The sequence below is a fragment of the Sorex fumeus genome, unplaced genomic scaffold (genome assembly GCF_029834395.1).
Source record: "Sorex fumeus unplaced genomic scaffold, SorFum_2.1 ptg000078l, whole genome shotgun sequence".
NCBI classification, from domain to species: Eukaryota; Metazoa; Chordata; class Mammalia; order Eulipotyphla; family Soricidae; genus Sorex; species Sorex fumeus.
Genome location: NW_026606135.1, coordinates 6,567,784 through 6,639,872, shown reverse-complemented (window position 1 = coordinate 6,639,872; position 72,089 = coordinate 6,567,784). Strand labels below are relative to the sequence as shown.

At 40.1% G+C, this 72,089-nt stretch overlaps 1 pseudogene; it reads left to right on the top strand.

The window, feature by feature from the left end:
• The first annotated feature begins 37,669 nt into the window (after window positions 1-37,669).
• Window positions 37,670-54,541, top strand: LOC130038608 (ubiquitin-associated protein 2-like; annotated as a pseudogene).
• The last annotated feature ends 17,548 nt before the right edge of the window (window positions 54,542-72,089 follow it).

Below are 72,089 nucleotides of genomic sequence, written 5' to 3'. Positions count from 1 at the left end.
GCATGTGTAAGGCCTTTGTTTGATCCCTAGCACTACAAAGCAGATAATAATAAATACATTATAATTCACCTGAATTCCACCACTCAGAGAGAATATACAGATGTGTGTATCTATATTATCTATGTTATTTATATCCTTCCAGTTTTTTATTTACTTATACAGAGAAATATTTACCTTAAAATCATATTTTGTGCATATATTAAAATTGTATTTTTTCCTTTGGAATACATTTATTTAATAATCTTTTATAATTAATTTTATTGTGCTATTTGAACACCATGATAGCACAGTGGTAGGGCGTTTGCCTTGTGTGCAGCCAGCCCGGCCAAGCTGGGTTCAATTCCTCTGCCCCTCTCGGAGAGCCATGCAAGCTACCGAGAGTATCTTGCCCACATGGCAAAGGCTGGCAAGCTACCCGTGACGTATTTAATATGCCAAACATAGTAACAACAAGTTTCATGATGGAGACGTTACTGGGCCCGCTCTAGCAAATCGATGAATATCGGGAGGAATGTGACTGACTGTGATTTGAATACCAATGTAGTAAATGCATGGTATTATTCATATTCCTGTAAAGAATTAGTTTCAGTTGCTTTTAGCCTATATGTTTTTGGCAACTAAATGATAAGTTTGTATTAATGTTGGATGGAAGAAGAAAGAAAGAAACTGTCCTCCCGTTGTTCATCGATTTGCTCCAGCGGGCCCAACATCTCCATTGGAGACTTTGTTGTTACTGTGTTTGTCATATCGAATACATCACGGGTAGCTTGCCAGGCTCTGGATGAATGGATAAAGCTCTGTTGTCTGTACCAAGAATCACAATACCAGGCGAATCTTTTTATTGCACATTTTTCTTTTCCTGAACCTCTTCTTATAAGGGAAGGAAGAGCCTGTGTTAAGATTTGTGGGAAATCATTAAGGTTCTATTACATTATTGCTTTCATATTGTAAGTTTTCTCCCAGTCAGGAGTACTTGCCACTCCAGCATTCCCAGTAAAGACACCTTGGTTCATCAGATCCCACAAAAGGAAGGCCCACTTCAAATTGACTTAGAGACTGAATGTAATTGCAAGACAGGTGCCATTCTGCCATCCCATATAGACTCCTTCCAGTACTTTTAGGTCACCTCACATTGGTTCCATTTGTCTTTCATTCTGATATGTTCACCCTGACAAACCTTGATCTTTAAACATTAATTAAACCTTGAGAAATATTAATCTGATGGGTGATTAATGGATTTTCTCTGATCCCCTGTGGCTTCTCTACTATTATTTATTTTACCTGCTGTCACTGCAGGCATCATTAGAAACCTTGACCATTTGTTAGACAAATATATTCTTCCATTTGTCACATTCATTAAACTGCAGTTTCCCAAACTGGACTCTGTCCTTAGAGAATGCTGTGGAAAGGATAAAGGCAGATCAGGACTAGCCAGTCTCTGTAGAAGGGGAGAAGGTCAGGAGGGAGAGAGCTTAATGTCAACAATATTCAACCTTGCAGTTCTAGAAGTAGTGTGAGGGCAACTGCCTGGGGAATGGTTGGTGTTGCCCAGAAAACATGTTTCTTTTCTTTGCTGTGCCTAGGATACCAGAGAGTTGCCAGAGTAGGGAAAAGACAAGAATCCTTTGGCACGCTTCCTAACCATGTTTTATGAAAGAGAAAGTCATCTTTATTGCATTTATTTAGAGAAGGGGGTTATAGGCATTTCATCTGGAGTTCACTTCAGAGCAGCTGTTCAGTATTACGAAGGAGAAAGACGAGTGACTTGTGTTCCTTGTTTCAAGCCAGAGAATCCGAATCAATAGACACAATGGCGTCTCCAGTGACAGGCAGAATTCCTGGAGCCAGGAAGTTTTCTCCCACAAATCCTAAATCTAAGTTCCAAACAAGTTTTTTTTTTTCATTTTTTACCTTCAGCTTCATTTAATCCATAGATATTTCCTGGTGCTAATCTTAAATTTAGTTCAGGAGTAGGACTGGCTTGGGGGTTGGAACTTAGAGATATATCAAACAGAAGCTGCCATGTAGCAATGTACTTCTACTGTTAGACTAAGAACAGTAGCAGAATTTTACTTCCAAACAATGTATATTGATACTGGCTAACTTAAGTATGTATTTCCAGGGAATTTATTTTAAATTCAAACTAACATTCTCAGTGACAAAGGTGAAATGTTTTTTTTTCTTTACCACTTATTAAGACAGTTTTTGTTCAACATTTTTAAGCAAACATACTGTCTTTACAGAAGTAGAAGAAATATTTCTAATCTCATGAAAATGAGAATAAAATCTCTTAAGTTTTCTAGCCAAGTGACAAGGATTTGGAGTCTAAAAAAATAGTGGTCCTGAACAGTCTAACCACATATTTCCTTAAATTACAGCTGAACCACAAAGTGACTGTGGAAAATAAATGTTTGTCAGATTATTCATTGGTATCTCATACCTCCCCCCTTTATAGGTACTTGGTGATAAACTTCTGAAACAAATTTCTGATTAATGTCAGGAACACTTTCAATATCACTCATTGTTTTTATTTGTGATAATTAAATTTTTACTGGATAACCTAAACATACATTTTGATATAGGCATCATCATGCAGTTTGATTGCTGCTACAAATATTCACTTATTCATATTTTTGGTGTCTACTGAGTTACATACATACCCAAGGGAATGAGAAAAAATTGATTTTTTTGTAAGGATCATTTATTTTTTCCTTTTATGTATTTTCCATTATCTGTGCCTTTGCAAATAAATTTTCTTATTCGTATACATACCCATTTTTACTAATATTGCTTTTTTAAAATTTTTATTAGTGAGACACCATGAGGTACAGTTGTAGATTTACAAATTTTGTGCTTGGGTTTCAATTATACAATGATAAAATACCCATCCCTCCACCAGTGCCCATTTCCCACCACCACAGATCTCAGTATCCCTCCCACCCCTCATCCCCCCCATCCCATCCTGTGAATTCCTCTGTGGCAGGGCATTCCCCACTGTTCTCTCTCTCCTTTTGGGTGTTGTGGTTTGCAAAAGAGGCATTGAGTGGCAATCGTGTTTGGTCTATAGTGGAAAAAATCATTCTTATCTGGATATTATGTTCTGGATCTCACGAAAGATCAGCAAAGGGTACTTAGATTCAGCATGGTAAAAATCTCTGAATGGGTTAATTACAAAGCATCATAGTTTATGTACAGGCTGTCTTTACTACAGCCTAGGAAAATAAAAACAAATAGCCTAGAATGGTAAAATGAGAGCACGGTTTAGAGAACAGGAAGCATGGAACTTAGAGGAGGAAGTGAGCTCTTATCCTTAGCTATGAAGATATGTACTGACTGACAAAGCTACTCAGTCACAAGAATATATGAAGTCTTGCTCTTGCTACAGCATGACTGGAACTGGAGGCTGTTATGCTAAGAAAAGTAAACCAGAAGACAAGTACCATACAATTTCTCTAATTTGTGGCATGTTAAGAAATAAATCAAGGAAATAAGCAATGTCTAGTAAAGATGCCTTAAGATGAGGATAGAGTCAGGGAAGAGCCACAGGAAATGTTCTGGAGGGTTATTGGCATTTGGTGATGGATATGGTATGGTAACATTGATCACCTGAAACATAAACATTTACATTCTCATAAACTACTTTGTCTCAATAAGTAATACTAATTATAAATCTATAATATAGAAACAGAAATAAGAGTCATTTAGGGGAGGAGGAAAAGAAAATTGTCTATCTTTATAAATAATTCTTTTTGTTGTTGATCGTTCCAATTTTAGTATATGTGCTGCCGAAGCGAGCACTGAGCCCGGCAAGCTACCGAGAGTATTCGATATGCCAGACACAGTAACAACAAAGTCTCCAATGGAGACGTTACTGGGCCCGCTCGAGCAAATCGACGATCAACGGGAGGGCCTTTACCTTTACCTTTACCTTGTTGTTGATGGAGATGGGTTCAAATATTTTCCAGTGTAGGGCCAGAATCTTAGTGTACTGAGACAGATATTCATATTTCGGAATCATCAGAGTATATATATTTATATATGACTTTGAAGGATGCATGGAGCATTCAGAGAGACTAGATGATATAAAAAGTCATCCTAGGACAGGACCAAACACATGCCTGATTCTAGTATATGGGTTAGAGAATAAAAGTTCACAGAATAGATGGAGAAGTAACAGACTCCAGAGATAGTCAACAATTTGTCCAAACTTGAAGGTATCTGGTAAATCTCTTTTACTAGAATGCGGAGTATATTTTATTTGAGTTACAACTCATCTAAACTTAGCCTGGCAATGAGAAATTGAAGGGGAGGAAAAAAACCTATTCCTAGGAAAATGCTGAACCAAACTTAACAACTGGCAACATCTCAGCCAAAAGCTGAGATTTCATTTAGGGAAAAGTAAAGCCTGAATGGGAATTTTGTAGAACTAAACAACCTTAGGAAAACTGAAAAAATTTGACACATTCTTGTGGATCTACAAGACTGTCTTCATAGACAAGTATGTGCACATGCACAGGGAAGACCTAGAAAAAGAAATCACCAGTCCAGTTTACAACAAAAATAATAAGAAATTTAGTGAAGCAAGAATGTTCTGCCACATACACAGAACAAAAAAATTCCAGGCCACAGAAAATTTATTTGTAGGGAGTCCAGATTTTATATTTACTATGAAACAAATTTACTATGAAAAAATCATGACTTCTACTCAGATCTCTTTAATAGCCACGTCCACTTGCCCACATACCACATACCACATGATGGATATGTCGTTCCCAATGTTCTCCCTTCCGAAATCCAACATGCCATCTTGTCGGTAAAGAAACAAAGAGCACCTGGCCCAGACAAGATCAGACCTGAACACCTGAAGAACTTACCATCAATACTCATCAATACATTGGCTCGGCTCTTCACATGCTACCTGTCTGAATGCAAGGTTCCATCCCAATGGAAAACCAGCAGGACTGTACTACTATACAAGAAGGGAGACATCCACGACATTGGCAACTATCGCCCAATCTGCCTACTGTCTGTCGTCTACAAACTGTTCACTGGAGTCATCCTGAATAGAATTAGCAGAACACTAGATGAAGGACAACCATGTGAACAAGCAGGATTCCAAAAAGGATTCAGTACCATCGACCATCACTTAATCACTTAACTTCCCGTTAGTCGTCGATTTGCTCGAGCGGGCGCCAGTAACATCTCCATTTGTCCCTGTCGTGTGCTAGTGTAGCCCAATGGCATCTGTTCGCTCCAGGAACATGAAGGCCCTCAAACCGATCGTTCATGATCTTGACGAAGAAGTCTGACCATCTGGTAGGTGGGCGGCCACGCAGTCTTTTGACATCCCGTGGAATCCAGTCGGTAACAGCTCTAGTCCAGCGGTCATCTTTAAATCTCATTACGTGACCAGCCCATCTGACTTTCGACACCTTGGCAAATGAGACAGCGTCCCTGTTTCTTGATCGTCGATGGATGTCAGAACTCTGGATTCTTTCTCTCATTTGAGTGAAACATGATATTCCAAGCATAGCTCTTTCTATTCTTCTTTGGGAGACCTGAATAGTGTTCTCATCTTGTTTGCGTAGGGCCCAGGTCTCTGAGGCATATGTTAATGCAGGAAGAACAGTGGAATCAAAGAGATGTGCCAGGAGCCGGAGGTTCTTCATCCTTTTAGCTATTTCTTCGATGTTCTTGAAGGCGTTCCAAGCCGCTCTCTTCCTCCTGCGCAGCTCGGGTGCCAGGTCATTTGTCATGTTGACCTCTCGACCTAGGTACACATAGCTGTTGCATTCGCAGATGGTCATTCCATTGAGAGCGAATGAGACCAGTAACTACAACTGGTCTCATTCACCATCGACCATATCCACACGATTACTAAACTCATTGAGGTTTCTCGGGAGTTCAAGATGCCGCTCTGTCTAACGTTCATTGATTTAAAGAAGGCCTTTGATTCTGTTGAGACGGAAGCAGTCATGGAAGCCCTAGCCAATCAGGGCGTACAAACTCAATACATCAGGATCCTTCGTGAGCTCTATTGCGGATTCACTACCAAGATCTCACCATTCTACAAAGAAGTAATCATCCATATCAAGAGAGGGGTTCAGAACCTCCAGCTACGAGCACATCTCTTTGATTCCACTGTTCTTCCTGCATTAACATATGCCTCAGAGACCTGGACCCTACGAAAACAGGATGAGAATGCTATTCGGGTCTCTCAAAGAGGAATCAAAAGAGCTATGCTTGGAATATCACGATTCACTCAAATGAGAGATAGAATCCGGAGTTCTGATCTTCGTCAACGCTCAAGAATCAGGGACGCTGTCTCATTTGCCAAGACATCAAAAATCAGATGGGCTGGACACGTAATGAGGTTTACAGACAACCGCTGGACTAAAGCCATAACTGATTGGATTCCACGGGACATCAAAAGATCACGTGGACGCCCACCTACAAGATGGTCAGACTTCTTCGTCAAGACCCTGAATGATTGGTTTGAGGCTCTGCATGTTCCTAGAACGAACAGATACCATTGGGCTACGCTAGCACGCAACCGGGATGAATGGAGACATTACTGGCACCCGCTTGAGTAAATCGATGAATAACGGGGATTAAGTGATAAGTGATAAGTGATGAAACAAATTTAAATCTGTTATTATAAATATGTTCAAATAGCTAAAGCAAAGCATGTGTAAAGAGTTAAAAAAGACAGTATGAAAATGATATATGATTAAGTAAAACATATTAATATAGATGCTATGTAAATAAAAAATATAAAATTTTTAAGTTGAAATGGTATGAGAGAAACCCTAGTATAGACTTTAACTGGGAGGAAAGAATCAAGCAACTTAAAAATAAATCAGTAGAGATTATCCATTCTGGGGTGTAGAATTAACAAATATCAAAGAGAAATGAATGGAACCTCAGAGACTTGTGCAACAGGGGTAAACCTATCAATATGATTACACCGGGAATCCCAGAAGAAAAAGAGAAAATTTAGAGATAAAAATATAATATAAAAGTGTCTTCAAACTTCCAAGTTTGAAATAGAACACCAGTCATCTTAAATATTGGAATAAAAATCCCGAAGATTCATATATGGATATATAATAGTCAAAATGAAATTTAAAGACAAAAAAAATCTCAAAAACACTTAGAAACAATTTATCAAGTACAAGAGATACTCAATAATATAACAACTGACTTCTTATAAGAAACCAGGCATCAGAAAATAGTGAAATAACATCAAAGTATTAGAGGGAAAAAGCCTATTGTTAACCAAGAATTATTTATCTAGTTAAAATCCTTCCTAAATGAAGATGAAATTAAAACATTTCCAGAAAAATAACATCCAATAGAATAATTTGCTAGTTTATCTGTACAAAATTAATATTAGCCACAGTTCTTTAAGCTGAAATGAAAATTTACCAGTCAATAATTTATATTCAAATAAAGGCACTAGTGCCTGCCTGGAGGGGAAAGGGTTTTGGTCCCTTCCGCCTTCTTCCCTCTGGAAAGAAAGATAGCAGCCGCTTGGGAGCTTTGTGGAAAGCCAGGCATGAGCTGGTCGTGATGGGGCGACTGAAACCTCATGGGAAGGGGGGCGTTCCCGGCTTGTCCTTCACACCCTACCGAGGTCATGAGTTGCCCCCCACGAGCGGCTCTCCGGCATGGTCTTGGCTCCAGAAGCACAAGGACTTAATGCAGAGCCCAGCAGCTTGCAGCAGAAAAGTGAATGGACTATGCCTTAATCCACGCCACCATGCCTGCCCAGAGGGGAAAGGGTGTTGGTCCCTTCCGCCTTTTTCCCTCTGGAAAGAAAGATGGCAGCCTCTTGGGAGCTTTGTGGAAAGCCAGGCATGAGCCAGTCGTGATGGGGCGACTGAAACCTCATGGGAAGGGGGGCGCTCCCGGCTTGTCCTTCACGCCCTACCGAGGTCACCAGTTGCTCCCCACGAGTGGCTCTCTGGCACGGCCATTGCTCCAGAGCACAGAAACCAATCTCATAATTATCTGACTCTCAGCAGAAATACTTCCAGGGTTAATAAGTAAAATACCAGAAATCCAAAATCGTTTGATTCTTGTGACCAGCTGTAGAAAACAAATTATTTCACAATGCCTTTTCAGCATGTCTGATTTGGGGGTGCAAACTCTAAATAATAATGGTGCATCTTTTGTTGAAACAATGAATCTAGTCAAAGTAGATAGAGTGTTAGCCAGAATTCATCTGCCTCACATGCATTAGGAGGGTTGGGGGGCGGGGGTTATTGGGGTTCTTTGTGGTAAAAAACAAGTATTGGTAAAGGGAAATGTGTTTGATATTTGCATGACTGAGACTTAAACCTGAAAGCTTTGTAACTGTTCCCACAGTGATTCAATAAATAAATAAATTAAAAAAAAACATAACAAATAAAGGCACTAGTAAAATAATTATTCAGGTATTACAGTGACAATAGAAACATATTTTGTTTGCAAATATACCTAAGTATCTGTATTAAAATATTGAATTAGGCCAAAGAAATATTATGGGAATAAGTCACTTACTGGTTACATCTCCAGCACAGCATATGATCATTTGAATACCACCAGGAATTTCCTGAGTACAGTCTGATATGGTGCATTTCCACCCAAATAAAATAAATTTGTATTAAAATAACTCTTAAATTGTTTCCATGAATTTTTAACATATAAAGATCTTTTTAAGATAATAATTTTTAACAAGTAAGGAGAGAAAATTTAATAGTAGTGTGGTCATGTATATTGTAGTAAAATGTTGCTTTTAATATTAACAACAATGATTATGAAAATAACTTGGAAAGTAGAGTAAAGCAAACTACAAAGTAATTAAAAAGGAACTCTTTAGAATATTTATTTGACATAAAATATTGCATAAAATAAAGAAATAGAGCAACAGTAGAAAAGGCACAAGCCTTATGTAAGCCAATAGAAAAATGCCAACCATAAACACTACCTCATCAGTAACTGCAGCACACACAAATGGGATACACAATCCAATAAAGAAATCAGACATGGTGGGGTATGGTGCCACCAGCAGTCCAATCTGTATCTGTGAGGCGAGTGTATCAGCAGCCTGATGGTGCCTTCAGACTTCTAGATACCCCAAATTGCTGCTGTGCCTTTGGCCAGACCCCAACAACTTTGGGCCTAGTTTACCAAGAAAGCAAACAGTCAAAACTTAGGTATGTGAGAGACATACCGACAAACCACCACCAGTTCAGCTATATAATTGGAGGCAAGGCCTCTCTGGTTCCTGATCAAACTGCTTAATAGCCATAATCCCACAGACTCAGGAACAAATATTGGAACCCAGCAGCTTTTAGCAGAAATACGTCTGGTCTCTGTAGGAGGTTACCAGTGCCAGGCCACCACGGGGTGGGGGGGAAGGGGGCGGGGGGAAGGGTGCTGTCCCTCCACCTGCTTTCTCTTGGCAGCTAGGTGACCACCATCCTCCAGAGGTCATTGAACAGTCAGGTCTGGGCCCGCAGTGATGAGACATGTGAGACCTCACGGAATGGGGGTGGAGCTGGCCCTTTCCTCCCTGCCCCAATGAGACCCCAAGTCACCACGCAGGAACAGCCTCTCTGGCTCTTGATCAAGCTGCTTAACAGCCATGATCCCAAAGACTCAGAAACAAATCTCAGAACCCAGCAGCTTTGGGCAGAAATGCATCCGGTCCCTGTAGTAGGTTGCCAGTGCCAGGTCACCCCAGGTGGGAATAGTTTTTGTGCCTTGACCTGTTCCCTCTGGCTGCTCGGTGGCCACCATCCTCCAGAGGCCATTGGACAGTCAGGTTTGGGTCCGCAATGATGAGACATGTGGGGCCTCACGGGATGGGGATGGAGCCTGCCCTTTCCTCCCCACCCCAATGAGACCCCGGGTCACTGCCCACGAAAGGCTTCTCTGGTTCCTGATCAAGCTGCTTAATGGCTATGATCCCAGCGACTCAGGAACAAATCCAGGAACCTAGCAGGTTTTGGCAGAAATCCCTTCAGATTTAATTGTTAAAATTTCAGAATTCCAAAATTGCATGGCCACTACTGCGGCCACACAACATCATATATTAATCATAATCAGCAATAAAAAACAAATTATCTACAGTTGCCTTTTTGGCAGATCTGAGTGTTGGGGTAAAATTCCCAATAATAATGGTGGGTCTGGTTTCAAAATATTGAATGTGATCAAAGTAGAGAGAGAGAAATGTAGAAATTGTCTACCCCTCAGGTAGGCGGAGGGTGTGGGATGGGGGTACACTAGGGTTTCTGGTGGTGGAAAATGGGCACTGGTAAAGAGACAGGTGTTTCATCATTTTATGACCAGGACTTAAACCCGAAAGCTTTGTAACTGCTCTTGGTGATTCAATAAATAAATTTATAAAAAAAAAAATAAGGTGGAGTTTCAATCAGCCTAATCAATGGCTGAATAAATACCAATACTCCTACATAAAAGAAAGAAATCAGACCAGAATAATGTATTAAAAAGTGATCTCAGCAATATGCTGTCTAAAATAAACATATTTTATATCTAAATACAATAAAGAGTATGCTATACAAGAATCAAGAAAATTCAACTTTAATGTTTTATGTTAAATAATAAAAATCCTTAGAATAATAACTTATTAGCTAATTCCTCAGAAAAGTATAGTTATAGAAATTTGTGTATCTAACAATAGAAAACAGAAACTCATGAAGTAAAAATTGAAAAGAGAAATAGATAATTAAACAACAATGATGGTAGACATCAATATCAAAAATACCAATAAAAGAATAGAACAACTGGAAAGAAGTATAACAAAGATACAATAGGCTTAAATAACACTATATACATGGCACAAATACACCTTAGAAGTAAAATATTATAAACTACATAAATATACTTACATTATTTTTATATGCAACACCATAAAGGAAAGTTTTAATAAATTTAAGACTTGAAATCACACTAAACATTTTCTCTAATCTCAAGGGAATAAAGTTAGAAATGTATAGTAGATATATATATATATAAACAACATATATCTAAACAATCAAATGATTATAAAAAATTACATGAAAAACTAGGGGAAAATAACCAATCAAGATTGAACAGTCTGCATTTACATGAAGTGATGAATGATTTTTTTAAAGTAGCATATCTACCCAGTTTTACTTATAATCAAAAACTGGAAAGATTCCTGATGCCTCTCAATGAGTAAATGATTAAACACATGGTGGTTTATCCATGCCATGCCTATTACTTAGCAATAATAAGAAAGCAACTATTGACACATATAACCATCTGAATGGATCTCAAGAGATTTCAAAAGTGAATGAAAAAAGCTAATCTCCAATGGTTGCATTTTGTATCATTTCATTTGTATAAACCATTTGTAATGACAAAATTCTAGTTATTAGTGGTCCTTTTGGATTAGGTACAGGTTGATAAAGAAGGTAGATGATGTGATCATAAAGGAATTATAGTAGATTCTTTATTGTGATTAAATGTTCTAGATATTGATGTTAGTAGTGAGTGCAAATTCTATACATGTGATCTAGTTGCATGAAGTTAAATACACACAAACGAATATAGGCACAAAGGATATACGGTTTATGGAATCTATCAATGTCACTATAATGCCTGTGATGTTGTGCTATAGTTTTACAAAAATGCTATAATTGAGGAAATCTGAACGGCAACTTCACTTTCTTTTTGTTTGCTTGTTTATTTTTGTTTTGGGGCCACACTCAGAGGTGCTCCAAGCTTACTTCTTTTTTTTATTTTAATTTTAATTTTTTAGAGTTGTTCACAATAATTTATTACATTCAATATTCCAACACCAATCCCACCACCATTACACCTTTCTACCATCATTAGCTCAAACTTTCCCACCATCACCCAAGACTGCCTGAAAGGCAGATCCTGAATAATTTATTTTGTATTGCTTGTTATGAATAGTAGCTGCCAACATGGCCGACCCGAGTTCAATTCCTCTGCCCCTCTCGGAGAACTTGGCAACTACCGAGAGTATCTCTCCCGCACGGCAGAGCCTGGCAAGCTACCAGTGACATACTCGATATGCCAAACACAGTAACAGCAAGTTTCATGATGGAGACGTTACTGGGCCTGCTCGAGCAAATCGATGAACAACAGGAGGACCCTTATGAAAAGTCTGCTAAAAATGATCCAAAAAATTTTCCTGAAAGGAAAGTGTGTGAAGATTGTTGTATCTCACCCTGGAGACATTAAACTTGTATAAAAGATTACTAACATGTTGTTTACAGGTTGAGCCTTGTGTGCTAAAATTTTTTTTCTAGTCAAGACTGGTTGTCTCCTACTTTACACACTATCAAATATGGTGTACTACTCCTGTTATGCCAGTGGCTTAGAGAATGAGATGTTACTCCAGGAATTCTAAAATTTTAAATAGGGTGATTGAGCTGGAGTTAAATTTTAACTGGGTGGTGACTTTGGAGCCTGGAGGCATCTCTGCAGCTTATGACTTTCTTCCGAGATTTATCCATGAGTCTCTGAGTTCTGGCTACTAATGAGCTTGTATGGCACCAGAGGCAGTTCATGGGTATGACTGCCAGATCTTGAAAGACTAGGGAAGTAGAGGGAGGTCACACAGTCCCAACTCCATGAGAGTCCAGGCTTACTTCTTTCTCTGCGTTCAGGGATCACTCTCAGGGAACCACACTGAGTGCTGGGGACAGAATCCAGGTCAACCGCATGCAAAAATCTTACCCCTTGTACAATCTTTCAGGATGTTAGTGAACATTTCTTTTATATATCTGTGTATTCTTTCCTTTAACTGCATGTGAACCTGGAGTTAACTTTGCATTGTTTTTTATCAAAAAGAAAAGTGAGAGAAGGCAAAATTTGTAAGGTATGGATGAATCAGGTTGCAATTAAGGAAATGAAGAAATAATTTTTTCAAATTAATTTTATTTTCAGAGGGGCAGGTGATAGTGTTGCTTGGAGCTACTTCAGGTTTGGTGTCTTCAGGGATCACTCCTTGCAGTACTTGGGGACCCATGCAGAGTGGATACTAAACCAAAAGCTCAACATGCAAACTATGTACTTCAAGCCTTTAAGCTACCAAGATATTTTATTATTGAGGAAAATGTCAAAATACATTTAATATCTATTAATCAGTAATAAAAGAGAAAATTTTATTTCAGAGCTAAGTGTCACGTGAGTCTGCATGAGCTTCACACAGGAACCATTCAGAAGAGCACTTTCTGACTAGGCATTGTCCCTTGACCATGGAGAATTTCATAGGACTAGTAGTTCCTCTCACTGCACTGTTAGGGAAGAGAAATTTTCACCTTAAAGTGGAGCCTAACTTGGGAGAAGTTGATTGTCTTTATATACAGAATTTCAGTAACCGTCTTCTCTTATTATCTTCCATTTTACTTTCCTAGGACCCTGTTATAAATGACCTATTATGAAGTTCGATCTTTTAAACCGTATTCTTTGGTAGAGGCTTATGTAAACCAAAAATTAACTGCTTGACCATTTCTGACTTCTGGGGGCTCAGTTAGAAATTAGCTTAAAGTAAGAGGTATGGGTTAAATAATCTTTCCCTTGGCTATAGAAATAGAAGCTGAGGATGAAGCCCAGTACTATAAGACATTTTGAACAGGGGCTAAGTCTGGACCTTATTTTTAGCACAATTTTACATAGGGTGGCTATCACAGCACACAGATGCCTTTGTGATCTGAAGCGCATGAATAGGAACGTGTAGTGATGGATCAAGCTCTGAGGAAGAACGAGTCAAGGAGGGAGTCAAACCCTGAGTTCAGTTATATGGAGAAGCAACTTTTATCCAGACTTACCGTGGAGAGTCAAAGGTCTCTGGGTTTGGATACCCCATCACATGTAACATCATCCAAAATTCTACAGTGTTTAAGCTCCCACCATGTTGCATGACCAGAAGTTATGAAATCCAACCTTGACTTTGAACAACTTCAGAAACTTGATTCTTTGATTCTGTGACAAGAAGCAGAAGTTATAATACAGAGTCTATATGAAACTAGTAATAAATGCCCTAGGGTTAATTCTTACACTGTCAGGTAACATTATCCTAGTGGCTTCTGTAACCTATGACTGTGATGGAGAGCTAGGAAATATAATGCATCATCTGCTGATGCACAGAAAACAAAACAATTTAGACAGCTCTTAGATTGTTCTCTACTACTTCCTTATGATATGGAAGAATCTATTTTTTATTTGAGTTTCCATGTTATGGGGAAAAGGACTTGGAGCCTGATATCTTGTCATGCATAACCACACGTTTGTAACCAAAGATGTGTTAGCAACCTACTATGCATGGAGAAGCTAATTCTTAAGGGGAGGATGGGAAAGGGGTGTATACCGGGCATATATGTGGTGGAGAATGTGTACTGGTGGAGGAATGGGTGTTTGATCATTATGTGATTGTAATCCAAACTTGAAAGCTTGTAACTATCTCACGGTGATTCAATAAATTAAAAAAAAACATACTGAAGGACACAATAGCTAGCTAACAACTGAGCTACAATTTGAAATTAGATCTTTTTCCTTAGTTTCATATAGCCTGTGGGTGACAGTTTAACAAGCCCTATTTTGGTGGAGGCAGAAAGGAGCATTGGAAATACATGCTACTAGGTACTACAGCACCTAGGGGAACTGCTAGGTATGAGACTGTAAACACATGAGCTTAAACAGTGGCACCAGAGGGATGAAAGGGAGCTGTAAAGAATCACATGAGGTTTGGTTATGAGCCTTCTGCAAAGACTAATTTAAGTTAGGAAGACCTAATTTAAGTCAGAATTAAATTAGTTACCACAGGAAGTAGAAAGAGTGAGGGAAGTGGATGTGGACTACCATTGAGCAGTAGTATTAATATTATATGTGAAAACCCCGATACAGAAAAAACAAACTCTGAGAAGTCTCCTTGAAGAGAGTGAACCTGAAGCTGGTTTTTAAGAATTCAGAAACTGAATGAGTTGAACCAGAGGAAATGGGTAGATAAAGTTGCTTTTTAGGCAAAACAAGGAGTGGAAAAATAATGAAAAGCAGCAATAGGGCGGTAGGATGATGCAATTTGTACTTTCTAAAGTTATTTTTTGTTGTTGTTGCTATGCTTTGATTTGTTTGGGGTACGGGGGGTGATTTGCACCCTGCTGTACTCAGGCATTGCTTCTGAGCTACTTATTCCAGCAATTTAACCATCCCCACTGTTCTAGGTCCCCAGTCCTTGTGGCTGCTTTTTAGCCTGTAGGGTTCTGGCTCAAAGGCATGCAATGGAGCTGTGTTCCTGTCTGCACCTGAGAACAGCACCTGCTCCATCTTCGTTCTCCAAACTCATCCATCAGGGCTGCCCTCCGGTGCTCTCCGCTTCTTTCCTCTAGGAAGGTCAAGCCCTCCACATGAACTTCCTGTGAGGTCAGTACTGACCAGAGTGGGATGAGAGACACTGCTGGAGATTTATCTGTCTGATCTGAATGTACACAAGGGAGAAACGGAAGGATGTTGTCTGGTAGGAAGAAAGACAGGGTCAGTTTGAAGGCCACAGAAGCCTGGGGGAAGGATTTGCCTTCATCAGAATTTTCTATCACAAAATGTCTGGTAACTATTACCAGCTCTGGGCTAATGTAATCAGGAATAGTAACACTTGTGTGCGAGGTGTAATGGGGATTATGGCACAAAGAGATGTGTCCTACCTCTTGCTAGCATCTGTGACCAAGGGAAGCTCGGATCTCCATGACCACATTGAACTGGGGACAGGGAAGGGTTGGTGGGGGCCAGGTATTCACACATTTGCAAGGACTTAGGCAGGAGTTGCAGGATAAACTACTTGATGAGAAGGACAGCCCCTGGAAATATGATTCTCTTTTTCCTCCTATAGGTACTGTGGTTTTTCCTCCTCAGTATCCAAACCCTGTGGGAAAGCTGACATTTCATATTCCAGCCACAGGGGTGTCAACATGTGAAAGACTCATTCCTCAACCTCAGAAATCATGCTGTGTGTGTGGCAGAGAAGAGATGTCATTCCAAATCATGGTTGCACAGATTCAAAAGGGCTCTACAGGCCACAGACTGAGCTTGAGAACAGAAGGAGTAGGCACACCAGCCAGGGAGAGGAGAAATATTTGGAGGAGAAGGCAGCATGTGGAAGGGTCTGGGGAACCAAGAAAAGGCAGTGTGGATGATGTGTGGGTGTAGACAAGACTAAAAGAAGAGACACATAGCCAGTGATCACTGTAATGGGTACTGAGACTGCACATAGGGTAAATTTGTCACTTAGAGGAAGCTGGGGACATCTAGTCACCTCACGTGTTTGGTTTTCATTAGGGAGAAACAAAAGGAAGGGAAAACAAGAAGTTCAAACGTTGTTGTCACGGGTGGAAAGCAAGTTTCAGGTCTGGAGTGAGTCAGGGGTGCTGAAAGGGAAAAAAATATGCCACTGGATGGGATTTAAATACTTTGGTGAAACAGAGGCTGGAAGCAAGGAAGAAAAGAAATAAGGGTCTGTATTTGGGAGAGAGGGGGGTTGGGTCCCTCTGACTCAGCTGCCATCTATGATGATGGAATACCTTGCATTTCACCAGACTGAGACAGGGCCCAGTCTGGGGCCATAATGATACCCCACTCACTTGGGGACTCTATTTTTATTTTCTGTGACCACTGAAGTCTCTGCCCTGTTGGATTACACTAGAAAAGAGGTTCAAGATTTCTAGAATTTCTTTATTCCTCTCTTTCATTTTCAACGTGGTAAAAGGAACAAATTTGAGATTATAGAGGGGAAGAGTCATCAGAAAAGGCTAAGTATATAAAATAGGACAGAAAGCTCAGAGTCTGGCTAGGCTGAAGTTCTCAAAGGTGTGAAACTCTGGGGGTGAACGTTCAACAACAAAAGTAAGAAGAGATTCCAGTGGACTGGAAGGCATAGAGGGACTTTCTTTGCCCCTTCAGAGACATCAGGTGAGAGTGAAACAGGAGGGTGGAAACAGGAACGATAAGCATGAAGACTCATATTCTTCCATTCAGTGAGAAACTGTCTCAAATATATGAATAAGATGAAAGCACTTTTTAAGAAAGGAAATGTTTAAGATAGTCCCATTTGTCTATCTCTGTTTTCACTTGCTTGGCCAGTGGCGTGACATCTTTGAAGATACCATTAGCTTCAATGTCATGGAGGGTTTTGCCAATTTTGTCTTCAATGTACCTTATGGATTCCAGTCTAATGTTGAGGTTTTTAATCCATTTTCATCTTAATTTTGTACATGATGTTAGGCAGAGATCTGAGCCAGTGGGCTCAGGTCCTTTGCATGGAGATGTCCAGTTTTGCCAGCACAATTTGTTAAAGAGGCTTTCCTGCTAAGAAGCTTCTGCACCTCAAAAGAAACAGTGACCAAAATACATATACAGTCTACAGAATGGGAAAGGTTATTCGCTGAATACACACCCAACAAGGGGTTGATATCAAGGATATACAAAGTACTGGTTCAACTCCACAAGAAGAAAACATCCAATCCCATCAAAAAATGGGGCGACGAAATGAACAGAAACTTTCTCAAAGAAGAAATCCGAATGCTAAAAGGCACATGAGAAAATGCTCTACATCATTAATCATCAGGGAGATGCAGATCAAAACCACAATGAGATATCATTTCACACCACAGAGACTGGCCCACAACCAAAAGAACAAAAGCAACCGGTGTTTGCATGGATGTGGCCAGAAGGGGACCCTCCTTCACTGCTGGTGGGAATGCCGACTAGTTCAGCCTTTTTGGAAAACAGTATGGACGATTCTCAAAAAATTAGAAATTGAGCTCCCATTTGACCCAGCAATACCACTCCTGAGAATATACCCTGGAGAGGCAAAAAAGTATAGTTGAAGTGACATCTTCACTTGTTTGTTCATTGCAGCACTGTTTACAATAGCTAGAATCTGGAAAAAAACCTGAGTGCTCAAGAACAGAAGACTGGTTAAAGAAACTTTGGTACATATACACAATGGAGTACTATGTAACTGTTAGAAAGGATGACGTCATAAAATTTACATACAAGTGGTACTACATGGAAAATATCATGCTAAGTGAAATGAGTCAAAAAGAGAGGGACAGATATAGAAAGATTGCATTCATCTGGGGAACATAAAGTAACAAAATAGGAGACTAATATCCACGAATAGTCGAGATAAATACTAGGAGGTTTACTCCATGGCTTGGAGGCCAACCGCACACTCTAGGGGTAAGGGCATCTCAGATAGAGAAGGAAACACCAAATAAAGGGTGTTGGGAAGATCTGCCCAGGATGGGAGATGCATGCTGAAAGTATACTATAGACTGAACATGATTGCCACTCAATGCCTTTTTTGCAAACCACAGCACCCAAAAGAAGAGAGAGAACAAAAGGGAATGCCCTGCCACAGAGGCAGGGTGGGATGGGGAGATGGGGGTTGGGAGGGATACTGCGATTAGTAGTGGTGGAGAATGGGCACTGGTGGAGTGATGGCTACTCATTCATTGTATAACTGAAACCCAAGCACAAAAATTTGTAAGTGTACAACTGTACCTCATGGTGTTTCATTAATAAAAACCAAAAAAAAAAAAAAAGAAAGGAAATGAAAGTCACATAATGGAAACAGAAGTAAAAAACAGTGCTTTATAAAATTGGTGTTAGGCTCTGACTGATAAGCTATGGTCCTGGATTTTTCTTCCGTGTTCTATTTTTATAGGAATTATCATAAAAATCACCTGAAAACAAAGCTTTGTCACAAAACATCCATTAATTGCCAAACACATGTTGCTGAGAACTTAGAGTGAGTCTAACCTCAATGCCCCCGAGTGTCCTTAGCTCCAACTCTCCAGATAGCCATTATCCCTTCATCTCTGCATGTGGAGACTGTTCCAAGGAGTTCAGCATGAAAGGGTGTGTTTTCATACCTAAGAATTGTTGATTGGTCATTATCAAGTTTAAACTCCAGGTGTCAGTTTTGAGTGATGAGAAGCTTCACCTAAGACCATGAGCTTCCAAACACTGGTTAAATGTTGAAAAATAAAGCAGTAAAAATTCTAGCTGGTTTTGCTTGACAAAGGTCCAACATCTGGATATTTAAAAGGGAAGAATTTTTAATGGAGCCTTTCAGTTTTTTCACAGATATTTGGCTTCATGTAGCCACAGATATGAATCAAAGTCAAGAAATAATATGTGGATTTGCACTGCGAGCATAGTGGGCACTGAGCTGGAACTGTCAAAATGAAAGGTCCACACTAGCACAAGTTAATGTCTTGGTTTTGCGTTATTGTGAGATGATGACAGCACGTGTGTGTTATATTACTGCAATCTGCCATGGCATTAATAGTTTTGGTGTGTGATAAATGCAGCAGATCCCCAAGGAAGTCCATATAGAGGTTAACTCCATCCCAACTAGTTATATATAGCTCTCCCTCTCACTAAACTTTAGCAAGCCGCCTTCTGCTTTCAAATAACACCACAGTTGGAGTGATATTTTGGTATAAATTTTGTCCAAGCGATGAGTGTTTCCAGTGCAGGATTTCATGTTACCCTGGATAATATGTCCTGTGATGCTGAGGGTAATTAGGAGTGAATGCACAGCAAGTCTGTCTCTAAGGGGGTCCCTTGGAGATTATTACATCGAACCTCTGGAATGGATGAGCCTAGTGGGGTTGGATTTGGGAGCCAATTGTGGAATATATCCAAGGTAAAAAGTATATAGAGTGATGCATAGAAAAGAACACACCCTGATTCCCTTAGTGTTCATGGACATGTGGTCATTGGGCTCAATGCCACTTACTGGGACTAGGAAGATGAATATATTATAGATCTTGGGACAGTGTGGGATATCCAAAGCTTGTAGGCAAGACTAAAAAGTGCTGAGTCGTAACTCTCACTCTGCCCTGCACTTGCTCAGTAATCTCTTATATTTTTGTGAGTTTACTCCAGCATCCCCACAGAAAGGTTTTTGTAAAACTTTGCTAGAACTCTCTCCAAATGTTTCTACATTGTGACCATGTACTGTAAGTTGTAAAGTAAAAAAAATTGTAATTTAAGATTCCTCTGATACAGAGGATTCTTTAATGTCTGGTGGATTGAGAAAGTCCAGAGTAAAATGTTAAACATAAAATAATGTAGTCATCTCTGTCAATATTAGTAGACCATTTCTACCAATATAGACTCTAGTATGTGGCACTTGGCACTGAGTTTATGGAAAAATCATTCAGCACATAAATAAGACATCTGCTTGTATTTGACATTCACCTACACATTTTGTTTGCTGAAATATTTACTTTCTAATATTAGAAAAGGTTTAATTTGAAAAGACAAATGTAGTCTAAACAAAGAACTAATAAGTTATTAATTTGGTATAGCACCATTTATTTATTTATGCTTCTGTTTATTTGGTCAATAGCACTGAATAATTGAAGATGACTAGATTCAATTTTATGAAGAGTTCTGAAAGGTCTGGGTGGGAGTCATGGAAAAGAAGAAACATATCCAAGGACAAGAGTAGAGACAAGGGCTAGATGGATTGCTCCAGGGTTGGAAGCCTGCCTCATGTGCTGGGGGAGGAAGCAGTTGGGAAAGAGAAGGGACCACTAAGTCAATGATGGTTGAAGGGATCACTCCAGAGGGAGATATGTGCTGAAAGTAGGCAAAGGTTCAAACATGATGGACTCTCAGTATCTGTATTGCAAACCACAATGTCCAAAAGTAGAGAGAGAGTGAAAAAGAAAGTGTCTGCCATAAAGGTGTGGGTGGGTTGAGGTAGGGGTGGCAGGAGAAATACTGGGTGTAGACATGGGTGGTGAGAAATATACACTGGTAGAGGGATTGGTGTTCAATCATTGTATGACTGAAATTCAATCATGAAATCTTTGTAACTGTACCTCAAAGTGATTCAATTAAAAAATAAAAATAAGAAACAGAGTCCAAGAGGAGAATTATGCCGAAATGGAATTTATTGGGAAGAAAGCACTCCCCGGTGGACCTCACAAGTTTCAAGAGGGGTTAATGAAGATTTCACATGCGTTTTGGGGTGAGTTTAAACATAAATAAAGGAGGCCTGGGGTTGGGGGAGGGATGTGTGGTTAACTCAAAACAAGGTCTGGATTTTGTTTGGTTGGGCTTGGTTGGCTGGGGCCAAGTTCTGGTAGTAGTCTTTTGTTGTGGGATCCAGGGATTCCAGCAGGGTCCCAGGTGGTGGTTTTATGCAGATTTTAAAGTGTCCACCTCCAGGCCGACCTAACAGGCTCTACCTTATGTTTTCTTCAATATAATTAACAGATTTTACTCTGATATTAAGACTTTAATCCATTTTTAATTGACTTTTGTGTAAGGTGTGAGATAGGAGTCTGAGTTCATATCTTTACATGTGGCTGACCAGTTTCCCCAATATTACTTATTGAAGATTTCTTTGCTCCTAGACATTTCATTAGTGATTAACCGGCCATGTATCTGAGAATCTGTCTCTGGGCTCAATTCTACTACATTGGTCTAAAATTCTATCTGCATTTCAGTACCACACTCTCTTGACTATTACAACTTTATAGTATAATTTAAATAACATAATTTCTTTTCCCAACTGCAAAGAAAATACTTCCATATTTTTCCAGAGTATCCTGTCCCCACGCCTGGCTGTCCGCTCCAGGTCCTCTTGGAGGGGGGCGGGTTGAGTTTCTCTCCCCACCCCGACCAGAGCCCCAGCAGCCAAAGACCTCCAGAACCAGCCACCACCATGCTGAAACCACTTTCCACATGCATGAAGGTACCGGCAGAGGAACAAAGGCATGCGGGACCCGGGGCTGAGATCTCCAAGCCTGCTTGGATCGGGGCTGAGCATCCTCCACCCAGATCCTCCATCTTCCAGTAGGCGGTGGTCACCCCCACCAAGTGACCCCCAGCGACGTGTAATCCCATGAACAGCCAAGACCCAGAGACTACAAAACCCAGCTCCCGGAAGCATGCAGCCGCATTTGCGGCCGCGTGACATCTTATTATCTCATTCTTGCTTTGGACATTGTCGCAGGCTACTGAATTAACCTGCTCACACAGCAGAGTCTGGCAAACTCCCCGTGGCATACTCAATATGCCAAATGCCAGTAACAATGATGGGTCTCATTCTTCTAACCCTGAAAGAGTCTTGAATGTGACACTTTTTAGAATCTCAGGGCTAGGACGAAGGAGACGTTACTGGTGCCTGCTCGAGGCAATCGACGAACAACAGGATGGTCGTGATCGTGATTTTTCCTAAGATTCTTTTGGTTCTTTTGGGATTTTTATTATTACATGTAAGTTTTAACAACATTTGGCCTATGTCTCTCAAAAGTGTCATGGGTATTTAGGACAGGAGAAATAGAACAGAGGGTAGGGCATTTGCCTCACACACATTTGCCTCACACACAACCAAACTGATTTTGTCACTGGCACCCAGAGTACTGCCAAGAGTAATCTCTAAGCACAAAGTCAGTAGTAAGCCCTAAGAATCATTGGACGTGGCCAAAACACAAATTTTAAAAATGTCACGGATATTTTTATAGGAACTACAGTGAATCTGTATAGTACTTTTGGGAAGAATGGTCATTTTGACAATATTTATTCTTCTGATCCATGAGGAGTGGATGTATTTCCCACAGGAAATAACAGGTGCTATTTCCTCCTCTCCACCTCACCTTCCACCCTCATTGAGTCTGGTCTGCCTGAAGAAATGGTAGCTCCTCATTGTGTCTTCTGTTTTTTTTTTTAAAGTCATTTAATAGCTTTATTTGTATAAATTTTTTATCTCCTTTGTTATGCTGATTATTAGATTCTTGACTTTTTGTTTTCTTTTGTTTGGGTCACACCTTGCTGTGCTCAGTGCTTATTCCTGGATCTGTGCTCAGTGAACACTTCTGACAGGCTTAGGGGACCATCTGGGGTGCCAGAGATGTAACCCAGGCTAGCAGCATGAAGCAGACTGAGATAAAAATAGTTGCCAACCACTCATCTGACAAAAGATTATTGTCCAAGATATATAAAGCACTTGTAAAGTTTAGCAACAAATCTCAGACAATGCCATCATAAAATGGAGATAAAAGAGAAGAGATGAGAGAAAAGAACAGATAATCCCTTCAAGAAGGCATACAGGTACTAGAGTGATAGTACAGTGGGTAGGGCGTTTGCCTTGCACGCAGTCAACCCAGGTTCGATTTCCAGCATCCGTTATGGTACCTTGAGCATTGTCAGGAGTAATTACTGGGTGAAGAGCCAGGAATAACCCTTGTGCATCACTAGGAGTGTTCCTCCCCACCCCCCCAAAAAAAGAAGGCATACAGGTGGCCAATAGTTAAGTGAAAAAATGCTGTACATCACTAATAATCAGGGAAATGTATGTCAAATATTAATGAACAATTATCTCACATCAGTGATATTAATGTACATAAAAAAGAACAAAAACAATCAGTGCTGTCAAGAATGTGAGGAAAAAGAAACCCTCAACAACTCTTGGTGGGAATGTTTACTGGTTCAACCTCTTTGGGAAAAAATAAGGGCATTCTTCAAGAAACTTTAAGCAAATTTACTGAATAGCTGCTGGCAAAGAAGCTCCCTACTAAAGTACAATCAAAACCAACTACATAAAATAGCAAAAATATTTAGCCACACATAATAGTGCCATGTGCTTGCCTGAGACATACAACCATCTTTCTTTGTGAGGAATGTGATCATCAGATGTAATGGAATCAGAGGGACAGAATTGATCAGCTAAGAGCCTCCAGAGCAGTGCAATCCACTCTAGTTCCCGTTTCTGCAGGCTGACTGGACTCAAGGGGTGGGTGGGTAGAATAATAGGTTGTTTTCAGACAAGACCAGGCACGTTCAGGGTGTTATGACCATAGACTACAGGTTATACTCAGCCAGAGGTAAAAGACTGCTGCTGAAACAACCCAAACTCTGAACCCCCACTGCCCAGCCCCCATAATTTTTTAATTAAAAAGGGGCTTTGTTATTTTAGACTGGTATCACATGAACCACCTGAATCCTCTGCCTTTTCATTAAGGAATATTGTGTTGATAGCACAACAGGAAGGGCTAGGTTGACTGTTAGCTGAAATAGGGAATTGGAGAGACTTTAAAGGCCAGGAGACAGCATGCATCTCTCCTTTAGGGTTATTTTCCTTGCACCCACACTGGCAATACAGTGGTTTATCAGTTTCATTCTCCTTATTGCTATCATTCCTAACTTGGCCATGAAACAAAGAATTTCAACAGTAAAGCCACAGTGCTAATCATAGAAAGGAAGAAGAATCTAACTCAGAAGAAAAAACATTGCAAAAAATCAGATGGTCATTTTCAAAGAAATTACTAGTTCTCCAGAGAAAAAACTTAACTATACATAATTGGATGAGGTAACAGACAAACAATGGAGAAGTGCCATGAAAACAAAACTTAATGAACTTTGAGAATATCAAATAAAAACAGAAAATACAATGGAAAACACCATGCAATTCCCATAGTTACCATCAAATAAAAATCTAGAGTATAGTCTTCTAGACAGTTAGAAGGAAATATGAATAAACAGAGAAAAGCACCAGGGAAAACTGTTCACATGGAAAAAAAAGGTAAGATATATTTGAAAACACACACACACACACACACATACACAATACCTGTCCTATATGCATAAAACTCACAAAAGATAGAAAACAAAAGTTCAAAACAAAAATTCAGAACAAGAAACTGAACAAACTTTTATAAGCCAATAATACATAGAAAACCCATCACTAACCATATATCTGAAGGAAGTGGAAAATGAGGAATAGAACCAAAAGTGAGCAGAAAAAAGGAAATAATGAAAATAAAGGCAAAAGCTGTTGAAATAGAAATGTTTTTTCCCCTCACACCTTTATAAGTAAATTTCATTCAATGAAAACTATCTTGCTTAAGCAAAAATCATAAAAATATTTATAAGAATGTAACATACGCTTTAGAGAACTGGGTGCTACAAAAATAGGATGAGAACGCTATTCAGGTCTCCCAAAGAGGAATCAAAAGAGCTATGCTTGGAGTATCACGCTTCACTCAAGTGAGAGAGGAAATACGGAGTTCCGACCTCTGACACTGGAGAATCAGGTACGCTGTCTCATTTGCAAGGTGTCAAAATTCAGATGGGCTGGACTGCAATTTGGAGACGATTTGGAGATGATTTGGAGATGACCGCTGGACTAGAGCTCTTACTGACTGGATTCCATGGGACGTCAAAAGGTCGCATGGCCGCCCACCTACGAGATGGTCAGACTTCTTTGTCAAGATGCTGAACAAACTGTTTGAGGCTCTTCGTGTTCCTGGAGTGAGCAGATGTCATTGGGCTATGCTTGCATGCAACAGGGATGAATGGATATGTTACTGGCACCTGCTTGAGCAAATCCATGTGTAATGGGATGTCAAGTGATCAAGTGATCAAGTGATAAGAATGCAAAGAATTCAATTTGATAAGTTGTGTATTATGTCAGTTATTGCACTGGTGCTATTGATATAACTACAAATTTAAATATGATAAATAAACTCATGACATTCCAGAAATAAAAGGTAATCAATCAATATTATATTTTAAGAATATAGAAAATAGAATGTCTTTCATGGAGGAAGGCCAAGGTGGCAAAAGAGACAAAAATTATTGAGTAATGAATTCTGAGGGAAGAGCCAGTGAACTGTACCAACTAATCAAGAAATAAACCTTTTTCAAGAAGCAAGCCCTGAACCAGATTGTTGTTAAGGTGTGATGAGTATTGGTAGGTACATGAAAGTGGAAGGAAAAAGACAATTTTCTGTGAAAATATTTTTGAAGATTTAGCATCACTAAGATGGGAAAGGTACAGAAAGACTGTTTATCACAAGGAAAAATCTTCTATGGATGATATTTACCATCATCATACAGAGATGAGTCCCTGGCTAAGTATTTAAATACAAGGTAGATAATCATATGAAAGAAAGGTAATAAAGCATATTTTTGAACTATGATTTTTACCAAAACAAATATTTTATGAATATTTTTAGTTGGTCTTAGGAAGTATCCATGGAAAACAAAAGTTTAGTAATACTAATTTAAAAGAAGCAGTTAGATATTTTTAACATTTTTTCAGGAAGAAAATGAAACAGTTTGTCTTGTGCGTTGGTATCATAAAGTATTATCCTTTAAGACGTTCATGCCCACCTGCTATATGACATGATGTAGGATAATGCTTTAGGATTCAAGGAGGTATCATAAAATGCAATTTTCAAAACATTACTCCAACAGGTGGAAACATCACTGGATGTTCATGTGGGTCTTTCTGAGTCCAAAACTATGACTCAAAATGAAGGCATTTCTTCAAGATAATCTTACCTTCACATCAAACCTTAGATCAGAAAGAGCTTATATCAGTTGACTATTTCCTAGATGTCACAGGCATCAGTCAACATGCTTCAAGTGCCTTAATTTATTTCACTCTCACTCAAATCCAAGAGTTAGTTTCCATTATTAAATTCATTTTATAAAACGGATAAACTGGGGGGCAAAAAGATTATAAAAAGTGGTACAGGTCACACAGCTAGAAACTGGATCCCAACCAAATACTCTTGGCATCATGCTTTAAAGCAAAGAAGAGACCATAAAGTAAAAGACCAAATATAAGAATAATGAAATAGTTAACTTCAGGGGGGAGTCTATGCTGGGAGGATTCTGGCACCCCCAAAAAATAAAGACAGAGAAAATGTATGAATTGGTTTGAGAAATGGGAACAAGGTCATTTCATACATGGAATAGGAAATTACCTTAATATAATGTTGTGATCATAAATATACTTGAGTGATATGGGGTTTCAACATAGCTTTATATGTCTGCTTACAATGTCTGAAATTATGCCTTTAGAATTATATTTGTTTGATAAAATAACTGAATCTCTGAGGATCATTTTTATATTGCAGATGTTCATTTAAGAGAGAATATCAGTTATTTTTAGACTGGCATAGATTAGTGTCTTGTATCACCATGGTTTCTCATTGATGGCGAAGCAGTAGAAGGAAGCACAAAGAGAAAATCAGAAATTCAGAGTATGCTTTATTTATAGCTCATCAGGGGTTTCATGTGGCCAGCCTTGGCAATCAGGAGAGGCAGCCCAGAGATAAATATCCTCCTGTCAGTCCAAGAAGAATTTCCATATGTGCTAGATTTCCAAAGACACCTGTGTATAGTACCACCCCACCCCCCCAACACACACACCAACTATCTGTCTGTTTGCATGTAACTCTCTTCCATTGGGTCCAACCTCCAACATCCAATACACTGCAGGTGTGGGTGACGGTATCTACCGCCTTCTCACTGTGAGCCTCTGAGAGAAATCTGATGTATGCTCTGCTCTAGGAAATCTTTGAATAGTGTAACTAGCAAAGAAGAACAGGTGGACAGTAAGTCTCTGTGTAGGGTAGCACACTGTGAGACTGTCTCATAACTCTTGACCACATCTACATCCTGAATCTCTGCCTGTTGTCAACATTAAGGTCCAATCTAATAAAGCCTCTGGGGGTAACTTTTGGTCTTTAGATCATGTATGCATTAATACCAGACTTCACATCAGAGTCAAGTCAAAAAATATGTAAATTGGCTCTATCATCACCACTGCAACTGATGTTTATCTTAAAGATGTTAAGGGAAAACCTGGAATATTCTCATCTTCTCATACTTATGGAAAGCATCCCTGTCATTAAGCAGTCCCAAACTTTTGATCCTTACAGGCCCTAGCCCTGCACACACATCTCAAACAAAGCTCAGGGAAAGGGCACCGGCCCGCTAGGCTACTGACAGATTTATCCCTCAGCATTAGGGGGGCCAGCCAGGCTGCGGTCAGCCTCTGCACAGAATGCCTAACTGAAACAGGAACTGTCAGGATGTGTAAATGAAACACAGAGCAGGACTCTGAAAAGCTTGTGGAAATTTATGGAGTAGTTCAGACCACAGAATCTTATAAAGTAAGAACCAAAAGTCTGCCTGAGTGAAGCAAGAGAGTCAACCCTCAGAGGCAGTTCATCAAGAACTGTGATTGATACTTATCCCTCCACACTTATCTAAGCATTAGCTCTTAAGTACCCTGAGCAAATTCTGTTAGCTAGTATTCTCTCCCCCACCCACCTCACAAAGTCTAATCCTCAGGCAGCAGAGTGACTTTGTGAATGAGAACACAGCTGACCTCTGGAAGAGGGTCCTTCAAAGTCCAAAGTAGAGGCAGAGTGATTTGCAGGGCAATTGGCTTCAGGGAAGTCAGAGAGAGCAGGTCAGGATCTACAAACATGCCTGGGTACTGAGGACCACTGGCTTCATATCTTAGCTCTTGATGGACCAAGGTTTGCTTGAAACAGAGTGGTCTGGACACCAAGGTGCAGGGTTTTCTGCAGTGCTTTATAGATGGACTCATAACGGGCTTTGTTGTCATTTGCAGACTAGCATTCTATCAACAGACCAAAAGCTGCAAAGATCATCACATTTTGGTAGCGCCCTCTGCAGGAAGATCTGAGCACATCCATATTTACTCTGGCTTACTGAGGCTGTTTCCTCGCAGACCAAACCATGAGTGTGCAGAAGGAGGGCTGGATACTTTATTAACTAACTCTTCCAAAAAGTCTGGCTTATGATAGTGACCATTTGTTATATTTTATGAAATTGACAGTGAGAAATTTGGTCAGAACTTAGCTGGATATTCTAATTTACATAGCACTGACTGGGTTCTCCAAGTGACCCTCAAATGGTGGCTGATTATTTGAAGATCCACAAGCATCTTTACTCACATGTTTTAGTGTCTTGGAAGAAACATAGAAGGGGCAGATAAGTTGGGCACATTTTTCTTTCCAACTTTGTGAATGAATTTCCTACATGTTCAGACCACAGAATCTTATAAAGTAAGAGCCAAAAGTCTGCCTGAGTGAAGCAAGAGAGTCAGCCCTCAAGAACTGTGATTGATACTTATCCCTCCACATTTATCGCAGTATTAGATCTTAAGTACCCTGATGAACTGGAACTGACAGAGTCATTCAAATACTAAACTGGCCAAAAAAGTAAAAGGCTAAATAAGATTCAAGAGAAGGGGACAAAGAACCCTTCTCAAAGCAATTTCACAGACTTTGCAGGAATCGTGGAAATTTTCCCTTTTTGTTGATAAAATATATATGGCATGAAATTGATCACTCTGATTTTTCTTTTTTGATTTTTTGAGAAACCATCATTTTAACTCTTAAGTACATTGTTTATAGCTCTAATTACAAGAATCTTCCACTTTCCAGTGCCATAATACTTTCATAATTTTATAATAAAACTCTGTTATAACAAAAACTGTTAAACAGTGCCTTGAAATATACCCCTCACTCTAACACCTTTCCACAAATAGCCATTATTCTATCTTCTATTTCTATGAATTTGACTATTTGCTGTATTTTACATAAGTGGAACTATACAGTATTCATCTTTTGCATATAACTAATTTCTTTTAGCATAATACCGTCAAATTTTATGCATATTGTAGCATAGGTCAGAAATTTACCTCTTTTTTTACTAAACAATATTTGGTTTTATAGACATGCCATATTTAGATTATCTATTCATCCATCATTGATTGTTTCCACCAGTGGTATAAATATTGCACTCTTTATTTGAGATCATTGCAAACTAATACGAGAAATAATGCAAAAGAATACTGTGTACTCTTTATTAAGGTCTTTCCAGAAGCAACATCTTATAAATCACAACTAGGATACAATAAAATAAACATTATATTGTAATGCAAAACACAAAGTAGCACTGTAGCACTGTCCTCCTGATGTTCATCTCTTTACTCGAGCGGGCACCACTAACGTCCCCATTGTGAGACTTGTTGTTATGGTGTGTGGCATATTGAATACGCCACTGGGAGCTTGCCAGGCTCTGCTGTGTGGGTGTGATACTCTTGGTAGCTTGCTGAGCTCTCTGAGAGGGACGAAAGAATTGAACCCGGGTTAGCCTCTTGCAATGCAAATGCCCTACTTGCTGTGTTATTGGTCCATCAAATTTTTTACATTATCACAGTAAGTTGTAGGATAACATTGCCACAGGGAGCTTAGATTTATGGGTTACACCCATCACAGTGCTCCCTAGTTACTCCCATTCCTCTATTTATCTGTAAACTCTTCTCTGTGATCTCCTCCCCAGCCAGTTAATCACCTTTTCTCCCTAATCAGATTCTGTTAGCTTGTAAGAGCAGATACTTCTAAGGACACTGAACTTGTATTGTAAGTTATGTCCTCTGCATTGTTTACCTCAAAGCAATGTCCTTTCTGTATGAACACAGGAAGACAGTTAATATTATGCTTTGTGACTTGGGAGTTGATTAACTCCGAATAATATTTACTCCTGGGCATCTGATTTCTTGACTCAGTTGCCCTTAGTTCCTAGCACCCCAAAAGCAGGGTCCCAACGAGGGACTGAATGGACCCAGGACAAGCTGTGAGCTACCCTGGCATCGAAATGGGCCAGGTCAAAGGGCCATGACACTCAACTATAAGTTGAGGGCATGATCATGGACAAATGCTGTCATGATCCAAAAGTAAGTAACGACGAGATTAGGACCCTGCTGGGGCTAGGAAGAATAACTTGGCCTGAGGACTGCCGTGGTGAGATGTCCTCAGGGAGAACCAAACTGTAAGTTTATAACTCTTACTGTGTTCATACAGAATGACATTGCTAGAAATATTGTAAGTAGATTTACTACAACTATTTAAGTAGATTACTAGCTGAGGAAAGAACACACCTTTGTTGGGATCTCACCTTTGAACAGATCTCCTAGTAATCTGGAATAATCTCTTTAGATGAGATTTTATCCTTAAGTTAATCTCCTTCAGGAGTGGCCTTACCTCTCTTTGTTGACTTGTTAATGTTCAACCCACCTTTGTGTCACTGCCTTACATGATTGCTATATGAACTAAGACTGTGAGCTCGGAGGGGGCAAGGAGGCTGAGGCTGAGGCTGAGGCTCGGGCTCCATAGGGCAGAGTCAAAGGTGAGAGGGGCTCAGGCTTGAGAGAGAGAAGCAGAAGGGGAGTGAAGTTTGGAATAAACTACAATTAATACCGACCAGCGTAGCCCTCATTCATTCTTTCACCTGCCCATCACCATCGACCTCCGTGAGGTGGAGGAAAGGGTTCAAGACTACCGAACGCAGGCGGCGGGAGAGAGAGCACTGCCAGACTTTTGAAAACACACAGTAAGTAGTAAAATATACATACTAATAGTACAAATATATAACATTTCTATCACTACAAGAATTAAGTAAAGCAGTTTCATTCCCCTTAGGTTTCACCCCTCTTTAATTTCTAGTTAACACTACTCTTTCTCCATTCTTTTAATTTTGTCATTTAAAAATATTATGTAGGTCAAAAACAGTAACAACAAGTCTCACAATGGAGACGTGACTAGTGCCCGCTCGAGCACATTGATGAACAATGGGAGGACAATGCTATCTAGGGGCTGGAGCAATAGCACAGCTGGTAGTGCATTTGCCTTGCACGTGGCCGACCCAGGTTCGATTCCCAGCATCCCATCTGGTCTCCTTAGCATGGCCAGGAGTAATTCCTGAGTGCATGAGCAAGGAATTACTCCTGTGTATCTCTGGTGTGACCACAAAAAAAAGCAAAAAAAAAATATGTTATATAAAAGAAATCATACTGCAAAAAAAGATTTTTTGGTCAACTTTCATCATGAAGGAGAATTCGCTTGAGATCTTTCCAGATTGTTACATGCATCTACGGATATATATTTCATTTTATTACTGAGCCATGTTCCATAGTTTGGATGTATCATTGTTACATTATTAACAACTAAAAGACAACTAAGGCATTTTTTTTTACAATTTACATTGATGAAAATTTATATATGAGGTTTTCATCCAAAAAGCTCATCACAATACACTCCTGAGTTTCCAGTGTTCCTAGGTGGCCTTTTCCTCTTCTTCCAAGATTCATATAATGTTCATTTTTCAAATACAGATCAGCGTTTTTAATTACACTTAGCAGGGAGAACATGAAAATATATGCCTATTATATCTTTCCAAAAGTAGAAGTCTCTAATAAATAACTTTTAGTGTTATAAATATTTATGTAGATATGTATTCCTTGGCTCATATGTAAGTAGTAACAAAATACACATATTTGATCACTCATATTGCTTCGTTTACTTCAGACTGTATCTTGGATATTATGTGATAAGAGATATAAAGCTGTTCATTACTTCTTTGTGTTATTTCAGATTACTGCTTGGTTGGATCATCCAAAGTTTGCTCTATCAGTTCTTCAATTTGTGTCAATTCTAGTATTTAGTTATTTGTAAATAATTCCATGGTGAATCACTTTGGATATATACCTACATTTTTTATCATTTTCCTCTTTGAATATATTACCATAGTTATTAAGCTTTTTACCTCTTTATAGTATTTAGCAATTATCGTTAACATATAAAGAAGGACGTAGACTTTAATCTATTAAAGGCACTTTTTATATTGGAAACTTTCTTTCAGTGTGCCTGAGAACAATTTAATTTATATCTACAGATTTCAGTTTTATCAAATCTGGAGTAGTTATTAACTTTATGTGTGTATTAGATTGTTACATTCTTTTTACTACATTATTTATTTCATAACAATTCAATGAGGTAATTATTAAAGCTTTTTCATAATCCTCCTGATTTGGGAGGAACTAAAGAGGCTAAGCAAGTTAAGCAGACAAATCTTAGATTTCTGTGATGAAGAAATCTGGGATTTTCCTCTCACTTTGGCCACATGTGGAAAAACAAATAGTACTGCCTACAGCTAGGGGTGTTGTAAAGATCAAATGAGACAATAACTATGAAAACATTTTAAAATTAATCATGATATAAAAAGTACACATTCATTATTTTAATAGTTTTACTGTCCTTGGGGACATTTTACAATGCCAGCATTTGTTCTCATCCAATAATTAGCAATCTTTTCTTTGAGCAATCTCCTGTGCAGGTATTAAAATCTCTCATTTCAAGATGACTCCATGAATAACCTCCTTTTTAGGGTTGGTCCTCTTAACATTTGTCCCTGTTCTCCTCCTTGGTCCTATGTTCTGATGGAAGTTTCCTATCAGTCACTATCTCCCAGAGGTCTTCACATGTTAGTTTGACCATATACCAAACCCCTTTTCTATATTTACTGATACATGTCCAAGAAGTCAAAATTATATTGACCAAAGAAATACTAGTAAGGTGCAGAGGGTAAAATTCTCATGGAAAGGAGGGTAACATAGATGAAGATGAACAATGTCATTTTTTGGACTCATGTGAATTTGCACCTTAGGCATATTTCCCATGCTTTTGAGTGATTTCCTGATTTTTGCTTATTCTATTGCAATTGTGCAACAAGCTCCTATTTTCTACCCACCCCCAGTTAACCAGACAATATAAAGGAAAATATTGTTGCTAGAAATTACATGAAACTAGTCAAAAAATAGTTTAAATTTAATTTAGTAATAATTTTACATTCAATATTTATAACATGATAATTGCTCTCCTGATTCCATTTTCAAGTGTAAGGAAAATAGCAAGCATAATAACTTAAGCACACAATGAATTACAAGTTAAAGATGAAAAGTGGGCTAAAAGTTAGTCTTCATTAAAACATTAAATCTGTTACTGTTTTTTTATGATCATTGAAGCCATTTATTTTTCAAATGTTAAAATTAAACCTATGCAATACGAGCTTGGCACTCAGCAGCTTGTCCTTCCCACTCTACAGCAGTCTTACATATGGTCTCTTAAGCAAGGAGTATGACTTATCATTGTTTTGCGATTCCTCCCCTCTTTTTCATTCTTTTCTGCCAAAAAAACTTAATTTTCCCATTGTTGTTGTTGGAGAAATTGCAAAATAAGTAAATTAATGATTTGAATTTTACTAGCTGCAGCCTCTGTTCTCTTCCATATCACTTAAGGCCTTGCTCATTGCAGGGATGATCAGTGACTTGGTATGGAATGGGTCCAGAATTCTTCAGTTCTAACTAAAAAACATTAATGACCATAATAAATTTCTAGTTCTTCAACATTTCTTTGTTCTTGTTTTCAATGGGGCAGAAGATATAAAAGGTAGTGCCTATTGTATAGTTTTAGAAGTTTCCTATTATGGATGAAAATTTGTATTTTACTATAAACACAAAGTTTACTATTTATAAGTACAAATGGTAGTACCCTGTCGAATTAAGATTCGATTGAGTTTGCAATCAGTATGGAGCTCTGTGGTTCCTCTGAGATGCCCATCAGGTGAAACAGCTGGCAGGAGCAACTCTTCCATGGCTAACGTACTCATGTTATATTTGGGAAGTTTTAGACTTAAGAACATCTCAGGTCCCCTAAGGTCACAAGATCCATTGGTAACCAGAGATCCAGTATGGTACAAATCAATCCCACCTTTACTAGTCTTTCTTTTTCTCTTATCCAGGGTTCAAGTCTCCAGACAGAAAAGTTCCAGTTCCCTTAATATCTGAAAAGACCCTGTTGGAGGGACTAGAAGAGCAGTTGCTTTATTAACTTTGGTGAGATAGTGAACTATCAGTTTAGGGTTAAGACACTGCTTCCCTTGTCTGGATAAATAATATTTGGGCATCTAGAAGCAGGATATTCTTGGGGCTGAGTTCCCAATCAGGGAGGTTAAAATCTCCATGAAGTTTCCTGAAAGGCCACAGTCCAGAATTATTTCTTAAGCAAAATAGTTTTATTCAGAAAAAATAGAGAGAGAGAGAGAGAGAGAGAGAGAGAGAGAGAGAGAGGGAGGGAGAGAGACTCTGAAAGAGGTGTTTAAGAGAGAACAATGGCTTCCCCAGAGAAGAAAGAGCCTTGAGTGGTTTTTGGAAAGAGCTTACATGTGAATTTTCTCCAAAATGACCTTGCCTAAAGCTCTGTATACATATAAATCAATCTGGGTGTTTTCCCAGAGGAAAGTCTTGGACTCTTGATGGTATTTTTCATATTCCTATCACAGTCTTTTATTCTTTTTTTCTGTGGGGGTCCATCTTTCTCTGCCTGGTTATATCAGTTTCTGTGTCTCTGAAGAGCTCAGTGCTGCTCAGTATTTGCATCCCAATGTGCCTTTCCTGCTTCAGGCCAGCCTCCGGGTTGGTGACTAGGCAACTTTTAACCACATTCTAATTTTATTACTAAAGAAAAAGCCCATTGCTAGTACCACCCTATTCATTTAATAAAACATTTACTAAAATATTAATTATAAAATTAAATTTACTTAAAGTAGGAGTTTAAGCCTATTAAATATGTTCACAAAGAGTGTAGATGTGTGTATAAGTACAAAATATAAAATGAATCAAATATTTTGAGGTAAAAAAAGAATGTCTTTCCTTCTCTTGTTGATTCATGAATGAAATTAAGGGCATCAAACAGACTGAATGCATAGAATGAATACAAGGTTTATGCAAAAGGAATCTTAAGGAAAGAAATATTGTGTATGGTCAAATTAGGTTAAATATAGAAAATTATTATAAGGATTTTAAAATTAAGATTTAACACCAATACTATATTTATATTTAAATGACATTGATTTCTCTCATCTGCTAAAGGGTTGTTCTAAAAAATTGTTCCTAAGACCTCTCAGCTTTTTGTAATAAGTAAAAGGTGAAGAAGACGTGTTCTTATTAGGTTCTTAATTACTTTAAATCTACATTGCTTCTGAAACCTTTTGCCAAATGGGTAATTAGATATTGTTTTAAAGAAATCTGTGTATTTTAAACCTTTGCAGGCCACACTCACGGTTACTTCTGATTCTGCACTCAGGAATCACTTTTGGTGATGCTTGGGGACCATATGGAATGCTGGGATCAAATCCAGTTTGACTGCATGCAACGCAAGCACCCCACCCGCTATGCTATCTCTCTGGCCCCATAAACCTTTTAATATTTATGCACAGGACTCAGGGTATCTGAGGACCCCTACCACCTGCCAGCAATACTTAACTAACCATGTCAGATATCTCATTTTTTTGGTTAAATAAAGCGGTGCTTATTGAGTCCAATGGTGTTAAGGGCCACAAGGGTCAACCTGGAAAACTTGGTGTTGCATACATATAGATGGGGGAGGGGGTTCCCAGGCAAGAGTTTCCTTGCTTGCTTGCTTTCTATCTTTAGTAATAAAAACAAGATGTGTTTTTAAAAGTTAAAAGTTACCAAGTTATGGGGTCTGAAATACCCCACAGGCAACATCTTTTTGAAATGCAAATAGCAAGCTATTTGAAGATGGATGGACTAAGGCACCAATCAGAGGTTGGATCTCCTGAAAAAGAGAATGAGAGAGAGATAAAGAGAGAGAGAGAGAGAGAGAGAGAGAGAGAGAGAGAGAGAGAGAGAGAATGAGAGATAGAAACAGAGACAGAGAGACAGAGAGGTTTGAAGAGAAACTAAAGGTCAAGATAAGAATTACATAATGACCATCAAGAATGAGATTCTTCCCTGACTTTGCCCTAACAGACACTCTGGGAAGGGTCGGTTTGAAAAAAGCTCTGCTATAAAAATCACCTTCTACTCTTCCCCATTCCATATTTATTCCCTATCTTACTGCTCTGCACACTTTTATCTCAATGAAAAATTCTCTCCCATGCCTCTAGTGAAGGTGCAAAAGGAGAAATGTTTCTGCCTTTCTCTGGAATCCTGCTAAGGAGATCCGTTCTATACTGTGGGAGCCTTCCTGCCTTTTCCCGCTTCTTTCTGGATTTGGCCATTAAATGTTGTCTCCTGCTTCCAATATAGCTACTTTAATACAAAAGCCTGAGTGTGTTCCCACACTGGGGAAGTAGAAGATGCCTTAGGGTCACATCTGGCCCTGAGCTTCTCCCTGCAATCTCAGGGTGCAAGTGGGGTAAGAGATTGTACCTGGAATCCCCCCCCCAACAATCGGAAATTCTAAACAATAATGATGCATCTTTTGTCAAAATAATGAATGTAATCAATGCAGAGAAAAGTTAAATAGAAATCATCTGCCTCGCAGGCATTGGGAGGGGTGGGGGGTATATTGGGGTTCTTGGTGGTGAAAAATGATTACTGGTGAAAGGAAAGGTGTTTGATCATTGGATGACCGAGACTTAGACCTGAAAATTTTGTAACATTTTCCACAGTGATTCAATAAATAAATATAAGAAGAAAAAAAAAGAGGCAAAAAAAGAGATTGTACCTGGAACCCTGATATACAAGAGGTGTGTCCTTGACCTTCATGCTATCTCCCTGGCCCCAAGGATAAACTCTTAGTATTCTCTCTTGACCTGGAGAAATAAGATGATATCAGTGTGCCTGCACTCTGTTGCATTATTCTTCCCATTCAATGGACAAAAGCTCACCCATCATGGGAATTTCACCATGACAAATCTGGTGGCTAAGATTATTGATCCTTACATACGAAGCTGTCTTACAGATGAGTAAGCTGCATATGGTTTTTATTGTTTTTCTCCCAGAGAGTATTGAACTTAGAGTAATGGGGGAGAAAGAAATATTATTTTAAGCCATTTTTAATTTTTTGCCTGAAGATTAGATGTGTGCTCTCTTGTTTCATTGACGAAGTCTCAGGAGACTACAAGAAGGCTCAGTGACCTGAAGCACACGAAAGGAGTCTGCTGGACAAGGATGGGCCAGGAGGTGAGCCTGGACTTCGACAGCACCTCTACAGTTATACTTGAAATAATCATTGGGATACACATCAGGGAAGATGGCCTAAAGGTAGGTGGACAGGGAATGCTGCATGAGCCTAAAGGTGGGTCTGGGGCAGGGGATACTGAGAGGGAATATATTAAGTCATTGCCACTCAGACATTTAGATTCCTGTACTCTCTGTCACACACAATTTTGTGAAAAATTCTAAAAATATTTATTGAATTGCTGTAGAGAATACTCAGGATAGGGAAGTACAGAGAAAACTATTCTCTGTTTTGCCTCTGGGCTACTGGGGAGTTAAGAAATCAGAAAAGTTAACAGAAGCTGAAGGTGAGATATCTACTGGGTGGAGACAAGCATCCCTGGTCTCACTCCAGTGTCCCTTGGTAAGGACAGGTTCAGGGCACTGAGCTGCAACAGGAAGAGGTGACGCCTCATAGATATCAAAATCATGCATCATAAATAGAAATGTGAATTGGGATGCTGAAACCTGAATGTTCTCATTATCTACATTATCTCATCTATAGGCATGCCCAAAGCTGGATGTTAATTTTATTTTATAGGTGGGTAAACCAACAACCAGAAAAGCTGATCAATTTTCCCCTAAGTCACAGACCTAGTAGATGGGAGAGCTTAAATTCAAAAGTAGCTTTCTAAGAGTGAAGTCTTATTCTTCCTCTCAGCCTTTCACTAGGAGAAATGCAGGTGGGGGGGGGCAAGGGAAGACAAAGAATAAGTAAATAAAGCACCACCATCACCCAGAAGTTTGGAAGAAGTGTTTCATATAGTTAAAGGAAAGAATTCTTTGCTTTTTTTCTTCCTGGAGTCATTTTTTAAAAACTCCTCTGTCTCCTACCACTTACACAACAAACATTAGTAGAAAGAAGTGATCTCAAGGAGCCTGTGCAAGCTCAAGGAAATTTTCTTTTATGGGGAGAGGGACCATAGGGCACAAACTAAGAGAGAAAATTAGAAAGAAGGAATTTCCAGCTGAACAGTGTCTATGGAAATAAAAGCAACTTGATGGAAAACAACTCGTTTTGGCATTGTCTCCTGAACCGTACATGAATGGACAGTTAAGATTATGCAGATAGGTTTAATTTTTTGGGTATCCGGCATTAGGGATTGCAGAGCTGCTGCTCCTTTTGCTCTATGTCAGTCTGGGACTGGAAAAAGAAAGCAGAAGCAACCTCGCTTTAGTAAAGGAAGGAGGGAAGAATTTGTCTATGTGTTTACATATAAATAAGAGGCCTTTTAGCAGGTCTGGATTTATGTTGGAGCTCCTTTTGGGAGTCTTGCCAAAGCTCTGTGCCCTTTCCCAGCAAGCTGGAGCATATCTGCTGTGCCTGCACTTGTGACAATTGCTAGGGACAGGCTGTACCTCCCCATAGTTTGCTCTTTCCTGTAATATCTGTGCCCCTTCTTCCCAAGTCAGTGTGAATTTGAACAAATTTCAGACCTTGAAATCAGACTCAGAACCGCCATGATATGTCTATTTTAAAAGGGGGCTATTACAGGAAAATGTCATTCTAAACGGTTTCCAGTCCAGACCACAATTCTTTCCAGATGCCGACATAGCTTGGCAGAGGCCCTTAGGAGCTCTTTTGATATTCATCCATGGTCTGTAACCCCAGCTTGCTCTCAGTGTGTGGACTGCCCCGAGGGCATTGCTGGTGTGTGTGTGTGTGTGTGTGTGTGTGTGTGTGTGTGTGTGTGTGTGTGCGTGTGTGCATGCTAGGTCCTAGTCTTTCTTGAACAAACTCTACTAAGCTTCTTCACTGGAGAAGAGTCAGTTGGACTCACTTTGGGGTTCTCTTGTTTAGATAACCTGAGGGCTGTGAACACAGTTTATGCTAGATGCTCCACAGAACATGTTCCTGAAGGACCACTAGGATCCTCTCTAAATGTATCCCTAGGCCAGTGTTTGGCAGCAGGTATGAGTACATGTTTAGCTCCCCTTGACTGATGAGTCATCCCTGGTGGGAGGATCTGCTGGCTCTCACATGGTCTCATAAACTGCTCATCAATATCTCTTATAGAGTTTAAATTTTCTGTGCTTGCTTGTTTAAGTGTTTGTTTGTTTGGGAACTATATCCTTTGGTGCTCAGTATCTATTCCCAGCACTGCTTAGGGTTTTGGGGGCAGCTTATTGTAGTGATTGGGATACCATGTAAAACCAGGAATTGAACTCAGGGAATCTCCAACACTTATGCTTCAGTTTTGAAAGCTATCTTTCTCACCCTTCATAGTCTTTCTTCAACCCACCAATTCCTTTCCTAATCATACCAGCATATTCTAGTACTCACTCTAATGCATGTCTTTATCTATGCTCAGTGCTCTATCTGAGCTGAAGTCAGTAGTAATTTTGATGCACAGAAAATCAGAGACAGTAGAAGTGAATGGAATGAGAGAAAGGTAATAATAAGTATTGTCTAGGTAAAAATATTTTCTCTCCTTTTTTTTTGTTTTCAGGTCACATCTGGCAGTTTTCAGGTCTTACTCCTGGTTCTTCACTTAGGGATTACTCCTGGCTGGGCTCTGAGGATCATATGTAGTGTCAAAGATCAAACTTGGATTGCTTGCATGTAAAGAAAACACCCCATTCATTTAACTATTGCTTTGACCAAAAAGTTTTCTAAGTGACGGAACTGGATCCTGTTTGGGGAAGACCTGACTTCTGAAGGGCCTTGACCTAAGCACATATAAGTGGGATGAGTCTTGGGGAATGGAAGACATTGATCAGAGCAAGGATGGAGAATTGGGCTGTGGGAAATCTTTCTCCTTTTAGAGTTAGAGTGAAGTTTACTCTGTTTTGATAACTAGTGAATTTTTCTATGAGGTGGATTATTCATTCTAGGCCAGTTGGGGTTTGTCTTTAGTAAATCAACCTCTGTTTCTGTTATGAGGATGTTAAATTAGCTCTAGTCATGGTTCCTGATTGCTTTCAGCTTTGAGGTTGGACTGTGGGAAACTCAACAAACAGAGATGGCGGCGGGGGGGGGGGGGGCAGATGAGAGAGCTTCCTCCTAGAAGTAAGCAGGTGGAAAATACAGCTGGTTCTCCAGTTTTTTGCTGCTGTTGTCACTCATGTGGGACCACCACCACAGAGGTTAACTGAACCAAACCAGTGCTAGAACTAAGGTGAAGAAAGATAAATTCTCAGATCAGAGTCTTCTGTTTTGGATTTTGTGCCTAATGGAAATTGCTACTTTTGAAATCATCCTGCTCAGCGGATCCCAAGTCTGACATAATTACTGTCAGATAGGAAGTGTCAAGTTAGTGGGTCTCAAAGTTGAAATGAGTGACCTTGATGACTTTTAATTTCCCTTCCTCTTCTGAATCTACCTGTTCAGGTTCAGTAGTTCCTCTATCCTTGTCTAGTTTCTACATGGTCCTACTATAGAAACAATATGTATGACTCCCCGCAAAGAATCGCTGAATGACATGCCAATGGTAGCAAGGTGAATCAAAATTTTTCTTATTCTGGGACTTATTCTTGGGATGACACAATTAAGTTAGAGGAGTCAAAACTGGCAAAGGCAGCTATTTTAGGAACACCTAATCAAAAACTTAATAAACAAATATTGAGGTAACTGATCTCATGTGAATTTATTCTGAAAATATTCAGTGATATTATTTTTTATTACTTGAGTGACTTTCAAAGAGTGATCAGGAAGACTGGAGGTTCCTACTGACAATTGCTGACCAGGAAAGCCAACGCTTCAAAGCAGAGGCCTAAAGATGCTGTGATTCTCAGGCTCTGCAGTGCCAGGGATTACTCTGGTCACTCTAGCAGTGCTCAGAGGCTCTAAGGCCATACCCAGTCGAGCTTAGGAGTCTCTGGGGCTGCACCCAACAATGCTCAGAACCTTAGGTAGGAGTAGAACCAGGGTTATCTTATACAGGGAAAGTACCTTAACCCCTGTACTATCTCTCAGGTCTAAGGAATATTAAAGTACAACCTTCATGCCACCATTTATAAATTATGCTTAGCACTTGATAGCTGCTATACTACCTCTATTGGTAAAATTATGGATAAAACAATTCCTTCCCTAAGGAGTTTATTTGCCCCAGGAAAACCTGGACATACTTAAAAAAAGTAAGAATATTGTAGCACATAGAAAGCAGAACCTGAATGTGGGCAAAATTCACAGAATTAAACACGTGGAGTGATAGAGAGCAGAGATTATTTCTATAAAATTGAAATGTAAAGAATATGGTTGAGGGTGAAAATTAGACTCGCTGATCAGAATTGGAAGTCACACTTGGTTTGGAATTTCTCCTACAGAGGAGGGAAATTTGATGCCCAAATAGGGTAAGTTCTTGCTAACCATCAAATCAACAGATAGCATAATAACCAGACTAAAATCCAGCTTAGTGATTCCCACTGTGCCTTTTCATTTTCTTCCATGCCACCGGAGACACAGTGAGTTCTCAATTGAGTTCTTCAAGAAAGACTTTCATTTTCAGAATCTGATACAACATCCTTACCCAGGGCAAGAATTATTTCTCACAATTACCAATAAGGAGCATGTGCCTCCTGCATTGTAAATGGTATTTAATCATATCAGCATCTCCTAGAGTAAGTATAAATTTAAGTGAAAGGTGACATTGTTCAAATCAAATTGGTTGGTTAATATGGGGCTGAGATGTCACTTTAAGCCATCTCAACCTTCCTCTTTTTTCTTAAAATAGCACAGGAATCCTGACCAAGTCTCCTAACCAGCCTGATAACAGATAACTGATAACTGATAACACAGGTTCCTGACCAAATCCTATAAATAACAAATCTAACCTGCTCCCCAAACCATTTTGTTCTTCATCATCATACCTACTGCCTCCTTTATTTTGTGCTTGATTGATTTTATAGTTTGGGGAGTATTGGAGCTCACAATAGTGTTAAGGAGAACCTGGAGCCTCTTCCAATAATTTTCAGCCAATGAGTGCTGTAGTTCAAAGTTAGGGTCTGAGGATGTGATGTTACTCAGATCCTATAGTGCTGTGGATTACCTTGGTGACCCAATGGTGTTCAGGAGTCCTCCAGGATCACATATGATGGTATTTTAGGGGGACCCTGATTTTACTCTCTTTTTTTAAGTAAGAATGTTATGCTAGATTTGAAGAATCAGTATTTTAAGCATGTGGTCACAAAATAAAATTTTTAGAAAAATTATCAGAGATGCTATGAATGAAAAAGGTAAATTAGGAACCACTGCTGTGAGCTGAGAGGGGGAAAAAACACCAAAAGGATCAACTTCTCTGTATCAGCAATAATAAATTGTGCAACAATCATATTCTAGTCTGTTATAATCATTATTGTTTTATTCTTTATCTTTCAACTAAGCAATGATTTATTTATCTCTTCAGTGGGGATCACGAACAGTGGAGTGTTCAATTACTGGGTTGTGCATGAGCCCCACTAGGACTTGACCCCAGGGCCTCACACCAGACAAGAGCTTTTAGCCACAGAGTTGTCTTCTGAACCCTATAAACAATAATTTTTAGATAATGTACTCTAATTTTATATATCCTTCCAACTCAATAAAATATTTTATGTATGAACTAAAATATATACTCGGGAAACCAAAATGTTAAACCCCATACTTACTTTGTTTCATTGCTTTAAACTTTCAGTTTGTACAAAAATTGTAAGTACCCATATGAAGGATGCAAATGACAGAAATGAAGTAGCTGATGTTTGGGTGTTTTTTTTCACCTTCAGTATAAAACCACTGAAAATTCAAAGTTTATTGTGAATCTTTCACTGAAACTCAGGAATGTTTGTAAAATCAAGTTAAAGTTTCAGTCATCACCTTAACTATGTTCAAACAATTTAAAATGAATACAAATTTATTCTTGAAGCAGATGCATGTGGTCTCACAGGGTCAAAGTGTTCAAATTAACTTTCATTTAAAGATGATATTTATTAAAATATGTCATAAAATGCTATTTCTGAAAACCACAAAAATTTTTAAGAAATAATAGAATTAGTAGCAACTACAGCCTTTTTTTAGAAGTTAGAATGACAAAAAGATGTTGAGGAGGGTAGGAAGACTTCGGGAATACCAAGATCTAGAACTTCAGGTAACTTTAAGCCAGATTTTTAAAAAGTTTTTTTTATGGGGTCTACAACCCACACTTGTCAGTATGGGTGCAGAACTGAGAGAAAAATGGTTTTGACCCATATTTTAGTTAGATTGCACAGAACTCACAAGACTCATCCTAACTGACTATGTATAGTGGTGTAAGGTACTACAGGGGTGGCCATCAGAGGCCAGTGGAGTGAGAGGAGGTGAGGAATGCTGGGAGAGGAAGCTTGATCTTGACTTGCCAAGTGCTGTACCGATATGTTCACCTGTCTCATGGATGAGGTTTTCCTATTTCTTGAATAACCTATCTCAGTGTTCTATGGCAACTAACATAGTCCATGAGGCTATATCTAACAACAAACTCCCTGGGCAGGTAGCTGGGAGGATAATCAATTGATTCCCTTTCTGCTTGAATCTTACAAAGAAGGCTTTAAAAGGCAATCAAGGCATATCCAGTATCACCAATCCTTGGTGGCCATGTCCCCTGGTGTTTTCGGGATTAAATGGGTGTGCAGGCTGATGGCCACTGACAACTTTATTGGGATCAAACAGTGCTAATGTAGGGAAAGAGAATGTGCAGAATTAGGGTACAGGGATAGAATGGAGAATAATGCAATAAGCTATTAACAGACAGGGGAAAGCAAGGCACAAAGAAGATAAACATAAGCACTGGGAATTATCAGTGCTAATGGGGAATTAGGAGTGCTCCTGGGGAATTGAGAGTGCTCCTGGGGTAATGGGAGTGCCTCAGGGGCACTACAGTGGGTGGTAATAATGGTTGCAAAGTGATAAGCAATTCCACTAACATAATCTCTTTGCAAGGGAGGGAGGACAGCCCAAAGTCAAACCTGACCTGCTGGTAACTATGGAGAGTGAAATGATTCAGCAAATTCTGTTAACAAGCTACTGTCCTCCTGTTGTTATTGGATTTACTTGAGTGAGCACCAGTAACATCTCCATTGTGAGACTTGTTACTGTTTTTGGAACATGGAATACATCACTGTAGCTTGCCAGGTTCTGCCATGTTGGCGGGATACTCTCGGACTCTCCAGGAGGAGTGGAGAAATCGAACCCTGGTTGTCCACGTGCAAGGCAAATGACCTACCCGCTGTGCTATCGTTCCAGCCCCATAAAAAACCGTAATATTAATAAACTCAAGGACCGGGGATATGGCTTGGCAATAGAGGATATATATATATACACATATATATGTATATATATGTATATATATCCTATATATATGTGTGTATGTATGTATATATATACATATATATATATATATATATATATATACATCACATACCTACGTCCAATTCCCTGCACCACACAAAAAAATAACTAATAACAACAATATTAAACTTAAGGAAGGGTCAGATTGAGCATAGGGGTTTTTTGGCTGTGGGATAGCAATGGTATTTTGATACAGAAAATGATGACAATTACTTTACTAAGACTTTTTTTTTAAAAAAAAAAAAGATCCTCAAATAATCACAAGTGGGATTTTTTTTTCTCATTGATGTTATAATTTTAAAAATAATAGGGGCTGGAGAAATAGTATAAAGGGGAAAGTACTTGCCTTATACACAGCCAACCTGAGTTCAGGAGACATCGTCCCTTAGGGTACTGTCCTTCCCCATCTCTGGAGGAGTGTTTCTGAAACCCTCTCACCTCGAGGAGAATCCCCAGAGTATTGTTCGACAGGGTGACACGGACCAGGTGATTCAGGAACAGGGCCAGAAGAGATTCTAACAATCCAAGAAGTCAATTAGCAGTTTGCAGACTGCTGGCATCAAAGCTAAGAAAAACTCTAGGAGAAAAGGTTAGAACACACATGGAACTAGAGATCTCAATCCAAGTGCATGTTAAAATGACCGCGTCATCATCAAAACCAACAATGTGCATCAAGTCTGGACTCCACTACAAACCAATTGAACAGATTTTTGGAATAAAGTCTACATAATGAGAATATTTTGCATAAAAGTTCTAGAAATGATGCAAATTTGTCACTGGTATTGGTTAGGTGAAACTCCTGAGATGTAGAAGAGACAGAAAACCTTGCATTGGTTGTGTGGTAGCTCTCAGCTCTATGAACTTCCAGTGACCTCTCTTACAAAGCTATCCTCATTTAAGAATAATTTTAAGCTTTTTACCAGGATCACTGGTTATGAGTCTGAGTGAAGACTTCTGGATCCTTCCCTTCTCAGACTTTGTTTCTAGGGAAGAGCTCTTTCCTTCTTTGTTCAATAACCTCTCTACAGGGATCACCTTTGCAACATTTCACCATCTGTGTGACTTCTTTCCAAGAGTTTGGTCTCAAAGAAATGCTCACTAGCTGGGAGGCCTTCCCAAGAACTCCTGCATACATTAGTCTGTCCAATCCCTTTATGGCTCTTCTCACAGTCCTCTATTATCCTGTTTATTTACCCCAGTGTTTGTTTATTGTGGGTTTCTGGCTCCCAGACTTAAAGCTGTGCCAAGGTCATGGTCTTCTCTATATTTCTTATTATTTCTTTTCCTTGAAGAATGAGCATTATACATATTCAGTAAGTGTTTCTTTAGAAACAATGAAAGGCTCTCTACTCCATAAAATTCTCCATTTCTACAAGACAGAGACTGGCAGGTAAAAAACTCTTTCAATTCTGCAACACTTAACTACAGAGTTAGTAAAACTTTTAAGGCATTTATCTACCTGTAACTGACCTGGAATAGATTTCCCAAATCTCACACAGTCCTTGAAGCACTTTCAGGAGTGATCCTTGAGCAGAGAGAGTAAACCCTAAAACTGGGAGTCACGCCCTGAAAAACAAATAAAACTTTTTCATCCTTCCTGAAAAAGTTTTACTTTCTGTTGTTTTCATTTATTTGTTTGTTATTGAGTTACAATGAGATACACAGTTACAAAGTTGTTCATGATTGGTTTCAGTCATATAGAATTCCAATAGCCATCCCTTTACCATTCCAGTGTACATTTCCCAACACCAATGTCCCGTTTCCCTCCCACCTTCCTCCCTTACCTCTCTCTCCCTCCCCTGCACCTCTCTTTCTCCTTTCAAGCGCTGTGATTTGCAATACAGATACTGAAAGGTTACTATGTATCTCCCTTTAGCTACTTTAAACACAATTCTTGTCCAGAGTGATAATTTCCACCTATTATTATCATTCTGTTCCCCTCTCTCTATCCTAACTGTCCTCTGCCCCCAACACACACTTTTGACAAGCTTCCAGCCCTTTATCAGTCCTCTGAAAATCGTTCTTAACTGTTCCCTTCCCCTATCTGTGAAGAAGAGAATAACTTTCCAATGCTATTACTCCAAATTTTTGCTATTATCTACTGCTTACTATTCAAGACAGCAAATCTCTAGCATTGCTGGATTTTGGGATTGCCTAGTAGATCCCTTAAAGAGAAGGAAAGTGGTGGAGGGTCTTGAACACTTTGGGGATACAATAATAGTACATCAAAAACACAAACTATAATAGTAATTTAAATTAAATAAATAACATTTAAAATTTTTTCAAATTGCAAGATGATTGGATTACTCTCCTCAGTCATTGGATTGAATAGACCTGAACTGGAATGGGGACGGGGCTAAAAGGGTCTAATTTTTCTTTGTGCCTGGTGTCTGTTGATGTCCTTGGTCCTACAACCACACTGAGAACCTCAGCATTAGGACATACAACTTTTCCCACTGTCAGCAACTGATTCCTGCTTTTTAAATTTTATTCAACTTCTCTCTTTGAAAACATAGGCATGCCTCATTTTTTAAAAATATGAAAATGCTGAAGAAAGAGTAAAGTCGTTAAGGCACTTACCTTGTGTATGGCAAACCCCAATTCTAGCCCTAGTACAACATGTGGTCCCCTGAACACTGCCAGAATTCCTGAGCACATAGCCAAGAGTTAGATCTGAGCATTTCCTGATGTAGCTTAACAGCTTCTACCGAAACAACAACAACAACAACCAAAAGAAAGAACCAAATGAAAGAAAACTTTTATCTAAACTTAATAACCCACCTTCTGGTTCTCTACCTCGAGAGCTGTGAACTAAGGACAATGACCATTTGTTAGTTACTCTGAAGATTCATGAATCCCCATCTCATCTGGACCTCACCTCATCTGGTTAATTACAGTCTTCCTTAGTTATTTTTCTCTTCAGCTTTCTTCTAGGACTATTTCATACAACTTTTATGTCCTTACAAATCCCATCTCAACACTTACTTTATAAGTGGCCTTGATAATGACTTAATAGAGAAAATAGAAAGGAATAGCATGCCTCAACTGCTACCTTTTTATTTTTATCCCAGAGTTTAAAAATACATCCAATAGACTTTGCATCACTTTGCACTTACATTTTTTTCTTTTCTTTGTTTTCTGTATCTTTTTATAAAGGGTTTTAATGCTAATATATTTATTTCTGATCATAAGTTTCTTATAGACTTAAACTGGGTTACGTATTTTATTCACGGAGTCTTCTATGTTTTCATAGAAATAATATTTGGAGTGCACAGTCTAGACACTGGTATTAGATACTGATTCATAATTACTTGTGAATCTTTTCAGCAGGAAGTTTTAAGAAATGCATACCTTTGATTTGGATCAAGAGTACAATGAGTAGGGCGTTTGCACAAGGCCTACCTGGGTTCTATCCCTGTACTAGCCTTGTATGAGGCTGAACTGGCTTCTATCCCCATTACTTTATATGGTCTCCTGATTAGTACCAGGAATGATCACTGAGTGAAGAGCCAGAAATAAGTACTGAGTTAGTGGGCCAGGTGGGCCCCCCACCAAAATAAACAAAAAACAAAAACCGCAGAAAATGCAAACTTTTAAATAACTCTATGTTCATCATAACACTTTAATCCAAATCAACATACCTTTACCTAAATATGTGAAATTATATCTTAAATAAAGCTAACATAATCATTTGATAGTTTCTATGTTTGTCAGCTGAGTTAGATGAAGACACCAATGTTACTATAAATTATACAATATCTAAAGTCAATTTAAGACTTTTGCTTGTTTTTTGATTTTTATTTTTGTTGTCTTTAAATAATAATCCACTGGGAATGCATAATCAGATGACCTTGTTTTAAAGTCTCTTGGAAAAGTTGTGGCTACATATATGTGGTTTTAACTATACATACTTATTTAGGAAAATCTGTTTCACTTTACTTTAGGTTTTTAGGGAATGCTTTTGCATTTAAATTTTTCTTTTAATTCTTTGAAATATTTATGTAGAATTAAATTGGATTACATTGAATTAAAATCAGAATAAGACTGTGTACTTAAAGAAATCCAGCATCAAACCTTATCCTTTAAGCTTTATTTCTTCTATTTCTTCTCTCTCTCTTTCTCTCTCTATCTCTCTTGTTCCTTTTCTTTCTCCCTCTTTACTTTTTTTTTGCCTAACAATTTTCCAATCAGTGTTCAAGAATCCTGAAGGCCCCTTCCTGTTATTCTTAGCCAGCTGGACCAGCAATTCAATAGGAAGATCTGAGAAAAGGGTGCTGTATGACCAGCAGTGTCAGAGATTACCAGGCTATCCTGACAGTGCTCAGGGGTCTCCAGGTTTGCTTCCTGAAATGCTCAGGTATCTTTCTGGATCCCCTCATCTCCAGTTTAAAAGCATGATTTATTATTTAATTTTTTCTTAATTCTGACTATATCTATGCTTCACAAACACCTCTGCATCATCTTTTCATAAATGGTAACTATATATACATATATATTCTATGTACATATAACTTCCTTCTTGCTAACAATGAATATCAGAAATCTTAACATAGCAATATATAAAGAGAATTCTTATTTTCACAAGCTGTATTCTATCGTGGCTTACAAACATGTTTATGAAGTTATTTCAATATTGATAGATGGGTTACTTTCATTTTTTCCTATTACAAATAACAATATAATGAAACTGTACACTATTATTTTTGTATAACTATTGTTGTGCAATTGAGATAAAATGAATTATTGGTTGAGATAAAAGAATTATTGTTTGAAAGGCAAATCAATATAAAATATTTCTAGGTACAGTTAAGTTCTTCATAAAAAATACAATTACATGTTCTACCTAGCATTGCTTGAGAGTGCCCGTTTTTCCAAAACCTAATAGAAAAAAATTATTGCCAAATTCTGGAATTTCTGCTAATATTAATATAATTTTAATTTGTTTCTTTTATTATAAATATTTTTTATTAATTAATTAATTTTTTAATAGTGAGACATCATGAGGTACAGTTGTAGACTTACACATTTTTGTGCTTGGGTTTCAATTATACAATGATCAAACACCCATCCCTCCACCAGTGCGCATTTCCCACCACCACGGATCCCAGTATCCCTCCCACCCCCCAGCCCCCATCCCACCCTGCCTCTGTGGCAGGGCATTTCCCTCTCTCTCCTTTTGAGTGCTGTGGTTTGCAAAAGAGGCATTGAGTGGCAATCATGTTTGGTCGATAGTCTACTTTCAGCATGCTTCTCCCATCCTGGGCGGATCCTCCCAACACCCTTTATTTGGTGTTCCCTTCCCTTTCTGAGCTCCCTTTTCCCCTAACATGTGTGGTTGTCCTCCAGGTCATTGAGTAAAATTCCTGGTACTAATCTCTGCTATTCTTGGGTGTTAGTTTCCTATTTTGTTACTTTATGTTCCCCAGATGAATGCAATCTTTCTATGTCTATCCCTTTCTTTCTGAGTCATTTCGCTTAACATGATACTTTCCATGTAGTACCCCTTGTATGTAAATTTCATGACTTCATCTTTTCTAACAGCTACATAGTACTCCATTGTGTAAATGTACCAACGTTTCTTTAACCAGTCATCTGTTCTCGGGCACTCAGGTTTTTTCCAGATTCTGGCTATTGTAAAGAGTGCTGCAATAAACAGACAATTGCAGATGTCACTTCGGCTATACTTTTTTGCCTCTCTGGGATATATTCCCAGGGGTGGTATTGCTGGGTCAAATGGGAGCTCAATTTCTAGTTTTTTGAGTATCATCCATACTGAAAGCAATTCTTGGGAAAAAGAAAATGGGAGGAATCAACCTCCCTAACTTCAAACTCTACTACAAGGCAGTAATAATTAAAACAGCATGGTACTGGAACAAAGGCAGAGCTGTAGACCAATGGAACAGGGTTGAATATACTGACTCCCCCCCAAGCATACGAACATCTAATCTTTGATAAGGGGGCAAGAAAAGTGAAGTGGAGCAGGGAAAGCCTCATTAACAAATTGTGCTGACAAAACTGGATGCTACATGCAAAAAAATGGGCTCAGATCTCTGCTTATTATAAATATTTTGAAAAGTCATTTGACCTTTTTTTCACAGATTATGTTATTTATATTTTTACCCATAAAGCCTCATCTTCTGTTTTCAGAATCTTTTTTTTTTTTTTTTACTCTCAGAACTTTATTAAGTGGAGTCTGGGCAAATGAGAAAACTACTGAAACAGTCGCCCAGCTGCGTCAGGACAGTGGAATAGAGCAGCCTTAGAGATGTGCCCTCACTGAGTGAAAGCAGAGCTTTGATTTTTTTTTCTTTTTTTAAAAAAACTGGAATGGCTGGACCTCTCTGAGCACGAGTTCAGATTATTTTTAAAACGGTCAACCAGAGGAAAGGCAAGTCTCGGGACAAGACCAGGTGTGGAAGTCCCTGCTACCTATGAAGACAAACAGTGCTGCTTGTGTTGGGACAGAGATCTCTGCTATTCCTAGATCAAGATTCGGTGGGAGAGAAACACCAAATGACAAAAGGACCAGATTCTCCAAAAGAGAGGGATAAATGAATTACACAGGGAGGAAAATGCAAATAATGGTTACAAGGAAGGTGAGATAAGTCGTGATTCTTCATTGGTACCTGGCCCCCTCCCCCAAATCCCCTGACCAGTCCTTCCAGACTCTGCACAGGCAGTCTGCGGTCACGGAGCTCTGTGGAAGGCTGAAGGCTGGAGGGAAGGGGCTAATTCTGCTACAGCGCAAGGGTCCCGAGTGGGGACAGCAGACGTCAGAGTGGCAGCCGTGCTCCCACTCCCCTGAGACCTCTATCACATTTACAAATACATACATAAATACATTACACACAAGAGCAAGTCTGGGAGGCAGGCTCTCCACAGAGGCTAGGCTGACACAGTTACATGTCTCAGGAATATAGGAGGGAGGGCTGAAGAATGGATGACAGATGACTGGACGGAAGATCTTTCTGAAACAAAGATCTTCACTGCTTCATCTGTTCTAGCAGAGAATCAAGTCACACCCGGGCAAAGCATTGATCTAGTAGCCTTGCTCCAGAAGCCTGTTCCTCAGTCAAGCTTCCGAAGTCAACTCCTTTGAAGCATCCCAACAAAAGGGCTTTGGCCATGCCCTTGTCTTCACAAACTCTCAGCACAGCAGTCAGATGGCACCAGGGACTGGCAGCTCCACCGCTGTCAACTCCTGTCCTTCTCAGAGTCTGTCGGCCGTCCTCAGTTAGGATTTGGAGAGCTCACGCCTTTGGAAATGGCCAAAATCACCAACTCCCAGATTCTGGACCAGTTGAAAGCTCCGAGTTTGGGCCAGTTAACCACCATCCCCAATTCACCACAGACCAGTTCAAGCCCCGCCACGATCACTTCTTCTTAGGACCTCAAAGCCTCCCCCTCCCAGTTTTCAGTCCTAAATCATTTTGCCATCCCCAGTTCTCAGCCAGCTGAGCCAGCGGCAGCAGCACCAGACGCGGTGGTCACTGGCCCTCCTCCTGGGCTGCAGTCCTTCCCGCCCCAGGCGAAGTTCCAAGAGGCAGCCCCCCACCAACAGGCCCTCCACTGTGAACAAGATCCTGTGGCTCCCCGCCATGCCCTTGGGCAACATAGCTGTCTCCCCCCCACCCATTGCCGCCAGAGCACATCAAGCTCCCAAAGCGGCGGCTGCCTCCCACCTCGAAGATCCCGGCTTCTGCCGTCGAAATGCCTGGCTCAGCAGATATCACTGGGTTAAATGTACAGCTTGGTGCCCTGGAATTTGGATCAGAAACTTCTCTCGCTGAATCTGGATCAGCAGCCAGTAGTGAAAAGAGTAGCCAGATTCCCATCAGCTTGTGTTCAAAGTCTTTTAAATGATTCTTTGAACACCTCCATACCAATGACCAACACAGTGCAGAGTTCCACCTGCGTGACCCCCGAAATCACCCAGTCCAGTGTGGCCGGCAACCTCCGCCAATGCCTCCTCCACCTACAGCCCAAGCCCCGTGTCCAGCAGGGTCCCGTGCCAAAGCGCCATGAATCCAGACAAGGCCTTCTCGGGGGGCATCACGAATGGACATGATGGTAATCGAAGTCAGCCAACACTAGACACAGCTTCGTCCGTTCCAGCCCCCAAGGTGACGGAGCCTCCCTCCGCCCTGGCCTCCGTGGGCTCCTTGCCCAGCACCACCTCCTGCAGTTCCCTCCTGCCCTCGTCAGGCTCGCACAAGGCCACTTTGCCCTCCCTGTCCCAGCCGGGCGACCTATCCAGCGGCCCCCTCTCCCAGCTCAGCAGCCACCAGAGCAGCCTCTCGTCCAGCACGGCGCACACTCACGCCCGTGTGGAGAGCGCCCCTCGCCCTGCAGCCCACCGCCACCTTCTCCACGGCCGCCACCTCCGCCTCGAGCGCCACCTCCGCGGGGCTCAGCCTGCCCAGCAGCATCAGCGCCAACAGCATCTGCCTGGGGGGGAGGGGGGGCGCAGGGGCGCACCAAGCAGCAGTGCCAGGGCCACGCCCCTAGTGACCTCAGGCAAAGCACCCCCAAGCTTGCCTCAGGGGGTGCCACCGCTGCTGCATAACCAGTACCTGTGGACCCTGGAGGGCTGCTCCCTGCCTATCCGATCTACGCTATGACGAGCTCCAGATACTGCAGTCCCGGCTGCCAGTGGATTATTATGGGATCCCCTTTGCGGCACCTGCGCCCTTGCCAGCCGAGATGGGAGCCTTGCTAATAACCCTTATTCAGGTGATGTCGCCAAGTTTGGCTGCGGTGATTCTGCATCCCCCGCGCCCCGCACCACCCTGGCCCAGCCGCAGCAGAGCCCCTCCCAGGCCCACCACACAGCCCAGCAGCCCTTCCTGAGCCCCGCACTGCTGCCTGGCTACAGCTATGCGGGCCTCCCCTACTACAATAGTGTGACCAGCGCCTTCCAGTACAGGCCTACTGTGTTCGTTCCTCCAGCCTCGGCCAAGCAGCCTGGTGTGAACTTTGGCACTGCCGCCACCCCCTTCCAGCAGGCCGGCGGCTATGGCCAGCACAGCTACACCACAGGCTATGATGACCTGACCCAGGGGACAGCAGCCGGAGATTACACCAAGAGCGGCTACGGTGGTTCTGTGGATTACACCACAGAACAAGTCTGCGGGCTCCGGATCCGGCAAAAGTGGGTTCGTGTCTTCAAGCACCCCTGGCCTGCCGGACATGGCTGGTTCCCTGTACAGTAAGACTCAGACTTTCGACAAACAGGGCTTTCACTCAGGGACCCTTCCACCGTTCAGTCTACCCTCAGCTCTGGGCTCCCTGGGGCCCCTGGCTCCCGGCGCCGCCCCAGGGTACGCCCTACCACCGTTCTTGCATGTCCTGCCCGCACACCAGCAGCCCCACTCACAGCTGTTACACCACCACCTGCCACAGAATGCCCAGCGTGGCGCCCCTCAGCACAGCCAGCCCAGCTCCCTGCAACCAAAATCGCAAGCCTCTAAGCCCGCCTATGGCAACTCTCCATACTGGACAAACTGAACCCGAAGAGTGGGGTGGGCTAGGGCGAACCCACCCTGGGCAGGAGCCCTTTTCTGGGAGCTCAGAATCTTCTTTGAAATTAAGAATATTGAACATACTAACTCTTAGTGATTTTTAAGTTGTATGATTCCCTGTTTAATCTTTGCCTTTTTAATTTGATTATGAATTTTTTCTATTTTCAGAGTTTTATGTAAGCAATTATATAAATATTCAGATCCATGGCTTGAATTATACAGTTATAAATGTTTTTATCTCCTCAAAGTTTGAAAATGTTTTACCCATTTGTTTTGGTACGTGTATTTTGGTTTGCTGTTTGAAATTGAAAATTACTTTCATTTACTCAACTCCTATTCATATCTTCTTAAAACTCTGTTTTGCTGGGATTTCTGTAGTCCATCTCTAGACTACATCCTTGATTTAGGGTTTTTCCACCTCAATAGCAGTATATGCTTACCACTATCACACCATTACCGCTGTTTTATTTCCTGCTTATTTTATTTATTTATATTTAAGGTAGATCGGGTGATAGTTTCCAATGTTGTGGATGTCTCCTTTCTTGTACAGTAGAACAGTCCTGCTGGTTTTCCAATGGGACAGAAACTTGGATTCAGACAGGTAGCATGTGAAGAGCCGAGCCAGTGTATTGATGAGTACTGATGACAGGTTCTTCAGGTGTTCGGGTCTGACCTTGTCTGGGCTGGGTGCTGTTCATTTCTTTACCAATGAAATGGCATGTTGGATTTCGGAAGAGAGAACATTGGGAACGACATATCCATCCTGAGAATTTGGTATGTGGGCAGGTGGACATGGCTATCGAAGAGATCCAAGTAGATGTCATGGATAATCTTCTCTATTGCCCTTCTGGAAGATGTGATAGATCCATCAGGATGTCAGAGGGCAGTCATCTTGGTCTTGTAGTTGGCTAAGGACAGGAGGGCATTGCGAATGCTTTTTCCGGCTTCTGCCACATATGCTAGCACTGCTTCTCTTCTCTCTTTAAGGTCTTCCTTTATTGCTTCTCTGCACTGCTTTGTGAGCTCAGACATTAGCTTGTGGTTGCCTGAGGCTTGTACTAAGCAACGTTGGCAAATGAGCTTGAGAGTTTTCGAAGATAAACATCTTTTATTGTGACTATCTCTCTTGGCATTTCTCGCACAACCATGGAGGTGCTGAACCAGTCGATCGTATTCCTGTCAATGTTGTCAGTGATGGCATCTTCACATGTTGCCGCAATAGCGCCAAAGAGCTCTCAGTTGTTGGTCATTCTGAGAGTACTCTCCTTTGCAGCCCTTTCTCCCTGCTCCGTGAAGTAAAATTTTGCACGAAGAAGACGGTGGTCCAATCCCGTTTGGAATTTTGGGACAACAGCGACATCAGTCAGGCAAAAACCATCGATTGAATATTATGTGGTCAATTTTGTTGTGGAACTGTCCACCAGGAGACTCCCATGTCCATCGTTTAGATTTGACCTTCTGGAACTGTGAGTTACCATGGATGGTCTTGGTCGACATGATGAACTCAGATAGTCTCTCACCCTGTTCGTTCCATTCTAGGCCATGGGTCCCGATGTGGAGTTCTTTGGCTGATCTTCTGGGTCCTATCATGGCATTAAAATCACCAACAATGATCTTGTGGGGAGGAAAGCTCAACCCGCTCCCCTCCAAGGGACCCCGGCGAGGAACAGCCAAGCGCAGGGTTGAGCTTTCCTCCCCACCCCGACCAGGGCTCCGGCAGCCGAAGACCTCCAGGACCAGCCACCACCATGCTGAGACCACTCTCCGCACACATGAAGGTACTGGCAGAGGGACAAAGCCACGCGGGTTCCGGGGCCGAGATCTCCAAGCCTACTCGAATTGGAGTCGAACATCCTCCACCCAGATCCTCCAAATTCCAGTAGGCGGGGGTCACACCCACCACCTGGCCCCCTGGCGCCGTGTAATCCCATCAGCGGCCAAGACTCAGAGACTACAAAATGCAGCTCCCTGAACCGCGCGGCCGCAAATGCGGCCGCGCGACATCTTATCAGAAAATCTTTTTATGATATCTCATTATCTCATTCCTACTCTGGACAAACTTGCAGGCTATCGAATATAGCCTGCCCACAGGGCAGAGTCTGGCAAACTCCCCGTGGTGTTTGCCAAATACCAGTAACAATGATGCCAAATACCAGTATGCCAAATACCAGTAACAATGATGGGTCTCATTCTCCTAAAAAGCCTTGAATATAATCTCAGGGCTAGGATGAAAGAGACGGTACTGGGGCCTGCTCGAGGCAATCGATGATTAACAGGATGATGAATGAATGAATGAATGAATGATCTTGTAGGTGTGGTCTTCTTTATAGAACTTCTCCAGCTCCATGTAGAACTTCTCAATTTCTTCTTCATCATAATTGGATGTTGGTGCATAGACAATGAAGATAGAAACTGCCAGCAGTGAGCCACATCTATTCAAGTGTAATAATCCAATTTGGACTGTTAGGCATTCGAATGAATCAATGTTTATGGCCAAGTTCATGTTGACGAGGACACCGACACCACCGACGCCACTTCTGTTGCATGTTCCAAGGAACAGTTCTTCTCCAGTGTCGAAAATGGCGTGATGTGGTTGATCTGTCTGTTAACTGTCATTTACAAGCTGTTCACTTGAGTCATCCTGAATAGGATTGGCAGAACACCAGATGAAGGACAACCATGTGAGCAAGCTGATTTTCGCAAAGGAGTCAGCACCATCGACCATATTCACATGATAACCAAGCTCATTGAGGTTTCTCGGAAGTTCAAGATGTCGCTCTGTCTAATGTTCATTGATTTAAAAAGGCCTTTGATTATGTTGAGACTGAAGTGGTCATTGAAGTCCTAGCCAAACAGGATGTTCAAACTCAATACATCAGGATCCTCTGTGAGCTGTATTGCGGATTCACTACCAGGATCTCACCATTCTACAAGGAAGTAATGACCCATGTCAAGAGAGGTGTTTGGCAGGGTGATACCATTTCACCGAAACTCTTTAGTGCCACCCTCCAGAATGTCATGCGACTACTGGAATTGGAAGGAATGGGAGTGAAGATAGACAGTAGGCAACTACACCACCTCTGCTTCGCTGATGACATCGTTCTAATAACACCAAACATTAGCCAAGCGGCACAAATGCTCACCAACTTTGACTGTGAGTGCGGAAAGGTCGGACTACAGCTGAATTTCATGAAGACAATGTTTATGAGAAACAGTTTCGTTCCTGATGTTCCATTCACTCTCAACAGAACAAACATGATGAATGACCTGGCATCTGAGTTGCACAGGAGGAAGAGAGCAACTTGGAATGCCTTCAAGAGCATCAAAGAAATAGCTAAGAGGGGGAAGAACCTCCGGCTCTGAGCACATCTCTTCAATTCCACTGTTCTTCCTGTATTAACATACGTCTCAGAGACCTGGGTCCTACAAAAACAGGATGAGAGCGCTATTCAGGTCTTCCAAAGAGGAATCAAAAGAGCTATGCTTGGAGTATCATGCTTCATTCAAGTAAGAGAAAGAATCTGGAGTTCTGACCTCTGTCAACGATCAAGAATTAAAACCCAAGCACAAAAATTTGTAAGGCTACAACTGTACCTCATGGTGTCTCACTAATAAAAATTTAAAAAAAAAAAGAATCAGGGACGCTGTCTCATTTGCCAAGGTGTCGAAAATCAGATGGGCTAGACACCTAATGAGATTTGGAGATGACCACTGGACTAGAGATGTTACCGATTGGATTTTATGGGATGTCAAAAGATCGGGTTGCCACTCACCTACAAGATGGTCAGACTTCTTTGTCAAGACCCTTAAAGAACAGTTTGAGACTCTTTGTGTTCCTGGAGTGAGCAGACCCCATTGGGCTACACTAGCATGCGACAGGGACAAATGGAGATGTCATTGGCTCCCGCTTGAGCAAATTGATGAGTAATGGGATGTCAAATGATCGAGTGATTTAAGGTAGACTTTTTGCTATGCATCTTTGAATCCCCAGTAACTTGTGTTATGTATATATTATACCAGATTATCAATAAATGCATTCAAGAGCATGGATGAAGGAATAGTAGCTATTTATTTATCTCAAAGTGCTGAGACCTTAAAAAATCTCTTGCTTAATCCTATTCCAGTCATTATGGGTTCCACTCTAGCTTCTGCCAGAAACCAGGCATTTGACCCCTAACCTTATACGCTTAACTTCTTTATGTTCTTGCATAAGTATCCTTAATGTAGAACTAGGTTATTCAGCTAAGTAATGTCTTTATGGGTCTTAAAAATCTGCTATTCTAGGATCCATGTCAAATGATCTCAATTCTGTCCACCCAGAAAATATGTTTTAGTTCATTTCTATGGGAAGAAACAACCTGACTTTCCTGCCTACATCTTTGAAAGAATTTTTTTTCTTTATAACTTAGGACAATCAGAACATCTGCTTAGAGTAAGTCAGACTAGAGCAAAGAGCAGCTGTGCATGCTTTTTCCAGTTATTTGTGACTTGACTGTCTTCAGCAACAGAACTTTTGCTCTGTTGCCTAGCACATGCGGTTGGCAGCAAGACAACAGCTGTTCTACAAACACATGTCCTGGCATCAGTAGAATGTAGATTGCATTCACAAATCACAGAATATGACATCCTGACTCATACCCTGAAGGGGTAAGTATAACTGCCAAACCCAGGCTATTGTGGCTTGATCTTCAGCGCATTAGTGTATGAGAGAAGGGATGTGAGCCAGCCCAGCACTCTGGAGCCTATGCCAGGAAGAGAGTAGCAGGTTACCAGGCCAAAGTGCACAGAGGAAAGGAGTATTGCCCAGCTCCTGAGTGTCCTGGTTACATCCACAATGATAGTAATCTACACCCCTATTTAGAGGTAAGTTATCCTATATATTTTGTAAATTTCACAGATCCTTAACTTATAGATTTTCTAGAAAATTATGATAATTGTAAATTCAGTTTGTTGTCGCACCATATAGGTATGCATTTGTGGATTTGCTATATATATAAGGATCTACTTTGGAATTTGGGATTATAATTATTAACAGAGAGCCTTGGAATCTTTAGAATAGTGGTTCTCAAACTTGGCTATGCATAGGAATCACAACAGGAACTTTAAAGCAGTCCAATGCCCAAGCTACCCATGAGGCCACTTAAATGAGAAAAAAAACTTGGTTGCCGACCAAGACACTACTATTTTTTAAAGGTCTCCAAGTAACTCTTATATGTTGCCAAGGCTGAGACTCTTGGCTTTAGTAACTGTAGTCCAGAGGGACTTAAGAGCAAGATAAAATGAGAGAATATTGGTGCCAGAATTTACAAGGTATACTGATAATGCCTGGTAACCTTTCTAGTTCCACCATAGTAAAAATAAGTTATGGTTAAACCGAGATTCATAAATCAGTATTATAGAGAAAAATGCATGGTTAAGGAGTAAGAATGGATTATAAGGAAAATAAGAATATTGGGTACAGGGAAATGGCTGATTAGAGCTTGAAAGTGAGGCATAGAGACTAGTGTAGATGACTGAAGCAAAGTGGTGCCATCAATTAATTTAAAGAAAAGTAGATGGAAGTGTTGATCTGGGGAGAAAGATGAGTCTTATTACATACATTGTATTTTGGAAAGCTTACCTACTCAGATGAAAATATACAACAGACATTTAGATGCATCTTGTCTGGGAAATGAGGTGATAAGTCTGGGAAAAAGAAATAGAAAAAATATCAATAAGTTATAAAATTACCTTTGGTTTCCCACTTAATATCCACATTGCTATTTTCATTTATTTTGAATCCCTGATTAATGGTCATGAACCCAATTTATTTAACGGCATATGACTGTTGATGATATTTATTTCATCTTAGTTTAGTTTTGTGGTTTGTGGTTTTTAAGGAAATAATCCAGGGACAAAGCGTATTTCTGATCCATGCCAGTTTATATGGTGTAGCCTTTAAGAAGCCTCCCCACAAAAGCCAGCCAGCTTTTTTTTTCTTGATGAAGACAGAGCCTGCACACCTTAGCAACAAATAGTGTATCTTAACATAAAGCCTTGGGAGGATTCCTTTTTGTACCCCAACTCACTGATTCCTAGACAACCAGATACTGTTGGAGGGAACTCTAAAGTCCACCAAGTAAGGAAATAATGCTCTCTGGTCGCTTTCTCTATTCTGCATAGTCCCATTGCCAATTTAACCTACCACTGAGCAGTGCTTGATATGACAAGGTGTGTCTCTCAGTGTTTTTTATAATTGTGAAGTGGGAGAGAGGGGAATCCATCTTGTCTTCAAGAGATGTGAATGAGATCATAGGTCACAGAAGTCCTTAAATTTATTTAAGGGTCTACCGTTCCTTAAAGAAATATCCCTCAGCATTCCTCTAAACATATATATTCTTCAACTGCAGAAACAGAAATAATGCTCCAATTGTACCCAGGGTTGTTATTAAGACACGCTTGCATCATTCTAGTGCCTCCCGAGGGTCAGTATTGACGACTTTGGAAAAACACTGATCTAAAGTGTTTCCATCAGTGCCTGCCATGTTAATTATAGTTACTGTAATTATAAATCTAGAAGCATATGGGAAGGAAATACTAGTGTTAGACAAGATTTAGTGAAAAAAATCAGAAAATTCAGAACTGTCCAAGCAGAAATGATTAGGACATGAGTGAATCTAACGATAGCAGAAATTTTCCTCCTTTAAATGTTGTATAGTGAGAATAAGGATTTTGCCAAGTTATATTTACAGGAATCGCCAGTAACCAAGACTGAGCAAACATTCCTTCTTTATAAAAAGCACAATACGTGGTACAATGTTCAGGATGTGTTGGTCTCTGCTTGTTTTATGACAAGCCCCTGAGAGCTCTGTGTGGGAGGCTGAGCTTGAATGCAGAACTAAAACTGAAACATAGTTCTCTATAAATTATAATGGAAGATGTGGTAACATTGTTGTCCCAGACCCTACAGGAGAATAGTGTGTTGGAAGCCACCCACCAATCTCCTATTCACAGTCCAAGATGAGCCACGGCTGAGCAGTTTCACTATGAACTGCACAATACTTGCACCCTGGACTTCACAAAACTGAAAGAGCCTTCCCAAATGACAACTGAAGATAGGAGAGGGTAATATTGAAATGGCAGTTGTTTCCTTCAATGAAATCAACTTATTTGAGAAAGTTTACTGTATTTTTGAGATCTCTTTCTGCTAAATTACTTCCTGACTGTGAAGTTAACCTCAAGGCAATCTGGAATACTTGATTGGAGTTATAGCTTGGGGTCACATATCACTCATTACTTGCATAACCCAGAGAAAATCACTTCATTAGATATTAGTTTTTCATCCTTCAAATGGGAATGATACCATATAAATAAAGCCACAACTGTTCCTCTGATATTGGTTTTTTTTTTTTTGTCATGGTGGTTACATGATTGTACACATGTGATAAACTTAAACTCACACAAGAGTTTCTAAAGCTAATGTCAGTTTTCTGGTTTGGATAGTATCCTGTAGTTATTGTAAAATGCAAACAATAAGATAAGATATGTGAAGATGCTAGGGAACTCTCCATATTATTTTCAAAATTTCTCTTGGAGAGATTGGCAAGCTACCGAGAGTATCTCGCCCGCATGGCAAAACCTGGCAAGCTACCCGAGACGTATTCGATATGTCAAACACAGTAACAACAAGTCTCACAATGGAGACATTACTGTGCCCGCTCTAGAAAATCGATGAACAACGGGAGGACAGTGCAGTTCAGTACTTGTGGTCCTATAATTGTTTCAAAATAAAAGTATGTTGCTACAAGAACTAACAATAATGGTGTTATCTGAATACTTGGGATAAGGAAGGATTAGATACTATAAGTGTGAAAATTTTTATAAGCTAAAAACAACTATGCGGGCTGGAGCGATAGCACAGCAGGTAGGGCGCTCGCCTTACAAGCGGCCAACATGGCCGACCCGAGTTCGATTCCTCCGCCCCTCTCGGAGAGCCCGGCAAGCTACCGAGAGTATTGGATATGCCAGACACAGTAACAACAAAGTCTCCAATGGAGACGTTACTGGGCCCGCTCGAGCAAAAACAACTATATTCATGGTGTATATACTTCTCTTTTATTGTATGTGTGTGTGTTTGTGTGTCTGTGTGTGTGTGTATACGAATGCATTCAGAAGCTGGTAGTTAAAGGAATAACTGTCACTGTCACTGTCCTCCTGTTGTTCATAGATTTGCTCGAGCGGGCCCAGCAACATTGTGAGACTTGTTACTGTGTTTGGCATATCAAATATGCCACAGGGAGCTTGCCAGGCTCTTCCACGCAGGTGAGTAGCTTGCCGGGCTCTCTGAGAGGGGCAAAGGAATCGATCTCAGGATTAACTACTTTGGTTAATATTTTCAAAAGAAACTTGTTCTCCAGTTTACTGAAGGAAAGAGAAAGAAAGAGAGGTCAGGTGTGGACCTTGAATCAGAGTAGCTTTACCAAAGATTCAGGTGTCTAAAATGCGTAAACAGTGACCTTCCCTTTCCCAAACACATGAGACCCAGTAAGGCAGAGGGAAGAATAGACTTTGGGGCCACACCTGAGTTCAAATCTGGTCCTACCACTTTCTGTCTGACTCAGGATAATCATTTGGTTCCCTCCTCAGTGCAGGACCATATACACCAAAGTGTACAGCTTGCCTGGTACAGCGCCTGACACAATAGTAAACATTCATTTCCTCGATGTGCCACGGGTTTGCTTCCTCGGTTAGCAGATGGGATTGTGAACTGGGCCACACATTTGCAGAGAAACTCTGTTCTCCAGGCAAAATCATCAGTTTGGGGAAGGAGTGTTGTTAATTCTTGGAGACATTGACAAAGCTGTTCATGGGGAAAAGTCATCCAAAACATCATCTGGCACATTCTGTGAAGACAAGAGGGTCTTACTGGGCTAGCACTCTGTTTTGCAGTTAGAATGGTTCCGTCTGGCTTGAGAAAGTCAAAGCTCCAGATTCCTTTACTCAGAGAAAGTCTTCTGGTCAGAAATGGTCTCAGAATCAGAAGGGCTTGTATGTGGTCAGAGGAAAGCAGTCTGCATTCCTGCTGCGGCTGCTGTTTTACAAATCTGTGGCCAAGGATTATTAACAACATCTGATTTGACACAAAGCCCAAACCTCTTACATCAAAAGTGTTGATCATAGAATCGCTGCACAGTGGGGTTGGGGAGGGTGCACTTAGGGTGGGCTGGAAAGGAGCTCAGCCCTTCCCAGAAGAGGAGGGGAACGAGACCAGAGAGCAGAGTAACTCTTCCAAAGTGCCAAACATAGGCCAGAATTAGAGGCACTTTTCTGACTCCTGTGCCAGCTTCCCTTCCATAATAAGAGAAGGGTGTTCTCACATCAATGTCCCCTCTTCAGGAAACAGAGGAAGGCCAAGGGGAGAGGGAAATAACCTTCTCAACTAGGAAAAAATGGGAATAAGTTCTCTCTCCAGCTGGTTCTCTCTCCAGCTGGTTCTGTCTCCTGGGCTCCATCCACAGTCTACATTCCCCTCCTTTCCAGGGCTATGATTTTAATTCTGTAATTTTCTGTACTAGCTCCTTGAATATGCCTGTATTTTCATTGAGAAGCCCTCAGAATGGAAAAAGTTACCAACATTCTCAATATCAGGCTCTGTTCAAATATAGGACTGTACTGAATGAGCAGGCAATATGAACGGTCTTTTTACTACGTGTCTCCTGTATTGTTGCACCAGGCATATGTGTGAATATACGTCCCTGGTCATTACCCATTCTTCCCACAGCAGATTTTTGCGAAAGAAATGTAGTCTAGGCCATCTACTGGCCTTTTTTCCCCACTCTTGAGATACCTGTGTTCTCTCTTGAACACCTCTCTTTCTCTCCCCTCACATTTCTCCAAGTTAATTTCTTTCAATAAAACCATTTTACCTCAAAAAAACAAAAGAAAAATAATAAATGATGGTCTTTATTAATAGAATATGATAAACATACACTTTCCCTTTAAAGTTTTTATCTGACAGTACAAAAGAGGTAGTACGAGAGTTAAGTTCCTTGCTTTGCATGTAGCTGATCCTTATTTTATCTCTAACATGACACATGGTCCCCCAAGCACTTCTAGAAGTGAATACTGAACACAGGACCAGAAATAGTCCTGAGCATTGCTAGTTTCATCCCCAAAACAAAAAAAAATGCATAATAGTTTGTTTTCTCTGATGTTCTTCATTGGCAAATTAAACAGTGCAAACTATTATCATTGCAGTCATTCTCTGTTTTCAGCGATCTCCATTCTCATCCATGACCATTCCATTCTGGCCCCTTTACCCCATGTTTTCTCCACTGTCTGATCATTCTACTCTATGATTCCTTTACTTCCCATAGACTCTATTCCTCTATTCCCTGCTCTCCAGGGTCCTTTATTATATGGTATTTCCACCACTCCACCCCTCTTAAAAAGAAATGAGGCTGAAGCAATAGAACAGGTGGTAGGGCATTTGCCTGGCATATGGCAAACTTGAGTTCAATTCCTGGCACCCTATATGGTTCCCTGAGCGCTAATAGGTGTAATTTCTTAGTGCAGATCTCCTGAAAATCACCAGGTATGACTCCAAAACAAAAAGAAACAACTTAAACTTCTTGATTTTTTTCCCTCACCCATTTTCAGAGACTCATTTGTCACTTGTTTTGAACTTTGAGGCTTATCTTGCCATGGATGTCCAGGAGTATGTGTTAAAAGCCTTAAAGAGTAGAGTTATATAAAATATTGCTTTATGTTTCTTTTGAGTGAGAAACCGGCAGCTCTTCCTGATAGCATCCAGTTTATACATGTTTATCTTTCAATGAAGGCCAGTTGAATTTATCACTCTGATTCCAGGTCAGTGATGCTTCTTAGTAGAACCAGAGCTCTTTTAAGACTGAGTTAGACCCAAGACCAAAGAAAACAGGGACAAAGAGGACTGATCAATTGTTAAAAATTACCATAGGTGAGTGTGTCTGTGTGTGGGGGAGAGCATAGATAAGATATAAGATAGAGAAGGGTCCAGTATGAAAATATTTGATTTTAATTAAAATAAAGAAAAGAAAATAGTTGATATGACAGTAATAGTTCTCCCACGATTCAGAATTGTAAGCTCTTGAGTATGATATCTGGCATTTTGAGTTTAATAGAAGCCAAGACTTCCATCTAATCCTATATTTTTTGTGTTCATTTCACATAACAGAGTTCCATTTTATTTATTTTGGTTCTAGATAAACTGTAGTAAATCCTAAACCAAGATACCTGGGTATAATATGAGATGGAGATGTGAGTATCAGTGGGATTGGTTAAGTATACCCGTGAATTCCCAACCTAGTCTGATAGAGGTATAAACTTTGATGCTATGGTATTACTGAGGCACAGGGAAGCCTGTTACAAGTTTGCTTCTTGAGAGTTATCTCCACTTGAGGCACAGGGAATGAACACTTGCCTCTTCAACCAGACAATAGAAATAGATATCCTCAGGAAGAGACTATAAGCTTGGTCAAGAAGTTGTTTTTAGTTCCTGGAATTGTAAGCTCTGTCAGTCAGAACTTTGGACTGAAGAGCTGTCAACTCATTCCTGAAGGGTCATACAGCACTCCCAAGTGTATACTTGCACAGTAGTCCAAGAAGTGTCAAAAATCAGAAGACCCAGAGCATCTGGAAAACTTTATTTCCTGCGGAGGTATTAGGACAAGAACTCTAATAGTTATGAGTTGCCTTTTGTGGGTTGCACATTCTGTGCCAGGCCCTCATCAGCACATTAGTACATTTATATATTTTCATACATATATACATATACATATATATATATTGCTCCCTTAATAACCAAGACAACCTATGAGATCAGTGCTGAATTAGAAAACTGACACTCATCTGGGGTTAAGTGACTTATCCCATAGATCACAGCCTCAGGGAAAGAGGCAGGAAAAATGCCCATCTATGTGATTGATTGCATTCCTGTTTATTCTGCCCTGATTTATCAACCCCTCCATTTCATTCTTTGTGACTCAGTCAATGGCATCTTTTAAATCTTTCTCTAAATCTCAGCTCAAAGAGATCTGCCCTTCCTAGAATATAAGCTAACAGTTCATGTAACTTTTATGCCATCATACTTCATATTGTGTGTCTGTTCTATGGTGGCATTGTGTTATAGCTCCCCTCATCCCATAATTTCCTCAAATTGTGCCCAGAACCAAGCAGGTGAATAAATGTATGAGATTAAGTGAGAGAAACTAAAGGACGGCTTGGTTATTGAATACCCAGTGGGGAAGCTCTGCATACCAGAAGTCACTTGTATGAACTGTTGGCCACATAACTACAATGAATTGTTACCAAGGAAACTTCTAGAATCACTGTCTTATTGACTTAACTTCCAAAAGGAGACAACATTTTCCTCAATTCTTCAAGGGCCAGGTAGAATTTCTGTTGCTTTTCAGAGTGTTGTCACTTTGTAGTGTCTGCCCATAGCTCTGCTATAGGGAGACGACATTGGCCTTTCTGTCTACAATTTGGTGAACTTAAAAAAAATTCTCTTTAGATGTTCATTTTTTGAAGGCTAAAGCTCGGTGAATTCAGGGCCTACCCCTGATTTTGAGCTCAGGGGTCACTACTGGTAAATCTCTAGGACGATAGCAATGCTAGAGAGTGGACTGGACTTGACCTAATGTATTATCTCTCCAGTTTTTACAAATTTTATTTTTTCCAGAGTAAAAATCTCTTAATGCACTGCTGGTTTATTTGGAGCCAATCACATGTGTAGTCCACACCCTCACTTGGCTATGCATGGAATTGGTCCCCACAGTTTTATTTAATTTTTTTTAATGTAGGAGTATTGCTATTTATTTAGCCATTGATTAGGCTGATTCAACTGGGCATGAACTCCACCTTAGATTTTTTTTCCTTTTTTATAAATTTATTTATTTAATCACCATGAGAGCAGGAACAAAGCTTTCAGGTTTAAATCTCAGTCATACAATGATAAAACACCTGTCGCTTGACCAGTGTCCATTTTCCACCACCAAAATCCCCAGTATACCCCCCATCTCACATCCTCCCCCTACCTATGGGGCAGATGATTTCTTTATTACTCCCTCTCTCTTTTATTTCTTTCAATATTTTAACCCCAGTCCCACATTATTATTTAAGATTTTCCCCAACACTCAGATCGGCTGAAAAGGCAACCATAGACAATTATGAATAACATATGATGTCACGTGGTCGCAGTAGTGGCCACGCAGTTTTGGAATTCTGAAATTTTAACAATTAAATCTGGATGGATTTCTGCCAAAACCTGCTGTGTTCCAAGATTTGTTCCTGAGTCTCTGGGATCATGGCTGTTAAGTAACTTGATCAAGAGCCAGAGAGGCTGTTTGTGGGCAGTGACTCGGGGTCTCATTGGGGTGGGGAGGAAAGGGCAGGCTCCACCCCCACATCCCATGAGGCCCCATGTGTCTCACCACTACGGGCTCAAACCTGATTGTCCAATGGCCACTGGAGGATGGCAGCCACCTAGATGCCAGGGGGAACAAGTCAAGGCACGAAACCTATTCCCACCTGTGGTGGTCCCTACAGCTTTAACGTCATCCTCTGCCCCGAGTATTTACTGGTCTACAGAGATACGTGACCACAGATCTTCTTCAAATCAGTTATAGACCTCTCAGCAAAGACAGATGTGCAAGATGTGCTTAGAAGTTGCAGAGAGAAACAGCAAGTTCAAGAACAGTTTGAGGAGAGGAGGACAGAGGAGTCAAACAAAAGTGGTGGGATCTGGATGTGCTCCATTCCAGGAAGCACTCAGAAGCACAGAAAGGAGGGATTGTGCTAGATGACCCCGGACCAATCACTTAACCACTGAAAGCTGGAATATTTCCCTTTAAGACGAGATACCATTTCATCTAATAGTAAAATTAATCTCTGCCCGAGCTCCTGCAAAGATTGTGAAAGGAGAAAATTGATGTAAAGCAGGATGCTTTCCTAAACAAGAGAGGGCTCTGCAAATGTTCATCATTCTAAATAAGACATGGAAAGATTATTATAAATTTGTGAGGTCTGGCCTGAGTATTAAATTCTGGAATTCTCTAAAACTCTGCTTTAACACACATGGAAAACTTTTTATTTATTCTTTTATTTTATTTTTTTAATAGTGAGTAATAACACTAAAACTGGAGAAAGCATGTCTGTCTATTTATTTGAGAGAGTCTGTCAGAGATTTGCAGGCCTCCTGTCAGTTTTGACATAAATATGAATTGCTTTTATGCTTATTGTGCTTGGCAAATTTAAGTTTGAAGAAGGCTTCATTCAGATGGTGGCTATTTATTTGCTAATTAGATGTGGGTTTCCCTGACTTTCCTCTGTAGGATAACCAAAGAACCTGCCACTGCTGTGCAGACTTCCTGAGTTCTACCAGTTTCTGAGAAGTGGGAAAATATGTTTTCTCTAGGATCCTCTATCCTGTAATAGATAGCTGTCAAGAGAACAGCTGCTATGAGGGCAGGGTTGCTAGGCAGATTCTAAGGGGACATTTTCAGAAATAGTTGTTGTTCAAAACCTGGAAAATTTAACTTCTTTGAGTACCTTTGCTTATGTGGACATGGGCGCTGCAGAAAAATCTTTACCGAAGCTTTCACACATATTGGATGATCTTCTCAAACTTTCTGGAGCCCCTTCAGACTATGCATCTCTGCCTCTGAGCATGTAGTCAGTTCATAACCATGTCACTTTTTTTCTGAGGAATGAAGGATTTTTTTTTAGGTTGGAGCAAATGGCATTGCTCTTAAATCTACTCTGACTGCTACATAACTTGCTCTGTTATCTCATAAAGATTTTCTGTCATTTTCAATTTCTGTATCTCTGAGCATGAGCTGAGAAAAATATGGTCACAATTTTGGGTATTGGGAACAATAAAGACAGTTCATAACTTACAATTGTTCAATTTAGAGCTTTTCAGTTTTATGACATTGGGAAAGCAATATGTATCCAGTAGATATAATCCGTAGTTTGAATTTTGAACAATAAAACATCAGTATTTTTTAGTAGTTTTAGTTAATTGCATTAGATTTTCAATTGTGTCATAAAATAGACTTTGTGTTTGATGATTTTGCCCATGATAGGTTCACCTACATATTCTGAGTATATTTAAGGCAGGGTAGTAAAGCTGTGATGTACTATAGGTTCTGTGTCCTATCTTTTATCAACTTATAATCTCTCAACTTAAAATGAGTCAAGCAAAACATGTAATGCACGTATTGAATCCTCCATTGATTTATTATATCCTTTATTTCACAAACATTAAGTGCTCATAAGTTCCAGGTTCATCATTTGCAATGAGATTCCAGTAATGACCTAAACTAACAAATACTCTAGCCAAAGGAATTCACATTCTAGACAGAAATGACAGACTACAATTGAATGAAATCGGTAGAATGGTTGACAAGAATAAATTGTATAGAAAAATTCACAGCAGAGAAACAAGTGAGAGAGCATTTGGAGTACAGATAGTTACTTTAGGAAAGGTGGTTTGTGAAGGCTTCTGAGAGGAGGTGATATTTAAATAAAAGCTCAAACAGCCATTCTATGATATGGATTCTATTACATTCTATTACATGCAGCATGTGAATGTGCTAATTTGCTCATGATTAGGTGCTTGAGGATGCTTACTTGCATGAACTACTACTCTATGTATACGGAACCAGAAAAGAGCAACTCACAGTCTATGCCCTTCTTCACCTGTCTGAAACACAAAAAGCCACAGTTTGGAATCATGTGCTAGTTGTGTGTTGAATACCTTGAGTTTAGCAGTAGAGCTGTTCAATACCTAAAGTTGATTCCTGGGCTATTTCTTTCTAAGTTTCTAAGATGCAAAGGGTTTCCAAGGCAAGGAGAATGAATTTCTGATTTTCTGGCACATCCTAGCAGTACACAAAAGTCTCAGCTATTAAATTTGCAATTAGTTTCATTACAATGCAAGTTATGAAAGCTTCATTCTCTTATCTAATGCTATTCTTTCTTTGTCTTCCCCAAGAGGCGAGCTTTAGACACTGGTTGGAGTCAGTGGTTGGATAAGGGGAATGTGCAAATTCAAGTGAAGTAAATCTCCTCAGTACTGATGTCTAAGGTAGACAGTACTATGAAGTAATTTCTAAGGATCATCAAATCCAGTTGTGTTGTTATGGAAAAGGATTAGACATTGACCAGGTCCACTGGCAGAAGTCTGAGTTATTCTATGGTACTTGTGGGTAGGAATCAGGAGGCAGGAATTGGTTACTTTCTCACTTGCTGTTCTTTTCATTAATACAAGTTTTGCCTTAGTCTTCAGGCAATTTGGCAAAGTAAGTTGGATGATGTTTATTGAATACTTATGCTGGTGTAAAGGCCTCTCATATAATGGAGAATTAAGACCTTGAAACAACACCCATGAGAATGAGAGCTTTGGCAATCACGTTGACACTGTTCCACATCTCCAGATCTCAGCTGCTGCAGTGACTCCCATGCAGGAACTGATTCCCACATAAGGACTTGGCTTTGTCTAAGGGATTCTCTCGTGCTTGCTGTGGTGCTCACCCACCTGTAGGTCAGTGTAAACTGACCAGAGAAGTTGAGATTTTTTGATGTACTCATACCAGCTATCAGGCAGAGGCACCAATCCTGATTCCCCATTTCTGCAGGACCCTTCACCTTTTATTTATCTCTATGTGTTTGTTCTAAAATTCATCAGGAGATTCCCTGTCTGATTAAATTTGGTTGCCATTGGATTGTCTGTTTCATAATTGCATAATTCACCCATCCCTGAATTTTCTACTTCTTTCTCCTTCCCTAATTCTTGGGATCATGTCACATAGCTAAATAGCCAAATCTTCCCTAAAGCCAGATCTTCCACTTTTAGGGAGTTCAAGCAAGGAAAGCAACCACTTGTGTATTATAAAAATGTGTTCCCAAGAAACAACTTCTGTAAAATTCATATGTGATCATAGGAAAACCAAGATATCATTATTCTAAAATTGAGAAAGAACAAGTGATAAGATACATATGTACATTTTCCTGCTTTTCATTATACATTAGTTTCACATACAAAATACAATTTTCAAGTATTCATTTTAGAGATAAAATGCTTAGTTAAAAAATAGGTAAAGCCAGAGATATAGACTACAGTGCATAGGCCATTTACTTGCATGCACCAATGTGGCTTTGATCCCCAACACCTCATATGGTCTTCTGAGCCCAGCAGAAATGATCCCTGAGTACAGAGCCAAGAGTAAACTCTAAGGACTGCCAGGTGTGCCCCAAAACAAAACAAAACAAAATGAATCAAAACAATTCGAAAACGTAAGAAGAATATTTTTAGCTCTGTGCTCTAGAGCACATTATACTTATAAAAGTAAATTATTACATAGCTCCTTAGACAAAAAAATAATAATAGAACATGGTAATTGCTTATCTCAACTATGTTTTTACTTTTTTTAAAAAAGTCAGCCAAGATACTACATGCAAATAATTTTGGTCAAAAGCTTGTTGATGTTTGTCATTTGACAATAGCAAACAGCTAAACTAAAAAAGAAAAATT